This window comes from Sus scrofa, chromosome 3, assembly GCF_054392235.1.
Source record: "Sus scrofa isolate SSC_HxYL_T2T_F1_AM1 chromosome 3, Sscrofa_HxYL_maternal_Yorkshire_Landrace_v2.0, whole genome shotgun sequence".
Classification (NCBI taxonomy): Eukaryota; Metazoa; Chordata; class Mammalia; order Artiodactyla; family Suidae; genus Sus; species Sus scrofa.
Window position 1 is genome coordinate 16,501,264 of NC_139385.1, and position 52,681 is coordinate 16,553,944.

The 52,681-nt window shown below is 52.4% G+C and overlaps 2 protein-coding genes and 2 long non-coding RNA genes across 4 annotated transcripts; 2 read left to right on the forward strand and 2 right to left on the reverse strand.

The window, feature by feature from the left end:
- The first annotated feature begins 3,614 nt into the window (after window positions 1-3,614).
- ASL (argininosuccinate lyase) lies at window positions 3,615-12,908 on the forward strand. Its single transcript, XM_021086360.2, has 17 exons — window positions 3,615-3,652; window positions 3,835-3,889; window positions 6,834-7,028; window positions 7,361-7,444; window positions 7,675-7,731; window positions 7,878-7,975; window positions 9,118-9,195; window positions 9,279-9,356; window positions 9,817-9,869; window positions 10,166-10,228; window positions 10,403-10,517; window positions 10,645-10,729; window positions 10,840-10,899; window positions 11,123-11,206; window positions 12,279-12,359; window positions 12,514-12,620; window positions 12,721-12,908. The coding sequence occupies exons 2-17, from the start codon at window positions 3,878-3,880 to the stop codon at window positions 12,863-12,865; spliced, it is 1,395 nt and encodes a 464-aa protein (XP_020942019.1). The 5' UTR covers window positions 3,615-3,652; window positions 3,835-3,877; the 3' UTR covers window positions 12,866-12,908.
- On the reverse strand, window positions 5,731-8,057 carry LOC102161858 (uncharacterized). Its single transcript, XR_302139.3, has 3 exons — window positions 7,890-8,057; window positions 6,513-6,593; window positions 5,731-6,412 (listed from the first exon to the last, which is right to left on the reverse strand). It is a non-coding gene; the product is annotated as an uncharacterized LOC102161858 (long non-coding RNA).
- A 4,391-nt stretch (window positions 12,909-17,299) lies between the features above and the next one.
- Window positions 17,300-22,752, reverse strand: LOC146404431 (uncharacterized). The gene is made up of 2 exons (XR_014840387.1): window positions 20,779-22,752; window positions 17,300-18,560 (listed from the first exon to the last, which is right to left on the reverse strand). It is a non-coding gene; the product is annotated as an uncharacterized LOC146404431 (long non-coding RNA).
- Window positions 22,753-36,613: 13,861 nt separating this feature from the next.
- Window positions 36,614-51,053, forward strand: GUSB (glucuronidase beta). The gene is given in 12 exon segments (NM_001123121.1): window positions 36,614-36,826; window positions 38,644-38,829; window positions 39,132-39,313; window positions 39,487-39,629; window positions 40,073-40,260; window positions 40,626-40,778; window positions 41,026-41,204; window positions 41,297-41,443; window positions 44,010-44,094; window positions 45,722-45,898; window positions 49,024-49,159; window positions 50,884-51,053. Coding segments are annotated over 12 exon segments (1,959 nt in total).
- The last annotated feature ends 1,628 nt before the right edge of the window (window positions 51,054-52,681 follow it).

Genomic DNA, 52,681 nt, shown 5'->3' on the forward strand with positions numbered 1-52,681 from the left:
TGACCTACACCACAGCTCACAGCGATAGCAACATTAAGATCCTTAACTCACTGAGTGAGGCCAGGGATCGAACTCATATCCTCATATATCCTAGTCAGGCTCCTTAACCACTGAGCCATGAAGGGAACTCCCTCCCCTGACTTTTAAAATCTGTTTGCCCAACATCCATTCATGATCAAGACCCTCGCCAAAGTGGGTATAGAGGGAACATTCCTGAACATAATCAAAGCCATTTATGATAAACCCACAGCAAATATAATACTCAATGGGGAAAAACTGAAAGCCTTCTCACTCAAATCTGGAATAAGACAGGGATGCCCACTCTCACCACTGCTCTTCAACATAGTTTTGGAAGTCCTAGCCACAGCAATTAGGCAAACAAAAGAAATAAAAGGCATCCATATAGGAAGAGAAGAGATAAAACTGTCACTGTATGCAGACGACATGATACTATACATAGAAAACCCTAAGGACTCAACCCAAAAACTACTCGAACTGATTAACAAATTCAGTAAAGTAGCAGGATATAAGATTAACATTCAGAAGTCAGTCGCGGAGTTCCCGTCGTGGCGCAGTGGTTAACGAATCCGACTAGGAACCATGAGGTTGCGGGTTCGGTCCCTGCCCTTGCTCAGTGGGTTAACGATCCGGCGTTGCCGTGAGCTGTGGTGTAGGTTGCAGACTCGGCTCGGATCCCTCGTTGCTGTGGCTCTGGTGTAGGCTAGTGGCTGCAGCTCCGATTCGACCCCTAGCCTGGGAACCTCCATATGCCGTGGGAGCGGCCCCAAAGAAATAGCAAAAAAAAAAAGAAAAAGAAAAAAAAAAAAAAAAAGAAAAGGAATACAAAAATACAATACCTTTTAAAAATGCACCTCACAAAATCAAATACCTCGGAATACACCTGACCAAGGAGGTAAAGGACCTATGTGCCGAGAACTATAAAACTTTAATCAAAGAAATCAAAGAAGATGTAAAGAAATGGAAAGATATTCCATGTTCATGGATTGGAAAAATCAATATTGTAAAAATGGCCATACTACCTAACGCAATTTACAGATTCAATGCAATCCCTATCAAATTACCCAGGATATTTTTCACAGAACTAGAACAAACAACCCAAAAATTTATATGGAACAGCAAAAGACCCAGAACCACCAAAGCAATCCTGAGAAACAAAAACCAAGCAGGAGGCATAACTCTCCCAGACTTCAAGAAATACCTCAAAGCCACAGTCATCAAAACAGTGTGGTACTGGTATCAAAACAGACAGACAGACCAATGGAACAGAATAGAGAACCCAGAAATAAACCCTGACACCTATGGTCAATTAATCTTTGACAAGGGAGGCAAGAACATACAATGGGAACAAGAAAGTCTATTCAGCAAGCATTGCTGGGAAACCTGGACAGCTGCATGCAAAGCAATGAAACTAGAACACACCCTCACACCATGCACAAAAATAAACTCCAAATGGCTGAAAGACTTAAATATACGACAGGACACCATCAAACTACTAGAAGAGAACATAGGCAGAACACTCTCTGACATCAGTATCATGAATATTTTCTCAGGTTAGTCTCCCAAAGCAATAGAAATTAGAGCAAAAATAAACCCATGGGACCTCATCAAACTGAAAAGCTTTTGCACAGCAAAGGAAACCAAAAAGAAAACAAAAAGACAACTTTCAGAATGGGAGAAAATAGTTTCAAATGATGCAACGGACAAGGGCTTAATCTCTAGAATATATAAGCAACTTGTACAACCCAACAGCAAAAAAGCCAATCAATCAATGGAAAAATGGGCAAAAGACCTGAATAGACTGTTCTCCAAGGAAGATATACAGATGGCCAGAAAACACATGAAAAAATGCTCAACATCGCTGATTATAAGAGAAATGCAAATCAAAACTACCATGAGATACCACCTCACACTAGTCAGAATGGCCATCATTAATAAATCCACAAATAACAAGTGCTGGAGGGCTGTGGAGAAAAGGGAACCCTCCTGCACTGTTGGTGGGAATGTAAACTGGTACAGCCACTATGGAGAACAGTTTGGAGATACCTTAGAAATCTATACATAGAACTTCCATATGACCCTGCAATCCCACTCTTGGGCATCTATCCGGACAAAACTCTACTTAAAAGAGACACATGCACCCGCATGTTCATTGCAGCCCTATTCACAATAGCCAGGACATGGAAACAATCCAAATGTCCATCGACAGAGGATTGGATTCGGAAGAGGTGGTATACATACACAATGTAATACTACTCAGCCATAAAAAAGAATGACATAATGCCATTTACAGCAACATGGATGGAACCAGAGACTCTCATACTGAGTGAAATGAGCCAGAAAGACAAAGACAAACACCATATGATATCACTTATAACTGGAATCTAATATCCAGCACAAATGAACATCTCCTCAGAAAAGAAAATCATGGACTTGGAAAATAGACTTGTAGCTGCCGGATGGAAGAGGGAGGGAGTGGGAGGGATCGGGAGCTTGGGGTTATCAGACACAATTTAGAATAGATTTACAAGGAGATCCTGCTGAGTAGTATTGAGAACTATGTCTAGATACTCATGTTGCAACAGAACAAAGGGTGGGGGAACAAATGTATACATGTAAGGATAACTTGATCCCCTTGCTGTACAGTGGGAAAATAAAAGGAAAAAAAAAAGAAAGTTAACTATTAAAAAAAACAAAAAACAAAAAAGTCTTTTCTCCCTATGACCTATGGAACCAAGACCAAACCTTCTCCTTTGACATTCAAGACCCTGACCTGCCCCAGCCTGCCTCCCACCTCTCCTCCCCACCCCTGTCCTCAAGCCCCTGACCCTGTGTGATAGGCTCTCTGACGGTTTCCTGTTCTCCATGCAAGCCATTCACCTTCTGGTCTCTGGCCTCGAGGACTTTGCCCAGGCCGCTCCCCCTGCAGGGAATGTTCTAATCCTCTTTTTCGCTGAGCTAAAAGCAAAATGACCCATCTTCTATGACGCAGCTCAGGGGACATCTCCCCCAGAATGTGGCACTTCCAGGGCAGAAGTTCGAGCCTGTACTCCTGGCGCCTAGAACCCAGGCTCTCATTCGTGCTGAAGTCGTGTCAAGGACCCCTGAGAACCCCCAGATAAACGCCCCGCCCTGCACTGCCCTCTGTGCTCCCTGCACACCTTGTCCACGCTTTGTTAGAGCTTCTTGACGCAGGTATCATTTCTTCAGTGTCTAACTCTGTATCTAGTGCAGAAGAGGTGCCGGGAACGTGCTTGTTGAATGAATGAAAGATTGGGCATGCCATTTCACCTTATACCTCTAGTGAGCCCGCCAGGCCCGGCCCAGTGTCTTTGCCTCTATCCCTAGCCTAGGTCTCCCTCCTGTGCCCGCGGCAGTCTGCAGTCTTGAGCACGGTCGCTCAGGCACCACCCTCACGGTTCCCTACCTGTGGTGGATCAGCCCCGAGCAGCTCGGAGGCGGCTCCGCCCACAACCCGGGTTGGAGGGAAGAGGCAACGCCCACCAGGCCGGGCCGCCAGGATTGGTGCGGCCGCTGCCAGGAGGAGGGGGCAGAGCCAGGCAGGGGCTGACGCTCCCGGCCAGAAAAGCCCAGCCGGGTGGCTCCGAGAGACGCACGGCGCAGCCTGGCGGTGGTGAGTGTGCGGCTGGACAGGCGGGGCGGGCGGGAGCGGAGGACGCAGAGGACCCGGACGAGAGCGCCAGGGCTGCCCACGTCCGCCTACACCAAGCGCCGTGCCCCAACCTGGAGCCGCCTCGCCCCAGGGACCCCCGGCCAGGGGGCCGAGGAGGTCCTCAGTCCTGTCCTGTCTTCCAGACCCGGAGGACTGAGGCTCCCGGACGACGAGGAACCGCCCAACATGGCATCAGAGGTTAGTGGGACCTCGGGGACGCCTATCTGCCGAGCCTCCAAAGGAAGGGGTGGGGCGCCCTGGGGGCCGGTCGGGGCGTGACCTGCGCAGGCGATCTTCCCGCCGCCCTCCTGGTAATTGTCTTCGCTGGCTCCAGGCGGTGGGTATCCCATGGCGCACCTGCCAGAGCCCCAGGGAAGAACTTTGTCCTGACTTCCCGGTGTCCCCACCACCGTCTGCTCTCCCTCCTCCCCTGGCTAACGTACCAACCTACACGGCTGAGGAGGGTGCCCCTGACCTGACTTGACAGTGGTCTAAGCCAGGAGGAAAAAGGTGCTGCCCACTCGTTCAGCCCCCTTACCTCCTCATTCCTCCCCACCCCACCCCGTCAATCCCCATCGTGTTCCCCTCTCCTGGTAGCAACTGGTGCCTGTGTAGCAGAGTCCACGTGACTCTTGCCTGTGTTAAGAGCCGGGAAGTAGGGGACTGTGCCTTGTGGCCCCAGTACCTGGTGGCTTCCGGTCTCACTGGCCTCTCCCCCTCAGAGCCAGAGGACTCCTGGGTCCTGACAGTGGCAGGAGGCCAAGACACAGGTTCCCTTCCTTGGGCCTCAGTTGATGTATCTGGCAGATGGGAATAATAACAGCTGTCTGTCTGCCTCTGTGAGGTACTGGATCATGAAGTCATTGCTTTGAACCCGTCAGGTAAAAGGGGCTGTTTGCTCCATCCCAGTGAAGGGAATCCTGGGCCTGGGGAGCAGGAGGTCTGGGTTCCAGTCCCTTCTGGCCCTCCGGAGCTGGCAAGTCACTTCCTCTTTGGGCCTTAGTTTGTTCTTCTGAGTAAAGTGGCTAAGACCACCGGCCCTGCTGGCTTCTGGGTCATGGTGGAGGGTCTATGGCAGGGCCTGGACTTTGGATTCAAAGAGACTTGGTTTTTGAAGTAGTTACTCAACCTCCCTGAACCTCTTTCCTCATTTGTAAAATAGGGGTAACAGTGCCCACCTCCTGGGAGGGTGTAATAGCATCTGGAGAGTGCCTAGCACAGGGCCCCACAATAGTAGGTGCTCAATAAACGGTGTTAATGACACGAAGAGTGACAACACTGCTATTCCCCACGGGTGTTCAAAATTGGCTGTTGCTCACTCATCCCAGCCCAACCTGGTGTCCCTGTGCCCTTGCCCCAAAGGGACCCTTCTGGCCCAGATGTGCTCTGACTTACAAAGCCCTCTCCCACCACCCGGCTCCTCACTCAGTGCCCAGGAGGTGGCACCTCACTCTGACATCCTCCTGGGGTCCTTTTAGGCCTGCCAGTGGGATAGAAGCTCGGTCCGATGCGGAGTAGGCCTCCTTCAGGAGACTCTGCTTGCCCCAGGCGGTCCTGTGGGTTGGCACTAATTGGTTTGGCTGCAGCCCCACTTGTTAAGTAGTTGTTATTACGAACAACCCATGAAGGGAGTCCAGGGACCTGCTGGGGAGGTGCTGCCCAGCCACTGGCTGAAAGGCTGACTCCCTATCCTGACTGGCTGGCCCTGGCCCTCTGACCCCCGTGCTGAGGACCAGGGAGGGCCTCACGTGGTGCTTTGCTGGAGGTCTAGGGTTGGCTGGGCAGCAGAGGGCTGAGCGGCGGGTCCAGCCTCTGAGGGGCACAGAAGCTGCATCTGCCGGGCAGAGTCCTCTGGCAGCCAAGGCTGCTGCACACTGAGGGTCAGCTCAGAGCCTGGGTCCAGAGCATGGTGGAGGTCTCGATGGTGCCAGGAGTGGAGTTAAGGCACACCCAGACCCTGGCAGCCCCGGGCCAAGAATTTACCTAGAATTTACTGTGCTCTGTATGCCATTAGCTTAATCTAATTGAACGCTGGCAACTCCATCAAAAAGGTGTTATTGTTATTCCTAGTTCATAGAGAGGCAACCCCGAGGGTTAGAGAGATTACGCAACATACGTATGGTCAAGAGGCTAACACAGGTTTGGGACACTGCCGGGGGACAGAGGAGAACATATGCCCCCAGAGGCCACTGTAAACCACCCCTCCACAGAAAAGATGTCAGTGAAGTAACATGTCCACCTCCACCCAGCACCCCCTCCTCCCGTCCTTGACACATGTCCTTGGCATACCTCCCTTGGCATGCTGGGCGTTTCACTGCCCCTCAGGGGTTCTGCGCCCCCTCCCCCATCTGTCCCATGCCCTGACCTATGCCCTCTTTCAAAACAGAGGTATCTCTGTCCCATCCCTCTGCCCTTGGCTCCAGGGGGGCAGAGGGTCAGCCAGTGACCTCCCAGAAGGCAATAACAAAGGGTGCCTCAGGGGGCTCTCCAGAGGGGGAGGGGGACGCTGGGAACCTAGCCCCACCCCCAGCTGGGGGAGGGAGACCCAGGCAGCGTGAGACTGAGGGGGCCCCTCAGGTGCCTCCTCGCTGTCCCTGAAGCAAAAGTTCAGAGCAGCAGAGCAAGCAGAGGCCCTGATGGAGTGTGGGGTTAGCGCCTCGGGCTGCCCCTCTCTGTGGCGCAGTAGCACTGGTACCTCCTTCAGAGGGTGGCCGATGGTGCCTGGCACACAATGAGAAGGGGACGTATGTTAGTATTATTGTCATTGCCCCTCGAATAGCAGAGCTGGATTCCAACTCTGGATTCCAGAGTGATTTCTCACCTTGATCAGTGGCAGGAAAGGTCCCGGAAGTTCTCTGTGGCCTCAGAGGTGCCTGTCACCATCTCCCTAGAGCAGCGCCGCCTGGTGGGAAAGATGCCCCCTAACTTCAGCGTCCAGCCAGGTTCCCGCATTCACTCCCTGAGTGACTCCGGGCACGTGCCTGATGCTCTCTGAGCCTCAGCTCCCTCATCTGCCCAGTGAGAAGCTCCCTGCCCGCCGGCTGCCACCGCCATCAGACTTGATATCTGTCCCAAGGGCCCTTTGTGAGAGGCACTGTTCTCAAGGGGGGAGGAGATTCACAGCGTCTGCTCTCCCGGCTAGAGCGGGAAGCTGTGGGGTGGCCGCTTTGTGGGTGCAGTGGACCCCATCATGGAGAAGTTCAACGCATCCATCGCCTATGACCGGCACCTGTGGGAGGTGGACGTGCAGGGCAGCAAGGCCTACAGCCGGGGCCTGGAGAAGGCGGGGCTCCTCACCAAGGCCGAGATGGACCAGATACTCCACGGCCTGGATAAGGTACCCTTCACGCCCTGACCTCCCCCCTCCCCACCCGCCCCCGGGGTCCCAGGCTTCCATCAAATCCCCGCGCGCCCCTTGCAGTGTCATCCCAAGCATCTCCCGTCCCCTCGTGGTGATTATAAGCCCAGAGAGATGCCCTTTAACCTTGTGCTGTGCTGTCTCTCTTTATTTTTCAATGCCCCTGTGGTCCGTGGCTCCTGAGCAAAGGTGCACCAGGCCTGAGATGCTCCTGGGGTGGGTGGTGACACAGCCCCTCCTGTGAAGTGCTGCAAGGACTCAGCTGCCCGTGACTGCCCTCCTGACCTCTGTGTTGCTGCCACCTGCTGCAGGTAGCTGAGGAGTGGGCCCAGGGCACCTTCAAACTCAACCCCAATGATGAAGACATCCATACGGCCAATGAGCGGCGTCTGAAGGTGCGACACCAGCCCCGCCCTCCACCCTGCTTGCCCTGCGTCCCTTTGAGCATAAGCACCAGCATTCTCTTCCCTTCATCATATGACCTCAGAACAGGAGGTCTCGGCAGGGATGGCAGGGACGTGGGCAGCACCAGGGGACCCTGAGGCAGGGAGGGAGGGCCACAGGCTGGGGAGGGGTGCGCCCCACCTGGGCTGACCCCTACCGCCTGCTTCCATGCACCCCCCAGGAGCTCATCGGTGAAACGGCAGGGAAGCTGCACACAGGACGAAGTCGGAACGACCAGGTGCTGCAGCCCCCGCCCCCGCCCCCACCCTGCGTCTTCCCAGCCCTGGGGAGCACAGGCAACAGAGTTAGGGCTCAGCCCCGATCCTGGCTCCCCAGGGAAGCAGCACATCTGTGTCCCTGAGGGCCACCTCCTTCTCCCCACAGGTGGTCACTGACCTCAGGCTGTGGATGCGGCAGAACTGCTCCGCCCTCTCGGCCCTCCTCCGGGAGCTCATCAGAACCATGGTGGATCGGGCAGAGGCGTGAGTCCCCGGGACACAGGGTGGCAGCGACGGGATGAAGGCAGCTGAGGACTCTGCTCCCCTGAGACAGGCAGCCACAGACCTAGGTGGTAGGGGTGTTGAGGGTTGGGGAGCCAGGCTTTGGGGCACAGGGGTTCCCAGAGCTCCTGGACCGAGTGAGGCGGAGCAGGAGCAACCAGGCGTGGGGCACTTGCTGCAGCATCCCTCCCTGAGGCAGCCCCGCTCAGTAGCAGGGCAAGCTCACCCTTGCAGATCCACAGGCAGGAGGCTAAGGCGCTGGGCGGATGATGCCCTGAAGCCTGAGGAAAGGGGCTGGCTTGCCTGGGGCAGCCAGAGAGTCACCCCTCAGCCTGCCCGTGCCCCATGTCCCCATACCCACCCAGCATGGCGGGCAAAGGACCGAGCCGAGGGCCGCCTCCCGCTGGCCTCATCCCAAGCTCTGGCTCTGGGACATCACGGCTGAGAAGGCTCTGTTTGGTGTCAGAGACAGGGTGGACCCCTCCTCTTTCCCAGCTCCCTGTGACCCCTGTTTCACTGCCTTCACCGGTGGGGGAAAACAAGGGCCCAAGAACTGTCATTTTGGGGGCAGGTGTTGGGAGGAATAGGGAGTGACTGCAGAGGAGCCGAGGGTTTCTTTCTTGGGGCGATGAAACTGTATGCGGATGGCTGTACACGAACCGTATACTTAAATTGGGTGGTTTATATGTGAATTATATCTCAATAAAGCTGTTTATTTTTTAAAAGCAGAACTGTCACCCACAGCACCTCTGCCTCTGCCCTGCCTACTTTAAAGGGCCCCCAGCTATTCTGGGTGCCTCTGGAGCAACTCACACTCACAAACTCACTGTCAGGTGGTACCTGTGTGTGCCTTCTCCCCTGCCCGGCCCCTGCCCAGATCTGCTGCCAAGGTGCAGGGCCCGAGCTGAAGACATCACCTATGCTTGGTCCCACGCTCACCCCTTGGAGGCCCCACTTCCGGACTCTTCCCTGACACCATGTTTGTCCCCAGGAGATCACTTGGTCCCTTATGCAGATTCTTGGTGGGCCCGCCCTGGAGGCCTGCAGGGTCCTAAGTGTCACAGGCAGCCTCGCCTGACCCTCCAGAGCCCCTCAGGCTCCCCGCCTCTGCTCTTCCCCCGCAGGGAACGTGACATCCTCTTCCCGGGGTACACACACCTGCAGAGGGCTCAGCCCATCCGCTGGAGCCACTGGATCCTGAGGTGAGTGGGGCGGTGCCAGGGGGGCCATGCCCGAGGGGAGGGGCGCAGGCTGCCCTGACCCTCCTGCTCCCGGCTCCCCACAGCCATGCTGTGGCACTGACCAGAGACTCCGAGAGGCTGCTGGAGGTGCAGAAGCGGATCAATGTCCTGCCCCTGGGGAGGTAAGCAAGGCCCCAGGACCCCAAGGGTGGAGGGGGTGGGCATGCCTGGTCACCTGGCATCTCTCGCCCCCTCATCCCTGCCCCCGGAGAAGCTCCAGGTGGGCCGTACGGGGGTCCAACAGAAGAGGAGGAAGCAGGGAGGACAGAGGGGGACAGAAAGCCAGGCAATCAGCCTACTGTCCGAGGTGGGAGGGGACAGGGGACGACCACACATGGCCCCTCGGCTCTGAGAGGAGGACGGGTGTGTCAGCAAGGCCAGAGCTCTCTAAAGAAGCTCCAGAGAGCCAGCCAGCAGCTCACGGTGTGTCATGTCCCCTGCGTGGGGACAGGTATCGGCACCCAAGCTGACCGGGCCGTGGTCCTGGCAGCCAGAGCCTGGCACGGGTGTGCACGTGTGTACGTGCCCGGCCTGCCTGCTGGGACACCCACCCCGTTCACTCGGAACCCCCTGTCTCGGCAGCGGGGCCATTGCAGGCAACCCTCTGGGTGTGGACCGGGAGCTGCTGCGAGCAGGTGAGGCGCGCTGCCCCTCCTCCCGGGAGAGCGGGAGCACCACAGACACCCCAGGCCGGGGTGATCTGTGGACATAAGGCTGGAAAAGCAAGGGAGGCCCGGGGTAGGGGTGCCTGGGGCGGGGGAGACTCAGGGCTCCCACCTCCCTCCCGGGACGTATATGAGAGACACCCCGACCTCCTGCCCCTCCAGCTCCCCCTCCCTGAGGGGGGCCGGGGGAGGCGCTGGTTCAGGGGAGAGAAGCCCCTCCTTCCTCCGGCCCAGCCCTGTTGCCTTCCCCCTCCCGCCTGGTCCAGAGCTGAACTTTGGCGCCGTCACTCTCAACAGCATGGATGCCACCAGCGAGCGAGACTTTGTGGGTGAGTCCTGGCAGCCAGCCCGCTGCAGGGTGTGCCTTTAGTCCCCCAGCCCTGGCGCCTCTCCAGCTTCCTGCTACCCCTGTACGGCCCACCTGGAGCTTCTCCGGGGGCAGGGATGAGGGGGCGAGAGGTGCCAGGTGACCAGGCAGCCGGCTCTCCCTTTCCTCCCCCAAGCCGAGTTCCTGTTCTGGGCTTCGCTGTGCATGACCCACCTCAGCAGGATGGCCGAGGACCTCATCCTCTATGGCACCAAGGAATTCAACTTTGTGCAGCTCTCAGACGCCTACAGGTAAGACATCTGCACCCAGGAGCCTGCCTTCCTTCCTCCCCTCACTCCCCAGTCCCTGGGCTGACCTGCCCAGCAGACCAGCCAAGGGGCAGGGGAGCCCCTTCAGCCCCAGCTTCTTTGTCTCCAGCACTGGAAGCAGCCTGATGCCCCAGAAGAAAAACCCAGACAGCCTGGAGCTGATCCGGAGCAAGGCGGGGCGAGTGTTTGGGCGGGTGAGCAGGGCAGGGAGTGGGGGCAGGCCTCCACGCTGATCCGGAGGGGCCCAAGGGACCTTCCGGGACAGCTCCGAGGTGCGGCCTCCTCATCCTCGTCCTCCCCTCAGTGCGCTGGACTCCTGATGACACTCAAGGGACTTCCAAGCACCTACAACAAGGACTTACAGGTATGAGTGCATGAGGGATCTGCCTGCATACACACCACATACCAGTTCTCGGGGTCCTGGCACGCCCAGGCAGGGGCCCCACGGAACTGTGCAGCCAGCCCTTGACCCCCCTGAGAGCTCTCACCCTCCCTGGGTGCAAGGTGTACGGGGTGCTGAGTGTTCCCAGGGGAAGGCAGTGGGGACCTGGCTGCTGGGATCTTACCTCATGCCTCGTGCCTCCTAGGAGGACAAGGAAGCCGTGTTTGAAGTGTCTGACACCATGAGCGCCGTCCTCCAGGTGGCCACTGGAGTCATCTCTACACTGCAGGCAAGACACGCCTCTTCACCACTAGGTCCCGAAATGCAGGGGTGGGATGCCGGGAGGGCGATCTTGAGAGGAGGCAAGGGTGGGTGGGTGGGACTGGAAGCCCTGGGGCAGGGGGAAGGGTACCTGCTTGTTCCTGCCCTGGGGACATTGAAGAGACAAACTGAAGCTGCTGCAGTCGAATGGAAGTGGGTTGGGCTCCAGGGGCCCCATCAACTGCCCGGCCACATGTCTTTTTTTTTTTTTCCCCTTTTTACAACCGCACCCACGGTGTATGGAATGGGCTAGGGGTGAAAGGGAGCTGTAGCTGCCAGCCTACGCCACAGCCACAGCAACACTGGATCCGAGCTGCATCTGTGACCTACAGTGCCGTTTGTGGGAACACCGGATCCTTAACCCACTCAGTGAGGCCAGGGATCGACCCTGCATCCTCAGAGAGACAGTGTCAGATTTTCAACCCATTGAGCCACAAAGGGAACTCCCAGATGTCTTTTTGAACCACTTACTATGGGAAACTGCAGTACACAACAGTTGAGAGGATGTATGATGAGCCCCTACGCACCAACACTCTGCTTAAACAACAATCAACGCTTGTTTCGCTGTCTTTATCCACTCTACTCCCCACCATTGTTTTTAAGCAAATCCCCTCATCCTGTCATTTCATTCCTAAACGGTTCAGGGTGTGTCTCCAAAGCAGTGGTTCTCAGAGTGTGGCCCCAGGATCAGCAGCATCAGCGTCACCTGAGAACTTGACAGAACAGCAATCCTGGGCCCCACTCCAGGTCTACTGAATCAGAGATTCTGGGTTAGGCCACAGTGATCCGTCTGCGTATTAAATCCTCCAGGCGATTCTGATGCTCAAGAGCCTTTGACAATGTCAAGGCAACCCCTGGACACAGCTAATAATTATCAGTAATTATGAAAAGATGGTGCAAGCAGAGAGCACAGAACAGGGTGGAAGAGGGGATCCGCCCAAGGCAGGGGACGTCTTGGCTGAGGTGGCTGGGCCGGGGGATGGCAGCTCCAGGACCCAGGGTCCCCAGGAGTCACCACTCGCCTGGCCTGCTGTCCCCAGGTTCGCCGCGAGAACATGGCACAGGCTCTTAGTCCCGACATGCTGGCCACTGACCTCGCCTACTACCTAGTCCGCAAAGGGGTGAGTATGGAGCAGCCAGGGTGGAGGGGCCAGGGAACAGGGCTGTTCTCCAGGCGGGGGGGTGGGGGTGCTCAGGGAGGGCACAGGCACCCCCAGCAGTACTGAGAGCGGAGGAAGCCTGCATCAGCACGCCCTCCGCCCTGGCGCCCCCCAGATGCCATTCCGCCAGGCCCATGAGGCCTCCGGGAAAGCCGTGTTCATGGCCGAGACCAAGGGGGTAGCCCTCAACCAGCTGTCCCTGCAGGAGCTGCAGAACATCAGGTACGTCCCCTTCCTCCCACCTTCCCTCCCTCTGCCGCCCTCCAGGAAGCAAGGCTGGGGTGGCCGGGCCGCCCTGGTCCATCTCCTCCTTCCCCCCCAGCCCCCTGTTCTCGGGCGACGTGAGCCAGGTGTGGGACTACAGCCACAGCGTGGAGCAGTACACAGCCCTGGGTGGCACTGCGCGCTCCAGTGTCGACTGGCAGATCGCCCAGGTGCGAGCACTCCTGCGGGCACAGCAGGCCTAGAGCCCTCCTCTCCCCGCTCCCAAATAAAACAGACCCAAGCGGAGGCTGTGTGTGGTTCCTGCCCAGCCTGTCTCCCTCCGAGGGGAGCTCTCGGGGGTCTTGAACTGGCAGTAAGAGTCCTCAAGGAAGTAGAAAAATGGGGCAAGCCTGGCTAGAGTCACAGCTGGGGAGGGAGGAGGGGCTCTCATCAGAGCCTCTGCCCTGCGCACCCCCCACCCTTCGCTGCCGGGCATCACGGAGCCTTAGGTGTCTTGGTGGACCCGATGGGCTTGATTAACCTGGTCAATCCCCGTCTATCACCCTTCCTCCTGGGGTCCTTCCTGCTCACACACTCCCCTTGCGTAAGCCCATCGGGTACCACTACAGGGTACCCCCGAGGGGGATGGTGTAGTTGGTGGTAAAGTCAGTTATCCGGCTAGCCTGTGATGCCAGGCACCAGGTGGGCTTCCTGCATCCCCTAGAGTGATGTGCAAGCAAATTCCCAGCCACCAGTCTGAGGGAGGACCACAGCCAGGGGGTGCCAGAGGGGCCTGCCCGTGTCACGGTTAAGGGAGGGACGGTCACCGGAGGCCAGGCCTGGCCCACGGTAAGTATTCAATAACAGGGAACCTGCAGAGATGCAGAGACCTCTTCTACACAAATCTCATCACAATCCTGATGATAAAATACACGTCAGACATTTCTTAACAACAAAGATGAATAAGTTCAACCCAAAGAGGAAAGAATAACTCCCCCTCCCAAGTGATTCTGGGAGCAATGAAAAGACTCCCAGTGAAAAAAACCAACACTCCAGCAGTGGGGACACGACACACACCACTTTTCCCAAAAGGCTCAAAGCTGTGGATCATAGACAGAATCTTCTAGAGTCATGGTTCTCAACGTGTGGTTCCTGGCCATTATCATCATTATTGTCAAACTCCTTAAAAAGTAAAATTTCAGAGAGTTCTCTGGGTGGCCTGGCCGACTGTCACGGCTGTGGCTCAGGTTCGATCCCTGACCCGGGAACTTCCCCACGCCATGGGCTGGCCCCTCCGCCGCCCCCACCCCCCAAAAAGCACTCTGGTGCATCTCCATTCCATTTCACAGCCAATCAAAACTCCTTGCCATGGCTTAAAAAAAAAAAAAAAAAATTTTTCAGTCCCCACAGACACCTACTAAATCACAAGCTGGGTGGGGCCCAGCAATTTGTTTCAGCAAGTCCTTCGGGTGATCCTGATGTGTGTGTTCAGGTTTGAGAATCACGAATCTTTAGAATCTTATTACACCAAGTTGTAACAACAACAACAAAATCCAATAAGAATAATAACACTAAGAGGATTATATATCATGACCAAGTGAGATATTCCCCTAGAATGCAAGAATGGGTCAACATATAAAAATCAGTGTAATGTACCACATTCACAGAATGAAGAGGAAAGAAAATCACATGAGTATCTCAATTGAGGCAGAAAAAGCATTTGTTAAAATTCAGTACGCTTTCATGATACAAAATATTCAACAGGGGTTCCCATCGTGGCACAGTGGAGACGAATCCAACTAGGAACCATGAGGTTGCGGGTTCGATTCCTGGCCTCGCTCAGTGGGTTAGGGATCTGGCGTTGCTGTGAGCTGTGGTGTAGGTCAAAGACGCAGCTGGGGTCTGGCATTGCTGTGGCTGTGGCGTAGGCCGGCAGCAACAGCTCTGATTAGACTCTTAGCCTGGGAACTTCCATATGCCGCGGGTGTGGCCCTAAAAGGACAAAAGACAAAAAAAAAAAAAAAAAGAAAAGAAAAATCACAATTAAAACAAATGACCTGGGAGTTCCCATCCGTGGCTCAGCGGAAACGAATCTATGAGGGCACAGGTTTGATCCCTGGCCTTGCTCAGTGGGTTAAGGATCCAGCACTGCCATGAGCTGTGGTATAGGTTGCAGATGCAGCTCAGATCTCAAGTTGCTGTGGCTGTGGTGTAGGCCGGCAGCTACAGCTCCGATTGGAGCCCTAGCCTGGGAACTCCTATATGCCGTGGGTGTGGCCCTAAAAAGACAAAACAAAAATAAAAACAAAAAACCAACCTGATTCAAAAATGGACAGAGGAGTTGAGTAGACATTTCTATAAAGATAAACGGATGGGCAATAAGCACATGAACAGATGCTCAACATCATTAATCAATAGTGAAATGCAAACCAAAACTAGATGGCTACTACCAAAAAACAGAAAACAGGAGTTCCTGCTCTGGTGCATTGGAAACAAATCTGGCTAGTATCCGTGAGGATGCAGGTTAGATCCCTGGCCTTGCTCAGTGGGCCGGGGATCCAGCGCTGCCATGAGCTGTGGTATAGGTCACAGACTCAGCTTGGATCCTGGGTTGCCGTGGCTGTGATGTAGTCTGGTGGCTGTGATACAGGCCAGCAGCTGTAGCTCCAATTGGACCCCTAGCCTGGGAACTTCCATATGCCATGGGTGAGGGCCTTAAAAAAGTAAAAAACAAAACAAAACAGAAAACAACAAGTGTTGGCAAGGATGTGGAGAAATCAGCGCTTGTGCACCGCTTATGGGAAAGTGTAAGAACACCATTCCTTGGATTTAGAACCCATCCGAATCCACTGCAACCTTATTTTAACTGTCACATCTGCAAAAAAAACCTCTATTTCCAAATATGGTCACTGTTATGGGTTAAATTGTGTCACCCAAAAAAGGGATTTGATGGGAAAAAAAAATCAATGAAACAAAAAGTGGGTTCTTTGAAAAGATCAACAATATTGACAAAGTTTTTGCTAGACTGTTCAGGCTGCTCTAACAAAATACCATGGCTTATAAACAACAGACACTCATCCCTCACAGCTCTAGACACTGGAAGTCTAAGATGAAGGTACCACCAATGCAAGGTGAGGGGCCTCTTCTGGGTTGCAGACATCTCATTATATCATCCATCACATGCATAAGGAGCCAGGGATCTCTCTGGAGCCTTTTTTATAAGGGTACAAATACCATTCACATGAGAGCTTTGCCCTCAGGACCTACGCACCTTCCAAAGTCCCCACCTCCTAATACCATTACATTCAGCATTAGGATTTAACAGATTAGTTCTGCATGGACATAAACATTCAGAGCACAGCATTGTCTTACAAAGAGAAAAAAGAAAGCTGCAAATAACTAAACTCGGAAATGAAAATGGAGGAGTTCCTGTCGTGGCATGGCAGAAACAAATCTGACTAGTGTCTACAAGGATGTGGGTTCGATCCTGGCCCTGCTCAGTGGGTTAAGGATCCGGTGTTGCTGTGAGCTGTGATGTAGGTCACAGACACAGCTTGGATCTGGTGTTGCTGTGGCAGCTCTGATTTGACCCCTAGCCTGGGAACTTCCATATGCCGAAGGGGTGACCCTAAAAAGACAAAAAAAAAAAAAAAAAGTGAAAATGAGGATGGTAACTACCAAGCTTATTGAGATAAAAAGGGTTATAAGAGAATACTCTGAATGACTGCACACCAATAAATTACGTAACCTAGAAGAAATGGACAAATTCCTTGAAACACACAAATTACCTAAACTTACTCAAGAAGAAATAGAAAGTCTCAGCATACCCATAACAAGTAAAGAGATTCAATCAGCAATCAAAAACCTCCCAACAAGAAAAGTCCTGGACCAGATGGCTTCCTAGGTGAATTCTACCAAACATTTAAAGAAGAATGAACACTAATGGTTCTCAAACTCGTCCCAAAAATGGAAGGAGGAAGGAGCACTTCCCAACTCATCCTATGAGTCCAGTCAAAGCCAGATAAAGACATCACCAAAAAATGAGATTACAGACCAATTTCCCTTACAAACATAGATGCAAAAATCCTCCACAAAATATTAGCAAATTGAGGAGTTCCCCGTGGCGGGCGAGCAGTGGAAACGAATCCAACTAGGAGCCATGAGGTTGTGGGTTTGATCCCTGGCCTCACTCAGTGGGTTAAGGATCCGGCATTGCTGTGAGCTGTGGTGTAAGTCACAGACGTGGCTCATATCAAACATTGCTGTGGCTGTGGCATAAGCCGGCAGCTGTAGCTCCAATTCGACCCCTAGCCTGGGAACCTCCATGTGCCGAGGGTGGGACCCTAAAAAGCAAATATATATATATATATATATTTGCATACAATATATTTGCATGTAATATATATGCAAATTGAATTCAATACCCTATCTAAAGAATTATTCACCATGACCTAGTGGGATTTATCCCAGGCATTCAAGGGTGGTTCAACTAAGAATGTCAATCAATGTAATGCATCACATTAGCAGAACGAAGGAAACAAAACCGCATGATTTTTTTTTTCTTTTTTTGGCCATATGGAACTTCCCAGGCAAGGGATTCAATCTGAGCTGCACCTGCAACCTATGCCACAGCTGCAGCAATGCCAGATCCTTAACCTGATGCACCACAGTGGGAATTCTTCAAAACCACATGATTATTTCAACTGGGGTAGAAGAGGCATTTTACAAAATCCACCATCATTCTATGATTAAAAACTCCTAGAAAAGTAGGAATAAAGAGACTATTTCTCAACGTGATAAAGGGTATTTATGAAAAACCCACAGCTAATATCATACTCAAAGAGAGAAAGCTTTCCCCTTAAATTCAGGAACATGACAAGGATGCCTGCTTTTATTGCTGCCGTTAAACACTGTACTTTAGGTTCTAGCCAGAGCAAATACTGCTGACCCTTGAGTAATGAGGGGTTAGGGACACCAGCCCTCTGAGCAGTCAGAAACCCACACACAACTTTACAGCTGGCCCCTCATATCCGACCTTCTGAATCTGCTTGTTGCCATTGTATCTCTTTTTTGTGTTTTTCCCCTCTTGCCCTGGTGCTACAAGCCAGGTCTCCCTTTGGCACTGGGCCTTTGTTTCTGTCTCCCCTCTACTCCAGCTCAGGTGGAACAACTCCTTGCCCCCACCCTGGCTCCCTTGAGATTGTAGAATTTGGATTCTGAGGTTTCCAGAGCCATCCTCCTCCTTAGAGCATCTACTTAACCCGATGAGTTGGCAATGCAACAGGTGCTCACATGCAGGTCTTGTCCCAGAGTCATAGGATGCCCGCCCAATATTTGAGACAAAGGCTTGTCAGTTTGGCTGGGTAAAGGGATTCTGGTGGGAGCAGGGACCTGGCTGACCTTCCGAAGAGGGGGAGTCAGAGGGAGCGGATCAGTTTGATGAGTTCCTTTCTCAGGGTCAGGAGCCGAACCTGTATGATATCCCAGAGCTAAAACCTCTGATTCTGATGATTCCAGTCCAAAGCAAATTTGCAGTGTAAATTCATTGAACTTAAAAACATTCAGAGGCAAAAGATCACATGTTACGTAATGTACAGAAAACATCCAGACTAGCCAAATCTATGGAGACAAAAAAATCGACTAGTGGTGGTTTAGGGCTGGGTGGGAGGGAGAGAAGGGTACAGAGTTTCTTTCTGAGATGACAACAGTGTTCTAAAATGGATTATAATGATGGCCACCCATATCCGTGAATATACGAAAAGCCACTGAATGGCACACTTTAAATGGATGAACTATATACATGTGCGTTATATCTCGAAAAAGCTTTTTTTTTTTTCTGAAAAAACTCTTTAAAAAAATAAATCTTGGAGTTCCCGTCGTGGCGAAGCAGAAACGAATCTGACTAGGAACTATGAGGTAGCGGGTTCAATCCCCAGCCTTGCTCAGTGGGTTAAGGATCTGGCGTTGCCACGAGCTGTGGTGTAGGTGGCAGACGCAGCTCAGATCTGGCGTTGCTGTGGCGGGGGCGTAGGCTGGCAGCTGTAGCTCCGATTAGACCCCTAGCCTGGGGAACCTCCATATGCCATGGGTGTGGCCCTAAAAAGCAATAAATAAATAAATAAATAAATAAACCTTAAGATGCTCTTTGATATGAAATAATCAATCAGGACCTACTATATAGCACAGAGAACTATACTCAATATCTTGTAATAACCTACGTGAGAAAATAATCTGAAAAATAATCGCCATGCTGTACACCTGAAAGGAACACAACATTGTAATTCCAGACTGTACCTCAATAAAAAAATTGGTATGGAAAGATTAGATTGATGTGAAGGAATGTATGTGAGTTTATATAGAGAATAACAAACTCTAGTTTGCATTTCTGTCCAAAAAAAAAAAAGAAAGAGAGAAAGAAAAACGTGCTCTCTTTGCTGAATCCAATAGGAGAATGTAGACTGTTTTCAGCAACGTGAACATCAGCATTCCATAAAATGTCCCTGTCACTCGGGCAGTTGCTGTGAGGGGCCCTGGAGGAATCCTGCAGAGGAACGGCATTGGTATGGAGCTCAGTCTCCTTGGAAAGAACAGAAAGGGGCTCTGGATTGACAAACAGCAGAGAAAAAAACCAGCTCCAGTTCATGCTGACCATAGTCAAGCAGAGACGTGATCAAGGGTGTTCCACGGGCTTCCATACAGGAGTGTGTCTGTGTGTGCTCACTTCCCCAACCGTGTCTGTATTCAGGAGAACAGGTCTCTTGAAATCTGAAGTTTCTTGGATGAAAAATCTGCAGGGTTCATACAAGGCCAGGCATTGCTTATGCAGTATCTCAAGACCGGAGAGTGATCTGCATTGACCCTGCATCAAATTCAGCTGCTCTGACTCAGCAAGCCATAGGTAAAAACAAGGAAATCAGAAAAAATTGGGATGTTATCCATATCTCTGAGAAATCAGCAGTCTGAGGAGTAAGACCTAAGAGACGCCTCGCTATGGAAAGAAGATACCAAATGATCCCCAAGACTAATTTGTGGTATCTTTAAAATGCACTGAAATTTGTCTATTGGAAAAAAAAAAAAGGGAACTCTCACATGTGTGCTCTGATCAGCTGAGTGTCCTTGTGACGAGCTTATGATGCTCAAGCTTTTGTGTCCCTCACGTCTTTGCAAGGACATTTTGCATTGATGCACCCCGCCACCAGGGGGAGCTTATTCTATTATTCTCTGTCCGGGACATCAGAAACTGTCAAGAATCCCTTAGCAGAGTGCCTGCTCCTGGAGGCTGCTGTTACTATTGCCATCACGTGGTAGGAACCCAGTGGGCACCCCCCACACACACAGTCTCCCCCACCGGGTCGCCAAGTGATCCTCTGTACGCTCTCCCCTCGGACTGAGGTCCCCTATCACTGTGGTTATGAAAGGGGTCACCATGTGGCTCAGGCCAAGCAGCCAGGCCTTCAGTTCAGGGCCCTGACTATAAATGTGGTGACAGCTGCTATCCCAGGAGGAAGTTCTGTCCCAGTGAGGAAACAAAAGAGCTGACATCTGAGCCAAGCTTAGAAAAATAACCCAGGAACTATGCGGCCTCCAAGACAAGCCTGGGAAGGTTGTTTCTGGGGCCAAGGAGCAAGGAGACCAGTAGAAAGGCACTGTGGGGTGGAGGAGATGCAGAGAAAAGTCGCTCAGGACAGATTTACAGCCAAACAGCATCGTGACCCATGCTTCAAATATATAATAAAGACGAGTACAACACAAAAAAGAGAAAAGACCCAGAAAGTTGCAGGCGAGATAAAAGTAAGGGAGACCTCTTTGTGAACCGTACATAAGCAGAGGTGGTAAAGAGGAGACACGTAGGCTGGGCAGCTTCCGAGGGGTGGCTGGGAGGAAGAACGCCCTGTGTACAGACCCCGAGTGGAAAGTAGCATAAAGTCTTTTCTTTCCTTTTTTTGTCTTTTTGTCTTTTCTAGGGCTGCACCTGCGAGGCATATGGAGGTTCCCAGGCTAGGGGTCCAACCGGAGCTGTAGCCGCTGGCCTACACCAGAGCCACAGCAACTGGGGGTCCGAGCTGTGTCTGCAACCTACACCACAGCTCACGGCAACACCGGATCCTTAACCCACTGAGCGAGGCCAGGGATCGAACCTGCAACCTCCTGGTTCCTAGTCGGAGTCGTTAACCACTGAGCCATGACGGGAACTCCCGTAATGTCTCTTCTATCAAAGGAAGTCTTTTGGTTACTCCATTTTGCTCCGGTTTTGGCTGAAACGCCTTCCTGCGACCCCCCCTCCTCTTTCCCTCTTCTCCCAGTAACAGTTCGTTTCAAATTAGCCCACTGAGAAGAATGTGCACCCTGACCTGACCCATGGGAAGGGGACAGGGACATCACCTGCGTTAGGAATAAACTGGGGAGGGTCCTTGGTTCAGCGCGCGTGCTTTTTGAGTGTCCGCGTCCTTCTGCAGAAGTAAAGAGCCTTGTCGAGATCTCCCCGTGTTCATGTGTCTCATTTGCGACACTGACCATCCGAGTCATGTCCCCAACACCGGGCAGAATGCTCGGCCACAGCAAAGCGCCACGCACCGACCCCCTGGCCCAGCAGCTCCATCCCTAGGACCCACCTGGGGAAAACCTCACCTGTGAGCACAAGGTCAGAAGGCCTGTGAGCAATGTGCTGATGGGAAAGTGAAAAATGGGAACAACCTCAACAGGAAAAGGGCGAAATCACCAGGGGAGCCTCCACACCACAGGACATGCTCCAGCCATGCGAGAAGATGGACCAGGGCGCGTGTGTCTGCATGGCCAGATCTGGCCAAGGCGCGTGCCTGCTGTGTGTGTAGGGGGGGAGTCGGATCCTCTCCCAGGAAGGGCACTGATGGCAGGGCTTTGTTATTCAGCCAACCACAGACGTTCTGGAAAGGAAATGGATGCAGTCACCTCAGATCGTGAGAAGTATCAGGGACAAATCAGAGAGAGGAAGAAGGTGTTGATTTATATCAGGTGTCTTGGAGCCAACCTGTTTCTGACCCTCATTCTTCTGGCTTAGAATTCTCTTCTGCAGCCTTCCTTTCCATAAGGTGGGTTTTGAGGTTCTAGGACCTTTCTTTTCTAATGGAAAGCGGGTATGGTGTCTTGAGAATGTTGCAAGAGAAAAGGAATCTCAGGAATTTCCTCTTTCCACAGAGGGTAGACACCATTCCACGTCATAAAATTGCTTCAAAGACTCTTATCTGAACAAAGTGTGGAAGTGAGAATATTTCTGCAAGTTCTGCCCAGAATTGAAACGTGTTCTGTTTTTCTGTTACTGAAAACTGTCCTTGGGAATGAGATACTGACCCAGGCAATCACAAGGAGAATCTCAAAAACATGGAGAATGGGAGAAACTAGACACAAAAAAGCATCCTGTACCATTTTATTTATGCGAAACTCTAGAAAAGCCAAATTGAATCTATGATGACACGATGTAGATCAGTAGTTACTTGGGGCCAGGGATGGGGCAAGATAGACTGACAGGGTCAGGAGGGAACTGCCTGGAATAGTGGAAAACCTCCCCCCCTCTCTCTTCATATACATATGCCACACCCACAGCATATGGCAGTTTCTGGGCCTCGGATTGAATTCAAGCCACAGCTGCAGCAATGCTGGATCCTTAACCCGCTGTGCCGGGCTGAGTATCAAACCCACACCTCCACAGTGACCTGAGCCACTGCAGTTGGATCCTTAACCCTTGATGCCACAGTGGAAACTCCCTATACATTTTTAATTTTTATTTATTTATTTGTTTATTTGTTTGTTGGCTGCACCTGCAGCCTGCAGAAGTTCTTGGGCCAGGGAGGGAACTCGCACCAGAACAGTGACCCAAGCCACAGCAGTAACAATTGCTGGACCCTTTAACCACTAGGCCACCAGGAAACTCCAAAAGGTCTATATTCTGACAGGTATTTGCCAAAGCCTTGTCACACTATACACTTAGAATGTGAGCATTTCATTATTTGTAAATTATGCCTCAAGGGAATTTGTTTTAAACTGTATATTAAAAAAAAGTCCTTGGAGTTCCACGGACTGTTGCGCTACTGTGGTCTGTGTCACTGCTATGGCTCAGGTTTGATCCCTGGCCTGGGACCTTCCACATGCCTTGGGCATGGCCAAAAAAAAAAAAGCCCTTGAAGGTATTTCTACAAGATAGGATAGAGTCTTTTAGGACACTCAACTTTAGAGATTGTTTTTACATCTTGTAAAAATAACCTTTAACTTCTGAAATATTTGTTATTCTGATTGGTTGTTATACTTGATAATCGTTTTGCTGGTATTGACATTAAAATAGCAATTAAAATATCAAATGACATCTCTGTATTCCTAAAAGAAACACACACACACACACTCTGTAAGGATGAAAATTGGCAGTTCCCTTTTCTCTATATATGTATGAATATATAATAAAAGCTATGACTCTGGCAATTCCTTGTTCAACTATGAGTTTGAGGAGTTCCTGTTATGGTTCAGTGGTTAAGAGAGTTCAGTCAGTGAGGATGGGGGTTCAATCCTTGGCCTCAATCAGTGGGTTAAGGATCCGGCATTGCCGTGAGCTGTGGTGTAGGTCTCAGATGCGGCTCAGATCCCAAGTTGCTGTGGCTGTGGCATAGGCCAGCAGCTACAGCTCCGATTGGACCCCTAGACTAGGAACCTCCATGTGCCAAGGGTGCAGCCCTAAAAGACAAAAAGATGAAAAAAAAAGTCTTTGAGGAGCTCCTGTCATGGCTCAGCAGAAACGAATCTGACTAGTAGCCATGAGGACGCAGGTTCAATCTCTGGCCTTGATCAGTGGGTTAAGGATCCGGCTGTGAGCTGTGGTGTGGCTCACAGACACAGCTCAAATTTGGCGTTGCAGTGGCTGTGGCACAGGCTGGCAGCCGTAGCTCCGATTGGACCCCTAACCTGGGAACTTCCATATGCATGGGTGCGGCCCTACAAAGACAAAAAAAAGAAAAAAGAAAAGAAAGTCTTTGAGAGGCAGTGTAGCAGAATGACTAAGAGCATAAATCTCTAAGCAGGTTCAAATTCTACCTCTGCCCCTTACTCGATGTTTCTGTGCCTCAGTCACTGCATTTGTAACACGGAAATAATAACTGTACCTATTCACAGGGTTGTTGTGAGAAGTGAATGAGTTAATACAAGTAAAACACCCAGATGAGTACCTGGCTCACAGTATATCAGTCAGGAGAGGCAAATTGTGCTATAGTAACAAACAGCCCCACAATCTCAGTTATTTGAAACCATGAAAATGTATTTCTAACCTATGCCCAACATCCATCACAGGTTGGAAGGGGGGCATGAATCATCCTAACTCACTCAGGACTCAATTTAGGCAGGAATTGGGATGTGGCAGGTCAGACGCTGGCTCTTACAATTTCTGCTCTCTCAATTTCATTTGACAAAAACAGTCACGTGGTCACACCTAGCTTCAAAGGGGCAAGGACCACGTGGTTAGGAAAGAGGAGGACCGGGAGGGATCGGGAGCTTGGGCTTATCAGATACAACTTAGAATAGATTTGCAAGGAGATCCTGCTGAGTAGCATTGGGAACTATGTCTAGATACTCATGTTGCAACAGAACAAAGGGTGGGGAAAAAAATGTATACATGTAAGGATAACTTGATCCCCTTGCTGTACAGTGGGAAAAAAAGAAAAAAAGAGGAGGACCAGAAATGCTTGGTGAACAGCACTATTAACTACAGTGGTTAACTACTAAATTGAATTTTATTTTATTTTTTTGGTCTTTTTGCCTTTTCTATGGCCGCTCCTGCGGCATATGGAGATTCCCAGGCTAGGGGTTGAATCAGAGCTGTAGCCGCCTGCCTACACCACAGCTCACAGCATTGCCGGATCCTTAACCCACTGAGCAAGACCAGGGATCAAACCCACAACCTCATGGTTCTTAGTCGGATTCCTAAACCACTGAGCCACGATGGGAAATCCTAAATTTAAAGTGGGTAGAGGGGAACTCAATGAGGAGGTGACGTCTGAGCCAAGGCCCGAGTCACAAAGAAGGAGAAACTATGAGAGCACTGTGTTCAAAGTCCCCAAAGCAGGAATGGGCCTGAAGCATCTGAGGAACAGAAAAATGGTTCAATGTTTGGGAAATGGTGAGTAAGAGTGAGAGCAGACAGGGATGGGGCACACAGCTCTTGAGGGCCGTGGAACGGTGTCTGAATTTTACTCCAAAGTGTACTGGGAGGCCCCTGGGGGGTTTTAACCAGATAACATGGTATAATTTTTCTAAAGACCCTTCACTCCTCTTGCTCTGGTGGGATGGGCAGACATGGAGGAGGGGAAGGCAGTTAAGAGGCAACAGTCCAGATGAGAGAGGGCTGTGGTCTGGACCAGTGCAGGAGCAACAGAGGTGGAAAGGGGTAGAGAGAGTCAAGATAAATCCTGGAAGTAGAGCTGAGGGTTTGGATGTGCAGGGTTAGAGAAAGGAAGGAAGAAAGAATGACTCCTCGGTTTCTGGCCTGAGATGCTGAGTGGTTCTCTCTCTTTTTTGGGGGGGGTTTAGGGCCACACCCGAGGCATGTGGAAATTCCCAGGCTAGGGGTTGAATTGGAGCTGCAGCTGCCGGCCTACACCACGGCCACAGCAATGCCAGATCTAAGCCACGTCTGCAACCTACACCACAGCTTAAGGCAATACCAGATCTTTAACCCACTGAGCAAGGCCAGGGATCGAACCTGCATCCTCATGGATACTAGTCAGATTTGTTTCCGCTGAACCACAAAGGGAACTCCCCGTGTGGTTCCTGTTCCTGAGATGTAGATTTCTCCCAGAGTAGAAACTGGGCAGTAGTAGAGTTTTCTAAATCAAGAGTTATGATTTGTCCATGTTAATTCTGACGTGCTTTTGATACTTAAGGGTTGATATCAGGTAGTACTACTTCAATATGTGAATTTAGAAACTTGTGGAGTGGATAAGGCTGGAGATATAAACTTGGAGATTGTATTAGCAACCGAAAACCACAAAACACTTATTTATCTCATAGTTTCTGTTTTTCTTTTTTTGTTTGTTTGTTTTGCTTTTCAGGGCCGCATCCATGGCATATGGAGGTTCCCAGGCTAGGGGTCCAATCAGAGTTGTAGCTGCTGGCTTACACCACAACCCCAGCAATGCAGCAACAGAGCCAAGTCTGCAACCTACACCATAGCTCACGGCAATGCCAGATCCTTAACCCCCTGAGCAAGGCCAGGGATGGAACCTGTGTCCTCATATCTCATAGTTTCTGTGGGTTGGGGATTTGGGAGTGGCTTAGCTGGGTAATTGTGGTTTGGGGTTGCTCATAAAGTGGGGGTCAGGATGTCAGCTGGGGCTGAAGTCAACTGAAGGCTTGCCTGGGGCTCACCCACACACATGGCTGCTGGCAGGAGGCCTCAGTTTCCCAACCTATGCCACCCCCCAGGCGGCTTGGATGTCCTTAGGACATGGCAGCTTGCTTCACCCAGAGCAAGCCATCTGAGAGACAGCAAGAGGCAGAAATCACACTTGACCTTGTCTTGGAAGCAACATAATATCACTTCTGCCAACTTCTCATCATTTCTTTCTTTCTTTCTTTCTTTTTTTTTTAAATCCTTTTGCCTTTTCTAGGGATGCTCCCGCAGCATACGGAGGTTCCCAGGCTAGGGGTCTAATCTGAGCTGTAGCCACCTGCCTATGCCACAGCCACAGCAATGCGGGATCCGAGCCTCATCTGCAACCTACACCACAGCTCACGGCAATGCTGGATCCTTAACCCACCGAGCAAGGCCAGGGATCGAACCTGCAACCTCATGGTTCGTAATCAGATTCGTTAACCACTGCGCCACGACGGGAACTCCTCTTCATTTCACACAGATGAGCCCTGATATGATGTGGGGGGAGATTATACAAGGACCTGAATCTCGGGAGATTCCACCAGCATACAAATAGTATATGAAGCCATGGGAACGGATGAGATAACTGGGTGGGGAGAGGATACAGACAGAGAACCCTGAGATACTGCACGCACGTAAAGATCAGACAAAATAGAGGGAGCCAGCAAAGGAGGCAGAGAAGTGACCAGTGGCGTTGGAGGAAAACGAAGAGCAGGAAGCTTCATGGGAACGTAGGCGAATGTTGACCTCAACGACCGAGGGAAAGGTCACTGAGAGTGAGATGAGTGCAAAGGAGTGTGGATCCAACAATCGGAAGGGACGATCGTGCCAAGAGCAGTTTCATGGAGTGTTCAGCCTGACTGGAGCAGGGTGAGAGTAAACAGAATGGGAGAATCTGGCGACACTGGGCACAGGAAATTCTTCTGATAAATTTTGCTGTGGAGGGGAACGTGGATCGGAGAACATTTTCTATGATGGGAGATCCTAGAATGCGTTTGAATCCTCCCCAGCCGTGATTCAGTAGCAGGGCAGAAACTGTCGATGCCAGAGGAGGGGTCACTGTGAGAGGTCCTTGCCAGACGGGAGTTTTGTCACTGTTTTGACACTGTTTCTTGTCACCACTTTGCTGACAATTTTGCATACCCTTTTGTTTGGAACCACCAAACCTTCCAGAACAAGATGCATCAACTATGCTAAGATGTGGGCTAAGACTGGGGTGTGAGTTCACAAAAATACAACTCCTGTTTAAGGTACTGGCACAGGTTTGTATCCTACAAACAGGGAAATGGTCACGAATTCTATTTTATGCAAATCTTATTAAAAAGAAACAAGATTGAGAACTATGTCTAGATACTCATGTTGCAACAGAAGAAAGGGTGGGGGAAAAATTGTAATTGCAATGTATACATGTAAGGATAACCTGACCCCCTTGCTGTACAGTGGGAAAAAAAAAAAAAAAAAAAGAAACAAGGTGTATGTGTGTGTGTACCCACATACATACCCACGGCATATGAAATTTCCCAGGCTAGGGGTCAAATTGGAGCTATAGCTGCTGGCAAACGCCACAGCCACAGTAACATGGGATCTGAGCTGGGTCTGTGATCTACACCACAGCTCACAGCAGCGCTGGATCCCTGACCCACTGATCGAGGCCAGGGATCAAACCTGCATCCTCATGGAAACTAGTTGGATTTGTTTCCACCGCGCCATAGTGGGAACTCCAGCATATTCCCAATTCTTAAGGAATGTTCCTGCATTATGACTAGGCAGCAACAAGAATGTAATTGTTGCTTACAATTGTGCTGATCTTTAACTTCTGGCCTCGCTTCTCCTCTGCTGCCCATACATTTCCAGCGACAGCACAGCAAATGTCCGTCTCCGGCCCTGCACCTGGGTATCACGGTATCAGGTAAGGGGCTGGCGCAGTGGGTAGTAGGCACACTCCTGGAAGCCTCCTTACGCTGGACCCACTAGCAATAACTTTGTACGAGGAAGTGACTCAACCGTATATATTTTTTTCTTTCTAAGGCCGCACCTGCGGCATATGGAAGTTCCCGGGCTAGGGGTTGAATCGGAGCTACAGCTAGTGGCCCACACTGCAGCCACAGCAATGCCAGATCCGAGCCACTTCTGCGACCTACACTGCAGCTTGTGGCCATGCTGGATCTTTAACCCACTGACCCAGGCCAGGGACTGAACTCACGTCCTCATGGATACTAGTCAGGTTCTTAACCCACTGAGCCACAACAGGAACTCCTCAACCATATTTTTACATCTCACTAAATCCAAACTTAAGCTCAACTTCCCCTTAGCCAGATCCCAAAAATGCTAGAGTCCATTCCAGTGTTGTCAGACATGAAGACAGAAGGAAAATCGGAGAGCAAAGAGAGAGCGGAAGTCCAAGTAAAATATCTCACTCTTTTGCAAATTTTACAGAAACAAATTGATGTGTTTTGTTTGTGTTTTGGCCATGTTCGAGGCTTGCAAAAGTTCCTGGGCCAGGGATAGAACCTGTGCCACAGCAGTGACAACACCGAGTCCTTAACTGCTAGGCCACCAGGGAACTCCTAAATTGATGTATTTTAAGTCAGGCTTGCCTCAAAGCCGAGCTTGGGACCAGGGCTTGGATGCTGGGAAGCAGGGCAAGTGAGACAGGGAGAGGGAAAGGCCAAGACAGGACTGGGTCACCGAAGTCCAGGCTGTAAGAAATGGGGCCTTGATGCCACCGGAGGTGCAGAGAAGCAGACAGAATGGCTTCTAGAATTTCTGGCCTCCGGGAAAGGAGGGGAGAGTATGTATCCCCTGGCTCCCTCTGCCTCTCACTTTTGGTCTGTGCTTGCAGCAGGGGGCCGAGTGGGTGCCTCTGGTTTCGAGGAGGCCTTTCAGCAGAAGGGGAGAGCCTGCAGTGTGTACACATTTTACTCCCAGGCCGCTGCCAGCTCAAGGGGCCAGAATTCTCATGGAGCTGTCCCCTCACAGCTGAGGCTGAAACCAGAGGCGAGCCAAGGGAGGTGACGCAGGGCCCCAAGGCATCTGCTTCATCCCACCCCTTTGGCCACTCTGCGTGTGGCCCACAGAAAGTCAGCTCTGGAATGGAACCTTCAACCTGGCTGCCGTCTGCAATCTGTAAAGAAGACTTCGTGTGAGAGAGTCAGGGGACTAAAACATGGACGACCGCCGCTGCGGTCCCCTCACTACGTCCATTCTCTCCTTCCTCCACCGCCCGATCTTGACGCCCTTCATTCTTGGCCATTTTCACTCATCTGGGTTGCCTGCTTGCTCTGAGCCCTTGGTTATCTCGCTCTGTCAGGCCATGGCTGCTACCACTGCCTGCTCACTCTTAACGCTGGCCATGGACGCTCCAAGAAGGGGCCCCGTAAGTCCCCTGTGCTGCAGACATGCTCCACTGACGGAATCTCAAGAAGACTGGGGTCAATTACCCTGGCGAGTGTAGAAACCCTTTCTTGGCCTGGCAGTCCCTGGCTGAGGAGCCCCAGAGCTGAGTTCACTGAATCTTTGATGTGGTCCTGGGGCCTCTGGTGGAGACTGGACTATGACAGAGGACAGGAGAGTCTGCATGGTCCTCGGGCTAGACGGTGAACGTCTACCGCTATCTTTCTCACATAATCGTGACCTGCTTTTGATTCTGCTTGTTGATGGGGACCGAAATGAACACATACATCACATCAGGAGCCACACAGCAAGTGCCCGAAGCTGTGGTGCTCTATTCCAGCAAAGATACAGCTTCTGAGCGTCAGCTACCAGTCGGTGAAGTTTATGGGGGCTGACCTTGACCCTAGTCCACACTGGGCCTATCCAGTGTGTGCAGGGGCTGTGGAGTGACCTGGGAAGGGCTGCAGGGGTGACCATCCATCACTCCAGCACACTCTGCCTTGGATGGTGGCAGCGCTCTGCAGGTCCACGGGGTGACGTGTGGCTGCTGGTTTACTATCTTCGCAGGTGAGAAGGGGCGGGGCTACCAGGGCTTCCACCTGACCTTCCTCAAAACGCCATCGAGGCAGCGCCAACATCCCACCTCGTTTCCAGTTAGCCACCGCTGTGGTCAAGATTTGAGGAACCTTCCCAGGGGTGCAGTAGGATTGACTCCAGACAGCTGTTCTGTAACGTTATATCCTGCGTCACGGACAAGAGGCCCCACCCCATGTCAATGAACCCTCCCTATCAAGCTTTGCGTTCCACCCTTTGGCCTGCGATGCTCAAGTCCACTCTTTCACGGGCTCCCTTCCTGTGGGTACATATTAGCCAGGTCCTGTGAGTCTTCCCTGTAAGAGCTGTTTCCTCAGAGCAGGGCCTCTGCTTCCCTGTTCCTCTTGGGCTGAGACCTGACCCAGCTACTGGCCTGGAGGCAAGAGGCGAGGAAGCTGGGCTCTAGAGGAGGTACCTTGTGAGGCAGCCTCCTCAGGTGACATCTTTATCTGCGGTTTCTGTCACGAGGAGGCTACTCTCAAGGGGGTCGGGCTTCTTTAACTGGCCCGATGATTCAGGTAAAGCGAGGGTTCGAGAGTTTTGGGTGCAACCACGCCAACATCCATATCCTAGAGCTCAGCTCCCCCTCCTGCCCTCTGAGAGCTCTGACTCCTGCAGCTCTGGCATCTCACGGTTAAATACTGGGTCCAGGTATCAGTACAGTCTTCTTACAACTGCAGGAGATGGACATCTCTTTAAACAGTGCCCGGGAGGCCCTCTGACTTTCCTCTGTGCCCTGGATTACTAGTTACTAAATATAGTTGGTTATTCTTTTTTTTTTTTTTTTCTTTTTAGGGCTGCACTAGCGGCATAGGGCAGTTCCCAGGCTAGGGGTCAAATCAGAGCCGCAGCCACTCGCCTACACCACGATCACAGCAACTTGGGATCTCAGCCACATCTGCAACCTATGCTGCAGCTTATGCCCGAATCCTCATGGATACTGGTTGGGTTCTTAACCCACTGAGCCACAACGGGAACTCCTGTCAGTCTTTTTCTTGAAGCTTCTTTGGGCACTTAGCAAAAGCACCTTACTTTACAATACTTATAATTAAATGACCCTTACTCACAATTCTTTTGAGTTAAATTGCCTGGCCTAGTGTTTCCCCTTTCAACTGTACTTTATCTTAATTCACACCAGGTAAGAGTCTTAGTAATTCTTTTCTTTTTTTAATTCTTAAAATTTTTTTATTTTTATTTTTTGGTTTTTAGGGACGTACTCATGGCACATGGAGGTTCCCAGGCTAGGGGTCTAATTGGAGCTACAGCTGCAGGCCTACGCCAGAGCCACAGCAACGCCAGATCTGAGCCATGTCTGTGACCTACACCACAGCTCACAGTAACGCCAGTTCCTTAACCCACTGAACAAGACCAGGGACCGAACCGGCAACCTCTTAGTTCCTAGTTGGATCTGTTTCCACTGCGCCACAACGGGAACTCCGAGTCTTAGTAATTCTAATGCCACAGCATCTTTGGAGCTATCACCCTCCACTTAACAAGAGTGACAGTGGGGCCCTTGTTGCTGAATGACCGGAAAAGTTGCGTAGTTCCAGAATTCCATGCTGAAGTTCCTGTTGTGGCTCAGTGGGCTTAAGAACCTGACAAGTATCCATGAGAATGTGGGTTCCGTCTCTGGCCTCACTCGGTGGGTTAGGGATCCGGCATTTGCCACAAGCTGTGATGTAGGCTGGCAGCTGCAGCTCCGATTCGACCCCTAGCCTGGGAACTGCAGGTGCAGCCCTAAAAAGAAAAACAAAAACTACAGACTTCCATTCGAAGGGTTGGCTTTCTAGAGCCACTTCCAGCTGGCTTCTCTGAAAAGCAGAGCTTCAGATGAAAGCCTATTACATGCAGGCCTTCCTCTGGGAAATGTTCCCAGGAGTATGGCCCCAGGAAGAGGGAGAGGAGAATGAAGTCAATGTCAAAGCACATGAACAAGGTCACACTTGGGCCAAACACAGGGTCTCCCAGAGTTGCCTTCCTAGAGGAGGAAAGGCTGAAACACTCATCCAAGGGCTCCCATCTCCCTCTGGATGACGGTGGCTCCAGGATGTTAACACCCATTTCACAACCACATCTCAACCCCAGGGAAGAAGCACAATTCAGCAATTTAGAGCCAGCAGCAGGTGAGCTTGAGCTTTCAGGAACTTGCTCAGAGGCAACTGCTTGAGCTTTCAGGAAACTCAGCTCTGGCTGAAATCAGAGGTGGCGGAAGGGGATGGGATCACAGGGCACCAGAGGCACCAACTACATCACGGGAATAGCTGCGAGCATCCCTCTTAGGGCTTTAGAAGTGGCTAGTGAGGGGCCCTAAAGCTTAAACTGTTGTTTTTCTTTTTTCCTTTTTTGGCCGCACCCGCCGAATATATAAGTTCCAGAGCCAGGGATCAAATCCAAGCTGCAGTTGCAAACTACCTAACCCACTGTCCCACAGCGGGAACTCCCCTAAAGCTTAAGCCTTTAGCTTCAGGGTTAATCTGCCTCTGCAGGGAACTCACGTTTGTCCTGGAGGAAACAGCTGCAGAGGCTGGCTCTCCACACAAGGGTCTGTCCTCCTTCCCTGGTCGCCCGATGCTTGGAGTTCCAGGGTTTCTCTCTCAGGCACATCCTGCCCCCTCCTCTGTCTGGCTCTCTGCAGTCCCGCGGGTAGGGTGGGAGGCAACTGGGATGTTGAATTTTAAGTAGGACAGGTTCAAAGGTCGATGGCCTCCTTGAGATAAACTAGAATGAGGATGGGAAAGCCTAGAGTTAGCAACCTGCAGACAGGAGGAAATGCCCCGGGAAGGGGTGCTTCTTCCAGGTCGAGGCGGAATCCGCCCCCCAGGACCATTTCAGACTGTCAAACGGTTCACTGGCGATTAAGGGGACAGGATCATCTGCCGGTGAATTCAGGCACATCCTCTGACAGACACTTAAAGGAAAGGTTCCGGAGTTGCCATCGGGGCTCAGTGGAAATGAATCTGACTAGGAGCCATGAGGACGCAGTTTCAATCCCCGGCCTCGCTCAGTGGGTTAAGGATCCCGCATTGCTGTGGCTATGGTGTGGGCCAGCAGTTACAGCTTCGATTCGATCCCTAGCCTGTGAACCTCCATATGCCACAGGTGCGGTCCTAAAAAGACTAAATAAATAAATTAAAATTTTAAAATAAAAAAATAAAGGAAAGGTTCAAAATAAAAGCAGGAACATTGTGGCTCAGTGGGTTAAGAACCCGACCTAGTGTCCATGAGGATGCAGGTTTGATCCCTGGCCTTGCTCAGTGGGTTAAGAATCTGGTGTTGCCACAAGTCATGGCATAGGCTGGCAGCTGCAGCTCCAATTTGACCCCTAGCCCAGAAACTTCTGCAGGGGCGGCCATAAAAAGGAAAAAGGAAAAATAAAAAAAAAAAAAAAGAAAGGAAGAAAAAGGAAAAATAAAAAAAGGAAGAAAAAGGAAAAATTAAAAAAAAGAAAAAAAAAAAAAAAAAAAAAGGCAGGAACTACTCAGTAACTTCCTCACGTCTGTTGGCTTGGTTTTCCCTTTCTCCTTCTGTAGACCCGTCCTTAGAATAAAGGTTGTGTGCCTACATTTGGAAGCAGCAAAGAGGGAGCGGGTTTCATTCCCAGATTAGGATTGGGGAGTGGGGAGGAGAAGATTCCCTCCCTCCAAGGGTGAGTGAGGAAGAGAAAGGGGGAGGCAGGGCTGGAGATGCTCCAGAGGAAAAGCTGTAGAGTGGTGGGGGCTCCAGGGAGAGGCAGGGGGTGGTGTGAGAATGGTTTCCAGACTGAAAGACCCGGGAGAAGACAGCTGGATTCAGAAAAATGGGGCGGGGAAATGGAGCTTCGATCTGGTGAAGGAGCAAATAAATAAAGACAGAGTAAACAGAGTGAAAACAGGAGATTGTAGGCTGGGAGGAATCTCAGAAGTCGTGGGTTTCAAAAAATGCAAAGACTGTAGTATGTGGGCCAGTGCAGGATTCACCAGGGGGATGGAAAGGTAAAGGCAAGTCAAGGGGCACAGAACGAAGGCCCAGGATGGGAAGGCCACTCACAAGGACGGAAGGCGGGATGGAGAAGGGGCCTGAGTCAAGGACCACCTTCCTCGGTGGATTTGGGGTCTGTATGTGTGTGGAGGGAGTGGCCTGGAGGCCAAGGAGGGTGAAGACAAAGATGAATGAGGAGGATGGCGAAGAGTTAACTTGTCTGGGCAGATGGGCTTCTAGGCACAGGAATGGCCCTAAGCCCGGAAGCCTGCAGGAGCAGGAGGCCAGCAGGAGCACCCTGTGTTCTGTACAAAGACTGTGCTGAGGGAGTTCCCGTCGTGGCGCAGTGGTTAACGAATCCGACTAGGAACCATGAGGTTGCGGGTTCGGTCCCTGCCCTTGCTCAGTGGGTTAACGATCCGGCGTTGCCGTGAGCTGTGGTATAGGTTGCAGACGCGGCTCGGATCCTGCGTTGCTGTGGCTCTGGCGTAGGCCAGTGGCTACAGCTCCGATTCGACCCCTAGCCTGGGAACCTCCATATGCCTCGGGAGCGGCCCAAAGAAATAGCAAAAAAAAAAAAAAAGACTGTGCTGAGGACTTTGGATTTATCCTCAAGGAGGTGGGGACCTGCTCATTCCTCCTTTCCACCCCCAATGTGGGGTGTCTTGGGGCCCATCTTCGGATTGGTTCTCCACCTGCCCTCATTTCTTTAGTGACCTCATCCATTCTCACTGCTGACCACGTCCACATTTTTCTCTCCAGATCCATAGGTTTGTACAAGGCGGCAGAATTAGGGGGTAAGGAAACTGGCAGATGGAATTTAACAGGGTCTGGTTGTCAGGTTCCTACAATGGGAAACCAAGTTTTACTGGATCTTGACCAAGAAAAAATTTTGACCAGCAGAAAATCAACTTGTACGAAATACATACAGATTGACTTGCAAATGGAAAATCAATTTATTAATTTATAGAAGCAGATCGACGTCTATTTATTTTTTGCCTGTTCGCTTCTTTTAAATACCTGCTTTTTTTTCTGGAAAGTTTCTTTTTTTATTTTTTGGCCTCATCAGCATGTGGAAGTGCCCAGGCCAAGGCATGAACCCACCCTACAGCAGTAACCAGAGCAACAGCAGTGACACCACTGCAGCTTTAACCCGCTGAGCCACCAGTGAACTCCTGCTGTTTTTCTTTTCTTCTTTTTTCCTCTCTCTTATTTCTTTTACAGAAGTGCTCAGGCCAGGGGGACTGAATCCAGGAAGCAGCAGCTGTGGCAGATCCTTTAACCCACGGCTGCCAGGCCAGGAATGGAACCCTGCCTCCTCAGCCACCCAGCCCCTGCAGTCAGATTCTTAACCCACTGTGCCACAGCAGAACTCCCTCCTCTTGTCTCCTTTTGTTTTTTCATTTTTGGTTGCCCCGAGGAATACGGATATCTGGGGCTAGGGATCAGATCTGAGCCTTAGTGAGGACCTAAGCCACAGCTGCGATGATGCTGGATCCTTAATCCACCCTGTCCAGCATGGAATCTGTGACCCAGCGCTCCCAAGACACTGCTGATCCCATTGCGCCACATCAGGAACTCCCCTCCTGCTGTTTTGAAAAGTTTCACTGGTGTCACTCTGATTATAAAAATAATGCATTGTTCACTACAGAAAGTTTCAACAATTCAGAAAATTATGGGGAATAAAATGGAAATCATCTATAACACTGACAATGACACTTCACATTTGTCTCTTTCTATTTCTGTGTGGATATAACTTTAGCAATACTGGGATCAAACTATATATACTTTTGTATCCTACTTTTGTTTATTTTTATATTGTAAGCATCCAGGGGGGGGAAAACCTTTAGACCTTGTCAGTTCTTACAATATATTTATTTTTACTATCCCGGGAAATACTTTGTTTACAATACCAAGGTCCATTAACAGAAGATTGCTTTGGTGACCGTGAAAACTGAGTAAAACGTAATACCTTGAAAATCAGGTAATTGTACGGAACAACTGGATCCAGGCCGCGTTACTAGCATCATAGACGCCCTCTCCTCACATTCTTTAAGTGGCCGCTATGCCGGGTACGGGTCCGCGGCCCCGGTGACCGAAGGTGGAGGTCCAGGGTCAAGGCTAGGGCCGGGCCACCACGCAGGGCAGACGTCACGAGGCATGGTGAGGCCCTCAGGCAGGGCTCAGTCGAGCCCGGGACACTGAGCTTACCAGTGTCCCGCAGGCATAAGCGAGTGGACGTGGCCCAGGTAGGCCTTCTAGACGCAAAGGGCGAACCTGGCCCCCCGGGGTCCGGTTCCAGCGCCTGGTCCGGCCTCCCTGAGCGCAAGCCGGGGAGGGGGAGGGCGGGGGCAGGCAGTGACCCTGCAGACCAGGAGCCGCTAAGCTTCTCTTTTCGGGGCAGGGGCTGGGGCTCGGGCTCCCCGCGGGCCCTCTCCGCGTCGCCGCCCTCGCGCAGGAAGGCGGGCGGGATGCCGCCTCCCGGGCACCGGCCTCTCCGAGGCCTACCCGCCCCGCCCCGCAATCGCCCCGCCCCGCCCCTCAATCGCCTTCAGTCAAGATGGCCCCTCCCGGGCGGGGGAAGGGGGACACGTGACTCACGCCCCGCCCCCGGCCCCGCCTCCCGCGCTTGGGGCTCCGAGCGTGGGGAGGCTGGCAGCTACCTGCCCGCTGGGCAATCATGGTCCGGGGTCCGGCGGGCGCCTGGGCCGTGCTCGGCCCGCTGCTCTGGGGCTGCGGGCTGGCGCTGCTGCAGGGCGGGATGCTCTACCCCCAGGAGAGCCGGTCGCGGGAGCGCAAGGAGTTGAATGGCCTCTGGAGTTTCCGCGCCGACTTCTCCGACAACCGGCGCCAGGGCTTCGAGCAGCAGTGGTACCGGAAGCCGCTGCGGGAGGTGCGAGATGCGGGGACGGGGCACGGGGTCAGAGCAGGGAAACTCCTGGAAGTCAGGTAGGGGTATGGGGCGGCTTCCCATGTGCCCTCGGAACTGCTGGCCAAGAGGAGGTTAAAGGCGAACGGGCTTAGGGGGCTTTGGGTCGGCTCACCGGAGGGACCGGGAAGGAGGAAATGGGTGGGCCCGACGCTGCTGGGGGAAGTGGAACCCGAGCCGTGTCCGCATGGAGCAGGGGCGGGTGGCTGCATAGAAGCAGGAGGGGAGGCTTTGGGTATCTTAGGGCCAGCTCTGCCCTGGCAGGAAGGACCTTGGGTTCCAAGGTTCAGGCAGAGGACGGGGCTTGGCAGCCAGCCAGCCAAGGACCCCCCTCTAGTCTCCCTTAAGACTTGGTTTGAGTGGGGCAAGCCTGTGTGCCCATCTTTCGCTCGCCTTTCTTAGATCCCCTTTTTTAGTCTTTGCCGCCCAGGCTTCATCAGCAGAGGAAGAAAGGGGCGGGGGCTGGGGCCAGGCATGTGCCACACTCACAGTTTCCTCAGCAGAGCAGCTCCGGTACCCCTGCCAGCCTTCCTCCCTGGGGCAGTCGGTTGATCACCTTCCTCTTAGTCAGTCTTGTCTCTTTAGATCCTCTTTACCCCAGACTGGTTGTGGCCCTGGGCGCAACTCTTTCCATGGAGACCTTGGTGCCCTGGGCTCTGCCACCAGAGCTTGGATACAAACCATCTGAGCAGCTGATCTCATCAGCACGGTTATCCACCCCTTCAGCCAATGTGTATTAAGTCCCTGCTATATGGCAGGGCTGGTGCCAGACTCTGGGCATACAGCTGTGAGGGACAGGAGATTCTTGCTGCTTTGGTGGTGGGTTTTTTTGGCCACACCCACAGCATGTGGAAGTTCCTGGGCCAGGGATGGAACTCCAGCCACAGCAGTCCCTGCAGGGACAAGGGGGGGAATCTGTAATCCCCAGGGCCACAGTTCTGTCTTCGTTGATGGTCACATGCCCCACATATGTATGTCCTCAGGAAACTCTTCCCCAGGCTGCTCCCAGACTCACGGAGCTATTTGCCTCACTCCTGCCTTGCCTTCTACCTGAGATGTTCAAAGGTCTGGAGGTTCAAGGATTCCCCGCAGGGCTCAGGTTCACCTAGTTCTGCCAGGGTGTCTGGAGTTCATATCCCATGGGCCCTGGCCCCCAAAGGCCTCCCCTGAGCCCTAAGAGTCCCCCTGCCACTCTCCACACTCTTTTCAGTAGAGCTGATCACCTGACAGCAGAGGCCTTGTTCACTGTTTTATTCTTAGCGTCTAAAACAGCACGTAGGAGTTCCCGTCATGGCTCAGCAGAAACAAATCTGACTAGCATCCATGAGGACGCAGGTTTGATCTCTGGCCTCACTCAGTGGGTTAAGGATCCCGCGGTGCCATGAGCTGTGTGTAGGCCACAGATGCGGCTCAGATCTGGCGTTGCTGTGGCGGTGGTGTAGGCCAGAGGCTCTGATTCGACCTGTAGCCTGGGAACCTCCAAATGCCACAGGTGTAGCCCTAAAAAGACACAATAAAATAATAAAAATAAAACAGCATGTAGTATGTTCTCTATACGCCGTTGAGTGAGCTTGTTCCTGGGTCTACTTCATGGAGTTATGAAAATTAAATGAGTCCCTAAAAGACATGGGTCAGTCACTGACAAAGAAGAGTGGCGGGTGGCCTGGAATCTGGGAGAGGTCGTCTTGTCCAGCCTTCTTCCTACAGGCAAGGCCGCTGGGGGACCTGGCCCCCTAGATTCCTAGGTGGTCTAGACCTGACGCCAGCCCTTGTTTCTGCAGTCGGGCCCTACCCTGGACATGCCGGTTCCCTCCAGCTTCAACGACATAAGCCAGGATGGGCGGCTGCGGAGCTTTATCGGCTGGGTGTGGTATGAACGGGAGGCCATCCTGCCCCAGCGATGGACCCAGGACCTGGGCACCAGAGTGGTGCTGAGGATCAGCAGTGCCCACTACTACGCCATTGTGGTGAGTGCAGCAAGCAGCAGGCGGGGGGCGAGCAGACAGGCACGGCCCCTGGGCACGCATGTGGCTGCCTTGGGGTGCCTGGCTCCCAGCTGTCACGTGACAGCCTGCTTCCTAGGGAGGGGTGGGGGAGGCACTGGGGTTCGTGGCCTGGGTTGGGAGGGTTGCCTCATCTCTCCCCTTGAAGCTCCATTCCTCTCCTGAGGCAGGTGGCAGGATCCTCAGCCCCACCCTGTGCTGCCCTTCTATGTGAGGGGGCACCTGAGACAGCAGGGCCCCCTCCTCATGTCTCCCTGTGTCTGCAGTGGGTGAATGGAGTCCATGTGACAGAGCACGAAGGGGGCCACCTCCCCTTCGAGGCCGACATCAGCAAGCTGGTCCAGACTGGGCCCCTGTCCTCCTGCCGCATCACCATCGCCATCAACAACACGCTGTCCCCCCACACCCTGCCGCCAGGGACCATTCTCTATAAGACGGACACCTCCAAGTGAGCAGCACCTTGTCCCCATCCCCGTCCCCCACTCCCCTCCCTGCCCAATCGTCTCCCCGCCAGGGGCAGGGTGGCCTTAACCAAGGTGGGGCCCTGGCCCTGGGAGGCAAGGGAGGCATGTAAGCTGAGCTCCAAGGACCCAGGGCCAGGCCACTGTCCTCCCACCTTAGGTACCCCAAGGGTTACTTTGTCCAGAACACGAACTTTGACTTCTTCAACTACGCGGGACTGCATCGGCCCGTGCTCCTCTACACCACGCCTACCGCCTACATCGATGACATCACCGTCACCACCGACGTGGACCAGGACACAGGTGAGGCTCCTGCAGGATCTGCCCTCCGCCGGGCCCCACGTGGCTTTGTTCCCTGTTTGGAAAGATCCCCCAGCAGAAGGGCTCTGCCGGCACCTCTTAACTCTCGCAGGTTGCCATCCATTTCAGAAGTTGAAATCCAGCCTGTCTGAGCTGGCAGGGGCCTCAATCACCCGTCTGCCCAGACTTCATGTGGGGAGGAGGTGAGGCCCCATGAGATGTGGGGCTTGCCTGCACCCATAGCTCGGGACACCTGAGAACCCCCTGACCCGTCCCCGCTGTGCCGCCCACCCTCCATCTCCCCACACTGCCGACGGAGCTCAAGAAATAAACAGCAGTTGACTGGGGACTCCTCAGAGTGGTGGCCTCCAGGTGCTCCCATCCGTCTGGTCCCAGGTCACATCCATTCCTCTTCTCTCTTGTCTGCTCTCTCTTGTCTCCTGCAGGACTGGTGAATTACCAGATTTTTGTCCAGGGCAGTGACCACTTCCAGCTGGAAGTGCACCTTCTGGATGAGGAAGGCAGGGTGGTGGCCAAGGGGACGGGGGGCCAGGGCCAGCTGCAGGTGCCCAGTGCCCATCTCTGGTGGCCATACCTGATGCACGAGCGCCCTGCCTACCTGTACTCGTTGGAGGTAATGGCGTCGAGCACTGGGGCTGGGGGAGGCCTTTTGTATCCATCCAGCAGCCCTGGCTTCAGCAGGGGTGCCGGACAGGTGGGTAGGCAGCCGAGGTCCTTTGAGCTTCCGAGCCCATCAGGTGGAAGAGTCCCCTGATTTTTTCAGCTGTTGGTGGGGAGGCCCAGTTTTGAAGACCAAGCCCCAGGGGCAGGATGGGTGAAAGTTCTTCCTGGCTCATGGCAGACGCCTGTGCTGCTGCATTGCTCTGCCTCCAGTCCCGGAGGGGGCTGCTGTGGTTGACAAGGGCCGTCCTGCTGAAGCCTGGGCTGCGTGGCCTCAGGCCATCTGGGACGCCTCACACCAGGGCTTGGCTTCTGCAGGTGAAGCTCACAGCACAGACCTCCGCTGGGCCCCTCTCTGACTTCTACACCCTCCCTGTGGGGATTCGCACCGTGGCTGTCACAGAGAGACAGTTCCTCATCAACGGGAAACCTTTCTATTTCCATGGGGTCAACAAGCACGAGGATGCAGATGTGAGTTGCTCCCCCGCCCCGTCCCTGTGGGGGCTGTTTCTTGCCATCCCCTATCCTTGTCCCCCAAAGAGGCTGAGGGCAGCTCAGAGCAGTTAAGCCAACTGCTCAAAAGCACCGCCTAGGGGGGCCTGGGCTTAGGCAGGGTAGGGGGCTAACAGGGTGATTTTTGAGGGACCCGGCTCTAGAAGGAAGCACATCTTGGACAGGGACAGGGGACAGGGCCTCATTCTGCTCTGCTGTCCCCTAGATCCGAGGCAAGGGCTTTGACTGGTCGCTGCTGGTGAAGGACTTCAACCTGCTCCGCTGGCTGGGCGCCAACGCCTTCCGCACCAGCCACTACCCCTACGCAGAGGAGGTGATGCAGCTCTGTGACCGTTATGGGATCGTGGTCATCGATGAGAGTCCGGGTGTGGGCATCGTGCTGGTGTGAGTGCCCGCCGCCCACACTGCCCAGCGCCCCCCAGCCCGGCAGGGGGTATGTGACTCCCTCCCTCTCCTCCCCCGCCCCCCCCCCGCAGCCAGAGCTTCAGCAACGCGTCTCTGCAGCACCACCTAGAGGTGATGGAGGAGATGGTCCGCAGGGACAAGAACCACCCGGCCGTTGTGATGTGGTCCGTGGCCAATGAGCCTTCTTCCTTCCTGGAACAGGCTGCTTACTACTTCAAGTGAGTGCCCCTGCCTTCCCCAGGTTTGGGTCAGGCAGCCATGGGACCTCAGCCCTTTGGGCCGGCTCAGCCTCGGCTGGCAGCCACAGGAGAGCTGGGCGCGGGGTGGGCCGGGCTGGGCTGGGAGAGGCGCAGTGTCTGCTCCCAGCTCAGGTGGATCCGTACCTGCTCAGCTCAGGAGACCAAATACCCATCCGCCCAGACTGTGATTTCCGTGTCTCCTTTACACAGCTGAAATGAAATCCAGAGTGAACACATAACTTTAAATTAAAAAAAAAAAAAACAAAAACAGTGTCATGGCCTTCCTGACATAAGGGAGCGTCATTTATAAAATAATATGTGAGTGCGTGGGTCTGACTCTGCAGAAGACCCAGTGAAGGGGTCAGGCGTTTGCACCTACATGTGGAATCTCCCTGAAGGCACAGCTACAAAAGCTGATGGGGGGGGCTGGAAAGCATGGCCAGTGTTTCCTGCAGTGCTATGCTTTCCTAAAACACTGAGCCACTCCAGGTAGAGTTCCAAACAAAACTAAATATAGTCATCCCTCGATTTTTATAGTATCTCCATCCCTGGGAAATTCAGTGCGTGCTAAAACTGCACAAAATCCTTTGTGATGCTTCGGGTTCGTCTATAAAGGGGAGTTAAGCTTTATAAAACTGGCTCGTCTAGGCATATAATTATAAACAGCTTTTTCAATGACATGTGTGTCCTAACTATTCTAAAGTTACCCTGTGGGACAGGACCAGGCCGTCTAAAGTTCATGGCCCCATCACTGAAGGCCACTAGCTCCCCCCTCCCCCCAGGCATGGCTATGGAGAAAAACACCCCTTAGGGGCTGTCTCCCCACAGGGGGCTGCTCCCACCTGTCTCAGTTGCTTGGTTCCTTCACTTTCTTATGATCAGGCATTTCACTTACTGTAGAGGCAGCGGAGGTGGTGGAAATACTCCCTGAGGCGGACACCGCGTATTTCCCAGGGTCCCTGAGGAGTGGACCCCCCACCCTATCCCCTTGGGGAAGCACAGGGGTACTGACCCAGGCTGGTGGACAGGAGTTTTGCAGCTCTCTGAGGCTTCTAGAACATGGACCTGAGGTTCCCACTGAGGCTTTTTGGGAGTTGGAGAGGGAGATGCTTGATTTGGGAGCGGTGGAGATGGGGCAGGATATAAGTAGAGCCGCCTGGGCCGGAGGAGCTCGCCTGGGCTTTGAAGCTTCTCAGGTAACAAACGGGCTGTTTCAGACAGTGGGTCTGGGCTTGAGGCTTGGGGGGCGGTGCTCTGGCCTGTGGAGACCACGGCCTTCAAATGAGAAGAGCTGTGATGGGGAGAAGAAAACCCAGCCGTGAGGAAAGAGAGGAGGAAAATAGGCTTAAACAGTGAACGAGGGGAGTTCCTGTTGTGGCTCAGCAGGTTAAGAACCTGATTAGTATCCATGAGGTTGCAGGATGCTCAGTTGGTTAAGGATCCGGTGTTGCGGTGAGCTGTGGTGTAGGTCGCAGACGCGGCTTGGATCCCGCATTGTCGTGGCTGTGGTGTAGGCCGGCGGCTACAGCTCTGATGCGACCCCTAGCCTGGGAATCTCTGTATGCCACAGGTGCGGCCCTAAAAAAGCCAAACAGAACAAACAAGAAACAGTGAAGCAAGGGGACCTGCGCGGGAGGCAGAGCCCTGAGCACAGTCTGGCCCTTCTGTTGGGAAGCCTCCTTTCCAACCTCCTTGGCTAACTGCCATTTCTTCAGAGGCTGCTGACTCTCCGGTCCCAGGACACATCACTGATGTGCCCTGTTCTGTGTCACAGAGCCCCGTGCCTCCCCTCCATCCTTCCTGCCACCGCTTGTGATCTGTAACATGCCTCTGTGCCCATGTCTGTGCCCCCGCCCTCCCCTCAGCTACATGGCTTTTTAATCTCTTGTGAGTGCCCAGCACTCAGCCTGCCTCTTAGCACACGCTTCCTAATTATTTGCAGGGCTTTTTTGTTTGTTTTTTCTTTCTTTTTAGGGCCACATCCACGGCACATGGAAGTTCTGAGACCAGGGGTCCAGTCAGAGTTACAGCTGCTGGCCTACATCACAGCCACAGCAACGTGGGATCTGAGCCACATCTTTGACCTACACCACAGCTCACAGTAACTCTGGATCCCCGACCTACTGAGTGCGGCCAGGGATCGAACCGGCATCCTCATGGATACTAGTCGGATTCATTTCTGCTGAGCCACCATGGCAACTCCCCGGAATTACTTGTTCAGCGAATAGATCCATCATAAGCCCCACCCCATCCCTTCCTGTTTTGAAGAGCTTTGCCAGAGCCTCGGAACCTAGCTTTTGGCAGCGCCCAGACCTCGGCTCCGAGCCTCTCTGACTGACCCCTGGAGGACAGCCTCTCTGGGGGAGGACGAGGATCTGGGGAGAGAGAAAGGCGGGAGGAACAAGTCAGGGAAGGAGCTGTCCAGGGGAACACGTTTGCTTGCAGGCCGGGCGGGGAGCAGGGGGCCTTTTCTGGCCGCAGGATGGGAAGGAGAGGATGCTCCTCCCCAGGCTGACGGCGCCGTGTCTTCTGCTCCCGCGGACAGGATGCTGATCGGCCACACCAAAGCCTTGGACCCCTCCCGGCCCGTGACCTTCGTGACCAGCTCCAGCTATGAAAAAGACCTGGGGGTGAGTCTGGGGTCTCCACGCCACACTCCCCACTCTGTCCTCTTGTCCTGCCCCGATGCTCGAGGACATGCACTGCTGAGGAACCACGAGCAGCCGGGTTTCCACCCTTGGCCTTTAGGTTAAAGGGAACTGCCTGCTGATTGGCCAGGCAGTGCGGCTTCTTAAATCTAAGTAGGCTGGGCACCTGGAGGTCAAGTTCACTCCCCGTCAGTTCAGACTCAGAGGATTGCATGCTCCTCAGTGTAGTTTTATGGCCTCTCGGTTTAATAGGCTCATAAAAGGGCAGAGGTTTAAGGGCGCTTAAAGCTGTCACTGTCCCGTGTTTCTCAAACCTGGTTGGTTGTCGGAACCACACAAGGAAGCCGTCTGCAAGTACAGCTCTCTGGATTCTGAGATTCCAACTCACTAAGCCCAGGGTGGGAATCAGTTTGCCCAAAGCTCCTCCGTGATTCCAGTCATCAGCCAGCTTTGGGAACCGCTGACTCGGTCCAGCCTCTGGGGCTGAGAATCTAAGGGACAGGCTCACATAGCCAGCTGGACCCCACGGCCACCCTCACAGTCCCTGGGCACAGCAGTGCCTCAAACTGTGTTGAGTTGCACTGAAGCTGTAAAAAAACTTAGAAGCCAGAAAATGCTGCTTCCCTGGAGAACTGGGGTCCGTATTCAAAAGTGCTGCAGGGAGAAAAATCGTCTAATGCAAGAGTGGATGAGAAAACACTCCAGGCAGGTTTAAGTCGTGAGCACTGTCACTTTCACATGGACGGGACCGCGTGCAGCCCTGGTATTCCGGTGCCACCTCTTAACAACTCCCTTCAAAGGAGCACAAAGACTGTGGGCAAACACCAGAGTGGCACAGGTGGACCTGGACGTCTCAGGTGGCTTCCCTTCCCCTTCTGGTGGCCCCAGGGAGTCTGTGCGCCTCCTCCCCACCCGCCCGAAGGTTGGCATCTCACCTGATGGGGTATGTGAGCCGTAGTCAGGTGCCCACCCAGAGGCACCGCCTCAGCCTTTGTTCCCCACCTGCATCCTTCCACCATCAGAAAGGTGCCGCAGTCACTCGAGAAAGATGGGCCAGGTTGGTGCCAGGGCAGAGTTTGGAGGTGAGCGTGGGTTCTGGTGACTTTGCTGCTGAGTCCTGAGCACCACGTTGTTCAGACTCACGGCCGTCCTAGCCCGTCACCCGGGTTACCCTCCTAGGAGGGAATTTTCCAGCCACTTTGGGGTTCACAGCACTAGCTCAGGAAGGTGAATCAAGAGGCTTTGTGAAGAGAAAAACTGCCTCCATCCCTCCATTGGGAACGTTTCTCCGGGGCCAGGGCACAGCCAGTGACAGGAGCACCTCCTACAGAGGCATGAAGTCCAGTTGGGATGGGCTCCAGGCTCCCACTGGGGCTGGCACCTGGGCGCCCGCTCTGCCTCACGCGGGCCCGGCTAAAGCCAGGTAGGGGTGCCAGCCCAGAACTAGAAACTTGCCCCATTCAGGTCACTTCTGACTACGTGAGCATCTAAATCATTTTCCGCATCCCCTTCTGGCCGCCTCTGCCAGAAGCAGCCCCCCAGCCCCAGCATGCGGCAAACGCTCTCCTATCACGTCCCGATCCGTGGACACACCTTCCCGCTCTCCTAGGTGCCGTATGTGGACGTGATCTGTGTGAACAGTTACTACTCCTGGTATCATGACTACGGGCACATGGAGGTGATTCAGCTGCAGCTGGCCACCCAGTTTGAGAGGTGGCATGAGGCCTACCAGAAGCCAATTATCCAGAGCGAGTACGGGGCAGAAACCATCATAGGGTTTCACGAGGTAAGGAGTGTAGACCCTTCGGAGTTACTTGTTCCCTCTCTCAGACAGTGATGTCACTCCCTGCCTGGGGCTAGAAAGGTCCCTCACCTCCTCCCCTGCAGCGGACCAGGCTCCCCCTACGCCCTCGATGGGGCCTCTGCCTCACTTGCATGGCCCTCAGGCAGCCTCCGTGTTGGCCTTATTTCCAGACAGCCTCTCACTCGCTGTCTTAACAAATCCAGACCTCAGGGCATCCCGTTAGCGGCTTCCCCTGCCCCCAGGACGAAGCCGTCATCCGCGGTCGGGGCTGTCAGGTCCTCTGCCCTCTGCCAGGTCTTCACCGTCCTCGGCCTTCAGTCCTGGCCCCTGGTCTCTGTTTGCCAGGCTCACTGGCTCGGGCTCTTCTTCTGCCCGGACTACCTGCATTAGCACCGAAACTGCCAGCTCAGTAGATTCTCAGTCCAGGTTCAAACCTCAGCTGAGATGGCCTCTCTCCGGGAGGGCCACCCAGCTGCCCGGCAGAGGAAGCTCTCCGCTGCTTGGCCCGTCTCTGCGTTTCTCCCCGTGCGCTCCCACGATTTGTCTGGCTCTCTGTTTGACCACACCGGGCTCTGGGAGGGAGACTCAGTCCTCTTTGTCGCTGCTTCCCACTCACACATCGGTGTCCGGCACAGAGCAGGTGCTAAATAAGATTTATTAAGGGAATGAGTGAGATCTTGGTGCAAGGTTAATCACTAGTTTGTTTCATTAATTTGTCCTTTTTTTTTTTTTTTTTTTTATGACCACACCCGCAGCATATGGAAGATCTCAGGCCAGAGATTGAATCCGAGGCATAACTGGGACCCGTGTCACAGCTGCAGCAATGCCACATCCTTTTACCCACTGCATCCGGCTGGGATCTCTGCGGCCACCCCAAATTCTTAACCCGCTGCCCCCACATAGGGAACTCCTTGAGGGGATTTTGAACTGTGGATTCTTGAACTCCACCCCAGCCCCGCGACACGTCACCTGTCATAGCTACTGGGATTCCTTGCCGACACACATTTCTTCATTTGCTGCTCCTTAGTCGTTGAACAGTAACCCAAATGGACCATATTATTCTGTCACTCTCTTCAATTCATCTCGCCTGTGCAGAATGCCGTCTCTACAAACTGGCAAAGTAGGGGCAAGTGACTTATGAAGACACAGTACATGCACATTTGTTCTCCCTCTTTGAAAAGGTGACCAACTCTGAATTTTGAGGAAATTTTGGGAGTCCGGGTCAGCACCACCTGATAGAGCTTCTGCTGTGATGGAATGTGCTAGAATTACACTGTCCAGACCAGGAGCCACCAGCCACAGGTGGCTGTTGAGGAGCTGGCAGCTGACGAGCATGACTGAGTTGATGTGGTTTAATGTAGTGTTAAATTTAAACAGCCCCAAGGGGCTGAGTGTTAGACAATGCAAGGTCATTTCCAGTAAAACAAAGTAAGGCAGCGTTCTCACCATGGTGCAGGGGGTTTGGGATCCGGTGCTGCTGCATTTGTAGCTTGGATTCAATCCCTGGCCCGGGACCTTGCATATAAGCTGCGGGTGCAGACATAAAACAAAACAAAAACAAAACACAAAGTAAGGAACTTGACATCTTGCCCTGCCCTCAAATTCAGCTTTGGCAATGGGAACAAAACAGCCCAATTCTACAGCTGGAGCTTCAGCGCATCCTGCATGGTGGCATTTTAATTCTTCTTGTTGGGAAGGGGATCTAAAACCACCTGGGTTTGGTTCTCTCGGAAAGTAAGTGAAAGGGTGCATCCTCAAGCATCTAAGACTGAGCACCCCTCCCCGCTCCTAAGATGAAAACCTTATGCTCCATGACCATCTGAAAGATCCCTGTATCTTAGTAGCTGACACACAGGAACTCTTCACCAGATGCTGAGCGAGGCCACAGATGTGGCCTCTGCTTTTGTTGAGCACAGCCTTCTTCACCTGCCTGGTTTCAGCTGAGCTCCCGCAGGGTGGCTTTCTGTAGCTCCTGCCTCCGTCTGCTCCCCCTGCCAGCCACCCCCTCCTCCCCACCCCCCAGGGCTCTGCAAGTGCCTGATTCACCCTCATTATACTTACAGCTTGTGTCTTGCCAGGTTGTACAACCTGTGAGAGCAGGGACCCCATCTTTCTTGTTTGTCACTTTGTCCCCAATGCCTGCCATATAAGCAGATACGAAGTAATTTTTTTTTTTTTTTTTTTTTTTTGTCTTTTTAGGCCTGCATCTGCAGCATGTGGAGGTTCCCAGGCTAAGGGTTGAAGCAGAGATGTAGCTGCTGACCTATGCCAGAGCCACAGCCACGCAGGATCTGAGCCGAATCTGCGACCTACACCACAGCTCATGGCACCATTGGATCCTTAACCCACTGAGTGAGGCCAGGGATGGAACCTGGGTCTTCGTGGATGCTAGTCAGATTCATTTCCACTGAGCTGCAACGGGAACTCCCTAAGCAATTTTTTATTGACTGGGTGAATGTGCTAAACAGCAGCTGCTTACCCAGATGAGACACAGATGAGTCTGAGTCACACTAGTGCTCAGATTAATGCTGATATTGACGCAAAACTTAAGTTTTAAATTTTATTATCCAGAGACATACTTTTACGCCTAGTGTAGTTCAGCTTTAAGACGGCACCGGGGGAGTTCCAGCTGTGGTGAAGTGGGTTAAGAACCCAAGTGCGATGGCCTGGGTCACTGCAGAGGCACAGCACAGTGGGTTAAAGGATCTGGCATTGCCGCAGGTACAACACAGGTTGCAGCTATGGCTTGGGTTCAGTCCCTGGCCTGGGAACTTCCAGATGCTGAGGGCACGGCCATTAAAAAAAAAAAAAAAAAAAAAAAAAAAGTGCACTGGGGAATAGAGCTGGAAAAGTAAGATAAAGCAAATATGAAGTCTTGTTTGTAATACAGCAGTTACTAATGAGGGTTGTTTTTTGTTTTTTTTTTTACCCTGGGCTACGTCATACCTTGGCTGTGTGTCTACCCCAAAATCAGCCAGTCCTGAGTCACTGTAGCCCACCATGAGGACAGATATTTTGGTCATGGTCACATGAATCGTTATTTTTATCTAACATTTACAGTTCTGCTGGTTCTGACTCCTAGATTCTCTCTTCGCCTTGAATTCCAGGATCCACCTCTCATGTTCAGTGAAGAATACCAGAAAGGCCTGCTACAGCAGTATCATGTGATTCTGGATCAAAAACGCAAAGAATATGTGGTTGGAGAGCTCATCTGGAATTTTGCCGATTTTATGACCGACCAATGTAAGTGGCCGTTTGGTTCGTGGAATGTACCACTTCTCATTTTTTTCACGCTGGCCTTTTAGTTCAGGACATTTTGGTTGTCAGAGCAAGAGGAAACAAGAGCAGGGCAAGCTAATCGGATCGGGGCAGGTGCATAGAGGATTTCCTAGGGAAAGTCGGTGGCAGTTAGCCCGCAGCCATCCCTTGCCTGCTTCCCCAGTCGCTTTATGGTAAACAAGCCAACGGGAGGGCCCACCGTCTCAAGATAGAGATGGCGAGCCTGCCTCTGTCTGTTTCCCTGAGTATGAGGAACGAGTGGACCTGGTACTTGATTTATTCATGGGATACACTTGTTATCCCAGAGTAAGGTACAGAGTGCAAGAAACTTAAGACATTTCAGTCGGTTGGCTATTACTCACTTACAAAAGGTAGGTTCCCTGAATACAGGTGAAGTGTCAGAATGTTTTGAATGGGGGAAGATTTAAAAGCCTTCAGTGTAAACAGAACCTGTACTTTCTCAAGTGGGGATAATGAGGGCTACTTCAGAGACATTCCAAAGGAATCCCATTTCTTTCTACACCTCTAGGTTACGAGCCTCTCGATACACTATAAACTTAGAAGAGCAATCTGGGGACGTGGGAAGGCTTTGGTAGTAGTGGGAATTACATTACTTATGGGGGAAAGACAGGTTTTTGGAAAGTGAACATTGAATTAAAAATCAGAATGGAAAGAGGTAGGAGTTCCCGTCGTGGCGCAATGGTTAACGAATCCGACTAGGAACCATGAGGTTTCAGGTTCGAACCCTGGCCTTGTTCAGTGGGTTAAGGATCCGGCGTTGCCGTGAGCTGTGGTGTAGGTCACAGATGCGGCTTGGATCTCGCGTTGCGGTGGCTCTGGCGTAGGTCGGTGGCTACAGCTCCAATTCGACCCCTAGTCTGGGAACCTCCATATGCCGAGGGAAGTGGCCCTAGAAAAGGCAAAAAGACAAAAAAAAAAAAAAAAAAGAAGAAGAAGAAGAATGGAAAGAGATAAAAGTGAAAAAAGGAAGAGAACACTAGCCTCCACTCTGGTTGGCAAATGAGATTAATGGCTCCTGGAAATACTTGGCGGCAAGTCTAGCTTTGTGTGGGAAGAAATCAGCTGTGTGACCTTGGATAAGGTGAAGTGTAAAGTGGGGCTGACATCCACCACCTCGCAGGCTGACCCAGGGATCCCATTTGATGAGGTCCTTGGCTCCGTGCCTGGCATTTGCTTTTCATGGAAAGAATTATTGCTGTCGAGTGTCTCAGTGGGAAAGACCTACTTTCCATTTAACAGAAGCCGTGGTTTCTCTAGGGGGCGGAGAGAGGGTTTGCTGGGAGCACAGCCTCAACAGGCTGTTGGCGCTCTGCTCCCTTCCCAGCTCCAGCCCCTGCGGAACTGCCACCAGGTCGTCTGCCCGGGAGGACTTTGAAAAATCCACCAGTAGATCCCACTTAGGTGCTTCTGACTCTGGCTCCCGCTGGGAGAGCTGTCTCTTTAGAGAAGCCCAAGCCTTTCTAGGGATAACTCTCTGTCTCAGCCCCCCTCCAGTTACCAGGCAGCTGGGTACCCAAAAAGTTTTCAACCTTATTTTGCAAGTAAAAGATGAGCCAGCACGTCTAAACCGTAAGAGGACAGCTCTGGTTACTGCCCAGCTCGGGCCCAGGCTGGTTCTGATCTGCCCATCAGACATCATCTGAACTGCCTTTTTGCCTTGTTTTCAGCACCTCAGAGGGCCATAGGGAATAGAAAAGGGATCTTCACTCGACAGAGACAACCAAAAAGTGCAGCATTCCTGTTGCGAGAGAGGTACTGGAAACTTGCCAATGAAACCAGGTACCTGCAGTCAGCTGTGATGTCACAGTGTGTGGGAAACAGCCCGTTTACCGTTTAAAGCAAGAACTACCTCTCTGCTGACACCGGCTTCTGCCCAAGGACAACCTCCCCAGCACCCTGAGTGAGTGCTTCCCGGCCTGGGCATGGCAGGCCGGGCGGGAAGTTTCTGGTCTGAATCTGGTAGTCATTTGCTAGAAGGGCACATTAGGGGCGAAAATAAAGGCTTTTGTACTATGAGACTAAAGAGTTGGCTTAAAAGGGACCATCCATAAATCGAATGATCGGTACTGCTGAAAAGCGTCTCAAGTTGTTTTTCACGTGTCAGGCTGCTTTCATTGCTTTAACCCAGTGGGGACTCTTGAGAAACCTGTTCCAGCGCGCATGCTGATTCAGAGTGGGTGGTTGTGGACTGTGCGCTGCCACAGGGACAGTCCTGCTGCCTCGGGGCCACCTGTGCTGCAGGCCAGCCTTAGGTGGGTGACAGCAAAGACCACTGGAGTGGAGTCTGTCGGCTGGGCTGGAGTCCCAGCAAATTCAGACATCACATCATGCTGGAATAACGCACAGGGTCTGGGTACCAGTTTCCAGGGTTAAGCTGACAGATGAGCATGAAAAAGCTAAGAGTTGGGGGATGTCAGAATGGGAAGGGAGCTTGGCACTTACTCACGGGACGTTCTTCCAGCCTCACCAGTAGTTTTGTCTGGACTGAAGTAGACAGTGGGGCGTCGGAGCCCACCCGTCTCATCAGAGCTGACTCCACTGACTGTGACGACACCTCTAAACAGGCTGGCCCCAGACAAGCACAACAGGCTTTTGTACCCCGAGCTGGTGTCACCTGCTCCGCTCCTGAGGATGGTCTTTCCTTACAGAATCTTTCCTCCTCTTCCTCTTCCACAGGCTCCATTCAGGAAAGTTAGGTACATTATTCGTAAGAGTTCAGTATTCATCAATCCTGGTTTAAAGCTGAAGGCTTTGGAAAAATACCATCCAAACAAATCAAAGACCATGAACCAGTAACAATGCTTAACACAGAGCTTGATTCACTTCACTTGTGGGTTTCACGTCGCAACACATGCCCTTCTTTAACTTTCCAGGCCCCGTGAAAGAAACAGTAGAGATAATTGAACCTCATTTTAGTGGTCACCATTAGACCACTTTTAAGAAATCGGAGTGGGGAGTTCCTGTTGTGGCTCATTGGTTAACGAATCTGACTAGTATCCATGAAGACGCAGGTTCCATCCCTGGCCTCACTCTGTGGGTTAAGGATCCAGCACTGCCCTGAGCTGTGGTGTAGGTCGCAGACGCAGCTTGGATCTAGGGTTGGTTATATATTTCTTTTGTTACCACTGAACTTCTGAGTTCCTTGAAGTAATCAAGTCTTGTGTTCCAGTTTAATGTTAAGTAATAACACATAAAACTCTTTACCTGACAAACATTAAAAAAAAATTAAACAGGAGTTCCCACTGTGGTGCAGTGGAAATGAATCTGACTAGGAACCATGAGGTCGTGGGTTTGATTCCTGGCCTTGCTCAGTGGGTTGAGGATCCAGCGTTGCTGTGAGCTGTGGTGTAAGCCGGTAGCTACAGTTCTGATTTGACCTCTAGCCTGGGAATCTCCATATACCATGAGTGCAGCCCTAAAAAAAAAGCAAACAAAAAAATTAAACCTAACAGATGATTAAAATGT

Bases quoted from the DNA above. Each gene is read 5' to 3' on its own strand.
- ASL (XM_021086360.2), top strand. The intron at 7,976-9,117 runs GTGAGTCCCCGG...CTTCCCCCGCAG, and splicing joins ATGGTGGATCGGGCAGAGGC to GGAACGTGACATCCTCTTCC. The intron at 9,870-10,165 runs GTGAGGCGCGCT...CGCCTGGTCCAG, and splicing joins CCGGGAGCTGCTGCGAGCAG to AGCTGAACTTTGGCGCCGTC.